This window comes from Scomber japonicus, chromosome 15 (genome assembly GCF_027409825.1).
Source record: "Scomber japonicus isolate fScoJap1 chromosome 15, fScoJap1.pri, whole genome shotgun sequence".
NCBI lineage: Eukaryota > Metazoa > Chordata > Actinopteri > Scombriformes > Scombridae > Scomber > Scomber japonicus.
In genome coordinates this window covers 27,578,215-27,643,447 of record NC_070592.1, presented here as the reverse complement: position 1 = coordinate 27,643,447, position 65,233 = coordinate 27,578,215, and the positions used below count along the sequence as shown (strand labels likewise).

Below are 65,233 nucleotides of genomic sequence, written 5' to 3'. Positions count from 1 at the left end.
TTCCCTCAGGCATTTCAGAGTCACTAAAAGGCAAATGCAGATCAAATTAGTAGATTGTAATGAATTGTTTAGGCTCAAAGAAGAGCAAAATCATCAGTATATTATTCTGTACATCCATACAATCTGTAATTTAATCCAACCCATTCCTATTTAGGGGTGTAATTACCATAGCAGGATTTAGTGGCTGCTCATGTGGCTCCAGGGAAGACAGTTGGTCAATCTACCCCACTTTGGTCCAGATGATGAATTGGTTTCCACAAATTTATGTACAGACATTCATGATCCCAATAGGATGAAACTCAATGACTTTGGTGATAATCTAATTTTTAATGAAATATGGCTTCATATACTTGATGGATCATCAAAATCTTTTGCACATTCATAGTTTTCTGAGGATGTATCCCATTCCATTGATGATCCCCTGACTGTCTATCCTGTTGCAGGTTTACATTGTGGTTTTGAGTAAAATGTCGTTGACAAAGCAAATAAATCCTAGATTTGTTGCCAACGGGATGATTTGTGATACTTTGGTTTAAGACCAAATACCAGCAAAATGCACTAAGCATGCAGATTCCTTTATTGTTAGTGCTGTCTTGTATTGGTCTTATTAGTTGTAAAGTTGCATCAGCAGTAACAGGTATAATATATATATATATATATATTTTAAAGTATATTTTTTCGGGCTTTTTGCCTTTAATGTACAGGACAGTGGAGAGAGACAGGAAACAGGCAGAGAGAGGGGGAATGACACGCAGGATAAGACCCCTCGGCTCGGGATTCGAACCGGGGTCACCTGCAACGAGGACTGTAGCCTCAACACATGGGGGCGGGCGCTCTACCCGCAGAGCTATGCTCAACCCCAGATATAATATATTTTAAAGCAGTTATGCAATATCTCATGATTGACCATCATGCTAACTCAGGGGCTTTTACTCCTTGAATAAATGAAGGATACGGTGGAGTTTAGAAATGTTTTGGCATGAAAATGGTCAATACTATTCTTCTCATACAAGTAGGATGCATTTAGATACGGGCACAAAATAAATGTCACCTATTTGTATTGAAGTCTACTGATCTTTTTACCGGCTCCCTGATTAATATGTTTTGTCTGGAGTGCATAAAACTGAGTCCAACAGAAAGAGTGTTGACGGTCTTTGTGACACATTTCCTACAGTCTTATCATTTTGCCCAGGGCTGGAGCTAACCCAGAAACACTGCAGTTCTCAATGAACCAGGTCAATGTCAGAACGGCAATTAACCAAACATGAACAGACTCTGATTAACCTGATAAGAAGCAGAAGTTGGCAGCAATAGTGGGGGTACTAGGCACAATGGAGAGGAAAGTATTTTGGATTAATAAAGAACAATGACAGGGATAAGTTATGGATTAATTGCAGTAACATAACATACTGTGTTTAGCTAAGAATCACTGAAATGAGGACAGGTCAGTCTATCTTTTTGGGGCCCTAAGCAGGATTATACGCGTGACCAGTTCCTGTCTTGTCATGTGGGCTGACAAATGGGATTTAGGTGTACAGTGCTATAATTGGCTGGGGGTATCTTCACCTGTGTGACCTGAGGGCACAGTCGACCAATCAGTAAGAGGAGAGACCAAAGCAGACGAATTGTCATTTTAGGAGGACTGTGGCGTGATACTGCAGGACAGCAGTGTGTGTGTGAGTCCAAAGGGTACAGCATTTGTTTGAATAAACCAGACAGAATGCCATATTTAGGGTTACATCAATATATGATAACCCTAACCCTATGAAGCCAATACTGACTTTTTAAATAACCACATCTGATACTGATATGATACAGGGTGAGTGATTACAAGTTATAATGTGGAACTGATCAATATATTGGCTGTCTGTAGGAAGGCCTCACTTTGAACTGATTTAAATGCAACACTATGATTATTAAACATCATAAACGGGCCCATATTTACCTCCTGTTGTGCTTTTTGCTAAAACAAACAGTGGTCAGGAAGTAAACCTAGATCCAACTTGTTTCCTAGCAACACAATTCCTGTTTCAGCAAGGAGTGGACCAGGAGGTTCTAAATGCTGTTTTAACTTTTACACCTTGACCATGACATCCTAGGATAGATGAAATATCTCTAATCTGTTGGCAAGGAAAGATAACAGACAGATACTTAAGAGCAGTGTCGGTCACTGTAATCAATAAAACTATAATGCTTGCGTCAGCTATTAAAAACCTATAACAATTCACCTCTCGTGTTCATGACTGCAAGTTCTTTAGAGTGCTGAAACAAAATGTATCATCAAAATTAAATCATCTGAGGCTCAATTATTATTCTATTGAGCATGTCTGTTTGGCGACTGAAAAGTTCCTTGCTCTATCATATTACATGTTGTTGGACTATTGGCAAAAATAGAATTTTAAATGTGAAGATGAAAGGTCTGGTTTTACTTTTGTCTGTCAGGAACCATTTTATCTTAGCAGGTATAATGGCAAATAGGCACAGGAAGGTATATTATTACAAGAACAGTGCACACTGTACTAAGGACAGAAAGATTATGTTATTATTAAGTTTATTTTATGTATGCCTGAGCAATAATAAGTGCTCAGAGAAAATTAGTCAGAATCCCTGAAGCCCCAAGGGCCACTTAAAAAACTGTTCCAAGAAGTTCAGGCATTGTGGAACTATCTCAGCAACCCCTTCAATCATGCATCTGGACACCCTTTCCTGAACCCCAGATCCCAGTTAAGGATCCCAAAGAACCCCATCAACTACTTCAACAATCCCTGGAACTCCTGGAATCTCTGGTTACCTCTGAAACCTCCTCATGATCCCCCTCAACTACAAGGGCCCAAAATTCAAAATTCTGAAGTGCACCTGGAATTCAATCATGGATCCCCAGACATTAGAACCACCTCAAGGACTTAAGGAACCTTTAGAAATCTTATAAAATCCTTCAAAGACTTCAAAAGCTACCACAAGGAATCAAGGGGCTCCTTCGAGAATTCCCTGTTTCTGTGCCTGAACCATCACAGGGACTCCAGGAACCACCTCAAGCACTCACTAAAGGACTGCTGAGAGAAGAATCATTAAAACTTCATCAAGACAACTATAAAATCTATTAAGAAGTATTAGAGCTCCTAGAACTCCCACAAGAACTCAGGGAGCTCCTTAAAGAATCTCCAGAGACCCACAGAAGTACTTCAGGAACCACCTCAAGATATCCGTCAAGAAAGTCTGCAATCCTCATAAGGACACTGGAATACACTCACTAAATCCTAGAGCTTTATGAACCGCTGGAATCCCCCCTCAAGCACCAATAGTGGTGTCAGAGCTCCATTCTGTTAAACCAACTAACCCCCCTCTCCTTTAATTATCAAGGAATTACAAGGAAACGTAATACCCAAATAACACTAACAAAATACTTTGGCTCTTTTGTCATAATATCCAGGTGGGCAACTATCGCCTTGGTGACTTTCAGACTGAGCTGCACTGTGTTCTTGCTAAAGCCTCTGATCTGACCTGTTTGGGCAGAATGACAGTACCCAGAAGGTTAGAAAAGATCTTTCCGGTGGGTGAAAGGCTATGACAACACAAGCTGACTGTACTAAGTGCACCTGGGGTTTTGAGTGCATCAAGACAAAAACAGCTGGGTCATGTTTAAAGTCCAAAGAAACACTGATAAGGCTAATCAAACATGGAAAGTCCCTGTACATGTATGGACTATGGAGGTAGTGCAGTGCTGCCACCTGCTGGAAAAAGACATAATTAGGACCCACATGCAAACTTGCACTACATAGGCAAAAAGATGTGGTCACCAATGCGTAGTGCTGCTTATGGTTATAGTTCTACAGTTTTTTAAGGAATATAATGATTGTCTACAAAAACCCTTCCCAGTCTCCCAAGTGTTCAGTCTCAATCTAGTCGAAACACAAGCACCTGTAGAAAAATGTAACGAAATAAAATACACAAAAGTATACAAATACAAAAATCAGTAAAAGAATAAGTAAAGAAACCTACATTTTGGAGCAAGCATTCAATGCCAGCTTTGGGTATGTTGGTATAGTTTTTAATACATAGTTTAAAAAACAATATTCAGCACTGTAACCATCCCTTAGTTGGTTACGGGTCCCTAGACCCTAGGGATGGTTGTCATGGTTTAGGCCAGGCACGTCCAAACTATTTCATAAAGGGCCGTGTGCCAGAAGATTTTTGTTCTAACCAATCAAGAGCCCATGATTTGACCAATCAACTGTCTGAAGACTGAGATGAGTAGATTAAATTAGTGAAGCCTGGTGTGCTCCTGCTTGGTTGGAATGAAAACCTGCAGCAACATGACAGTTTAGACACCTTTGGTTTAGGCTAAACCCTTTCTTTCCAAAGAAGGTAAAACATCATGTATCTATTCCCCTTTCCTGTTCCAACATGACAATGCCTTTGTGCACAAAAACAGCTCTATAAGAAGTTTGGTGTAGAGAAAGTTGACTGACCTGCACAGAGCCCTGACCACAACTTCATCTAACACCTATGGGATGAACTGCAGCACTGACTATGACCTACAACAATGCTCTTGAAACTGAACGGGAGCAATTCTCTGCAGTAACGTTCCAACATCTAGTGGAAACCTTGAAAACAGAAGAGTGGAGAGTGTTGTAGCAATATGTTAATGTTTCAAAACATGCTTTAGGAATTAAGTGTTCAATAATGTTACAGTTGCTCACATACTTTTTGCTACACAGTGTACATTTTTGCCATGTAGGGTAAATTTTTCAAACACTTTCACCAAATGTATCTGTTTTTCCCCCATCACAATTTTATTACGTGACTTTTTACAGTAAAAACAAAACATTATAAAATACAGATGCAGTACACAAACAGTGCTAAATGTGATGTAAAGAAAGCCAGCTTGGTACAGTTACAGAGCTGTCTAAACGCCTTTTCACTGAAGAATCTCAACACCAGCTTTGCTATCAACCCACATGTCACACAGGCTTTCCAAATCCTGCCCCTGGAAAGATTTCTTTCTGTTCTGTTGTTAATGCAAATTTGTCTAGAACGTCTCAGTTCAGACCAAAATGCGTCTGGACGCCATTGGATAGACCCACAACCAATTAGAGCAACGAAACATGTGACATAGCCCTCTGTACAGTTATCATATCAATCCCACCCCATATTAGATAAATGGTTGTGATTGGCCAACGGTGGAGCGCCACGCACATCTGCAAGAGCAAATAAAACATGAGCTTGCACATTGGTCTGGTTTCCAGGTTGGTTGCATATAGAATCTGGATAAGAAGTTCAACTAAAGGTGTGTAGATTCATTATGTAAAAAGCAGTTAAGCAGTTTCTTTACAGTGTTGCACTCAGGGTGAGTGAAGTCAGGAATATATGGAGGGTTTCCAAGAGCAGGGTTGGAAATCACGGGCTATGATAATCAAAAACATAATCAACACAATTTCTCTACCAGGGCCAATACAAAAGAAAAAAAAAGAAAAGAAAATGAACACAAAGTAAGAAAATGTCACACATGACTGAAATTAAACACTGCAGTTCATGGTTATACAATTTACATTACAGGAGATGGAGGAGTAGAATACCTTGGGAGGAAATACAATGTGAGACCTACAAAAGAGAACTGAAAGATATATATTTATATAAAAACAGTGCCTGAGGTGAGCTTCAGCCTTACCCAGTCTGCTAACATGCAGGAAGTGAAAGGCTGACCTCTTTGTTTTTTTGGCATTAAAAGGATGGAGCACTGCCAGTGCACCATCCAACATTCCCAAACAAGAAGAAGAAAAGAGGATGACTGAGTGGACTCTGAACTTTGTATCTAACATTACATTATACCAGTGGTGTTTTGTCTGTGTACATCATTTTGTGTCCTTGTAAGGAATCAACAGAAATAAAAACAGTTCTTCAAAGAGGAACAAGTAGAAGTGTGGAGTATTATCCAGATGGATTGGTCAAATTCAGAGTCTACACAATACTGCCCCCTGGCTTTCTTTTGATTATTACACAGTAATATGGTCAAACAGCGGATGTAGTTGATTGACAGATGTTTTGACAATCAAGGCTGGCAGGTTGGCAAATATTAACACACTGTAACATTGGGAAGGTCCTCCGGAGATATTAAAATATCTTCTTCTTTTTGTTCTTTTCCAAGGTCCTGTAAAATACAAGAAACAAGAACACAGAAGCAGTCAGGCATCCAAAAGTCTGTTGCCTTCCAAAAAACTAAGTTTGAATATGCTCCAGGTGCAATACTGCAATTCCTTGCATCATTTCTTAGCAAGTCTGCTCTGTTTTAGTGCTTGCAAAATTGAATGAAATGCTGCAAGGCATGAAGTGGCTGCTTAAAATAATCCTACAAAAACCTATTTTCTAAATTAATATGGGCTTTTAGCAGATTTGCATTCTGGTTATTTGGCATTTAATTGGTTTGCACAGTAGGAACGCACGACTGCTGAAGCCAGAACAGTCAAACACACTACTAGACAACTACCAGTCTAGTGGAATGTATTCATATTTTAAGAGTGGGGAGTCCAAACTGGAAAATAACATCTAACACTTGATAGGCTGGCAGTGATCTATATTTTGTTGTTGTCAACAAACATACAAGACAATTATATAGTTTACATAAAGGCTTCGTCATTTCTTAAAACGTGTGAAGGTGAGTTTACCTGGAGGCGTCTAGTTTCTGCTGTTCCAGAATCCTCTGCTGGGCCTCCCAGTTGGCCTTCTCCTCCTCGTGTTGGCGACGCTTGTCTTCCAGTTCTCTGTGCTGGGCCTCCAGGTTCTTTTTCATTTGCTCGTGACGCCTCTGGAGCTGCAGGGATGCAGAAGTGCAGTCAGAGGTTTGCCATGAGTTTAGAAAAGAAGAAAAACACAATACAAAAAAAACAACAAACCCCCCCACTATTAATTGCATGAATTTACCTCAGCCTCAGAGTCTTTAAGCTTCTGGAGCTTCTCTTTAACCTTCATCTCAAACACTTGTTCCATTTCTTGTTCCATCTTTTTCATCTTAGACACATGGTCCCGCCGCTCCTCTTCCATCTGGGCAAGAGGACTCCTGAAGAGATAAACCATGTTCATACAGACAGCACACAGTGGCAAACATGTGGATGGTGACACATCTGTGACATCCCAGGTGGACATTTAAGTGTTAAACACAGATGTGCCCCCCTCCCCATTAGATTTGTGTGGCTGAGTGCCGAGTGATGAGGAGAGGAAGGATCAGGGGAAGAGGATAGACCAGGCTTGCTTTCCTTCCCTGGAAGTCCTCTACAATAGACAGCTTCCAGGGAGGGGTGTAGCTAAAAGATGACAGGGGCTTTTTATTATTTTAGTCTGAAACTAACCATGCCTTGTTCTGCAATAATGTCTACATTAGCAACATGTCCAGAGGAAGCAGTGTCAAGAGTAGCTAGCGGAGGCATGTTTACCCTGTTTCTAATGCTAAATTACATGTTTACGAGTTAGAGAGCTATATTTATTCAAATAAACTGTAGAGATGAGCACTAATGGCAGCAAGTTTTTAGACACCTATAACTGAAAACAATATAAATATATTATTATTGGACAATATACATTTGTCCAATAATTTGGTGTCTCAGTTGTACTTTATGTTTTATTCTAACTTTAAAATATTGTCATGCTAACAAACTAAACTAAGATGGTACACATTATATCTGCTAAAAATGAACATGTCATCATTTTTATAGTGAGAAAGCTGGCACAGTTACATCAGCATTTAGCTCCGGTTATTCTGACTTGAGGGCATTATTCCAAGATGGCTAGCCTTGGCTAGCAGTGCAGTCTCACCAGATCAATAAAACTTCAGCTAAAATGAGCTTTTTGTTATCAGGTTATATATTTCTGGCAACAGGTGAAACCAGCTGACAAGCTGTGTATAGTGACTTCTTAATGAGCAGAATTCAGTCTGATTAGACCATGCTAATGAACTAAAATAAGATAGTTAGATGGTCAACATTATACCTGATGAACTTTAGTTTGTTAGTGCTGTTATTGTGAGCAAGTTAACATGCTAACTACAGCTAAATAGATGCTGAATCTTTGAGGCTACAACCAGAGTGTTAGACTGTTGATAATTAAATATTGACCGTTATGTTTAGATTTTTTTTTAACATAGCTAGATAAGTTTAACATAGTCAATGATATAAAAGATGTTTGATATAGAGCCTTAAAATTGGTTATACAAGAATTGTGTAGAGTAGACCGTGATAGGAAAGTACTGCACACCCAATGTTGTAGTGAGTTACTGATTACTGAAAGTACACTTGAGAACAGTAAGAAAGTGTCACACACTCTAACTCTATATGTATGTGTGTTGGCTCTCAGGCCTTCTACAAGATTGAGAGCTTCACCAGAATATGCAACACTTTTTTCCTATATTTGTGACCAGATATCTACTGTGGGGTTACACTTAAAATAGAACTTTCTTCTTCCAAATGTCTTGGCAAAAAGGCAGCATTACATGACATATTGCCAATGCTAATTTTAGCATTTAACTTAAAGCACTGTGCCTACACACAGCTGCAGGAAGGAATTGGATGGATTTATACGTATACCAAAAGAGAGCTCTCCTTTTCAAGCCTAGCTGGTAAATTAAGCTGAAAACACACCGCAAGTGCTGCCCCTAGCACCAACAGGAAGTGTTGTGCTGTAGTGTGTCAATATAGTAGTTACCTGGATGTAACTCCAGTGCTATAAGTGCAGCATGGGACAACAAAGTAGTAAATAACTTCTGTAGTTGGGTCAATGTTGTATTCAAGTACAGAACAGCCTTTTCTCTGGAATGCACTTTTCAGGGGTGGCAACAGTGGCCTGGTGGCAGCAGCTAGCAGTTGTTTGACATTCGGCTGCAGTGGTGTGTTTTAGCCTTTAATTAGCCATTTAAGTTTCTCAACAGACTTCAATGAAGACATCAAATGTACTTCATAAGAACTGTATAATGAAACTGCAAAGAAAGTAGCCAGCTTGCTGATTGCCAATGTGCTTTATGGAATGACAGACACATTGCAAATATCTAAGGCAGAAGCAGAAAGAAAATTCTATGAGATAGGGGAAATGAACAAGGTTGGAGCGAGGAGGATAGAAGCATCTGTGATGTTATGAAGAAGTGAAATGACACTTACATGCCTTCAGTCGTCTCAGGTCTAAAAACAAACAAATGCACAGACACTTAGCTTACTGCCATAACCCATGCATTAGCTTGTGAGAGTGTGCTGGTGATTACTGATGGCTGCAGCTTGTGGATTAGAAGTCAGATGGTGCCTCAGTTAGTGCTGTCAGATTAGACACAACTGATACTGGTGGCCAGTTAGTTAGTGTGGAGGGTGGGAGGATTAGTGCTGGCTTGTTTGGGCCAGGAGTGGGTTTAAAGGTTTGGGCTGATTTAGTGACAGCTTGGCAACTTTATCAGCTGGTGCAGGCGTTGACCTCTGAACTGTAATTACCTCCACGGTGACACAGTGCATGAACCGCTCAGAGACCAGAACCAGCAGTCAAATCAGTGGCACGTTCCAGTGGGATGGAAGATGACCTCTCGTACACATTTTTAACGGGGCAATTACAGAAATATGAACACAGTACTGTACTCATAAACTCACTTGGTTAGCTGTCCTTTGGTCTTGTTGTTGTCCACACCGTTGTAGGTGACCGCAGCCAGTTTCCTGCTGCGGTAGTTCTCATAATGAACGTTGTTTGTGACATCTTTCAGGTCCTGCATATGGGTCCTTTAAAACAACAAGAGGGGACATAAATAAGCACATTATCTCACCCCTGATTATAGAAATCAATCAGGCTTTAATTGTGTTGTGTTTGTCATAAGATCTGCACAATATGCTGTTTTACTTGAGATGTTTTATTTTAAATGTGATTAATTATGTGCAGCACTTTTATTAGTAATATGATTACGACCCCTTCTATTATTACAGATTTGAGGGAAAATATTGCAGCTACCAGGTATTGATTTTTCATGGGTTGAAAGAGGTATTAGGCATTGATAGTCAGCCCAGCAGAAGCAGTCCTGTGTTGCAGATGATATGTGTTTTAGCTCACCTGATGAGCATGTTCCGGAGGATTGTAAAATCACAGTGCTCTCCATTCTCCACTGTGAGAAAAAGCAAACAGAGCAGAGTTTAGACGCAGTGAGAACATAACTGAGACCTGTAGAGACGAGAGTAGAAAACTGAACGTACTGTACAGCAACTAATATTTACCAATGATGAAAGAACTATAAGTTATTACAACCTGGGCTTAGTTTTCATATAGAATCTATCATGTATTTTATATATGCATTCAGTTATATTTTCACCTTCAGCCTTTGTGACTCTCAGGGTTCCATACTTTAAGCCTTGTAACTAGAATGTCTCAGGTCTTTTTCAGGCCCTGCAGATGACATAATGCCACCTAAAGCAGCATGTAGTACCACCCTCCACCAGCAGGGGGCATCGTGTGCTGCTTTTCTGTCCCTCCTACAGTTAACTCACCACAGTCCCCTGAGGTTTCTCTGGACTGCTGTGGTGGAGTGACTCACATAGCTTCTCAGGGACCTTGCCCTCTTTCTCTCTCCCGCCCTCTCTCCATATTTATGCTGACATGGAGCCAGAAACATTTTTGGTATTCTAAAACTCACTTGCCATGAACAGCAAACCAGTTTCATAGTAGCACTCCTACAAGTGATCCACTGGGCAGTTCTTACACTGAGACTACAGAAAGAGTCTGAACATGAGATTTGATGTCATCTGCAACGTTCCCATCATTGCCTTCAATTCATTTGTTACAGTACAGTAAATACCTCTGAGCTTAGTCACATTCAGACGTGCCTGTGTCCTCATCACTTCAAGCTGAATATGTTGTCATGTTTCATATGTCTCGCCACAGCGTGACTGAAACTTCCTGTGTCATGTCAAATAGGACTCTCATATCCTGTGCTGAAAAAAATTATTCTTTCCCAGCAGAACAAACACGAGCCGACTGTGTGGAGGCCAGTTCATAGAAAATAAGAATGAAGTTTATATAGGCTGGTATTTTATTCATTTTAGGAATGAAACTGACTCAGCATACAAGTATAAAAGTTACCTCGAGGGGGAGTATTATGTTAATCCTGTGATCTTCTTGTAATCTGTTTAAATTCAGTGTTACTCAACACTTTATATAAACCGAGGTTTGCATGTACGAGCAAGTCAGATTCATCAGTCTCTTAAATGCAATTAAAAGCAATCTCACCACATGGGACATTCAGTAACTGCTCTGAAGCTTTCAGTTATATCACACAGTCTTCATCAGCAGCCTGACTTACACAGTTGAGAACTTTAAGAACTAAAACAGGTTAAAGGACAGTTCACAATTTTTCAAGTCTGTCTTAAACCAACAGTAAGGAGCCCATATGAACACTGGAGCCTGTTTTTCTAGCTGTAATGATTCCTCCTGTTCATATTGACCATTAGAAGATCCCTTCATAATGCATTTACAATGGAAGTGATGGAGGACTAAATCCACAGTCCTCCTCATGCCATCTGAAGCTAATATGAAGCTTCAGCGTCCAAATGAGTCAAATCTTCATTTTCTGTTTCAACATTACAGTGTTTTTAGTGCCAAAGTCTTTGTGTTACTATACTTCCACCACAGCTCAACAGGAAACACTAAGAGGGAATTGCTAAAAAGTAAATGTGTCAGATATCACTTGATATGACTAACTCAGACTGCTGAAGCTGAATAGAAGTTGATCATCTACTTTTAAATGACTGTATGGGCACACTGTGGAATTTGTCCCATTTCTCCTGTTCATTCTGACTAGGAACACCTCTTTACTGTTCATATGGACACCCAACTGCTGCTTGAAGACAGATCTGAAGAAGTGATATCTTTCACTAACATGAAGTTAACCACCTGCAGGATTCAACAGTGAAGCTCAGACTGCTGAGGCCTCATATAAGCTTCACTTTTAAATAACTGTGTGGACACACTGTGGATTTTGTTCTCCATCACTTCTATTGAAAGCACATTTGAAGGAAATATTTTAATAGTCAGTATGAACAGGAGGAATGATTACAGAGAGGAAAACCTCTTTCACTGTTCATATGGACACATGCTGGTTTAAGACATTTGAAACATTGTGAAATTATCCTTGAAACTATTTTTGTTCATTCATTTTTTCCATTCTTCATTTATTTCCATGACAACTCCATATGCTGAAGATCATGTGACGCAGTCGCAAGCTTGTGGAGTGGACCTCAGTAGTGAGATTATTTCTGCCAACAACCGATGAAATGTTTCCACCTGTTTGACTTCTTTTACTCAGTGTTTTATGAGCTGTCTGAACCACACGTTTCTATCACTGCCCTCTGCAGTTGGCAGCAGTGTGTGTATTGTGTCACAGCAGACATGTGACTACATGTGCTACTGCAACACAACATAGACACAAAACAGCTGCCTACTTATCACTATGCTGTTCCATAGAATATCTACTGGTCAAAAACAGAGTACCTTTAACTTACTTTGTGTTATGTGTTATTGTCCATCTTGACTTTCTTATCATGTTACTATGATGGAAAAATGTTATTTGAATGTGTTATCACTTGGATGGGTTCCAAACTACATTTTGTTAGCAGTCTTTCCAGTTGTTTGATTTAGAACTCTTTTTCTTTTTTCCTTTTTACTGTTGGTCATCTTGAAAACATTTAAATGATTAGTTTTATTACAAAACTATAAAACAAAACTACATGTGGTTTGTGATTAATTTCATAATTATATTATGGAAATTGTACATAAATATGAATTTCATGTGACAGGTTTCAGTTTCTTCTTTAAATATAATGTATATTTTTCTGCTAAATTGATTTAAAGGACACAAAAAGCCTCTTTATAATTAAGATTAAATAATTTGACTAAGTTTTATTTTCTGATATATTATATAATGTAATTGCCATTTCTATAACCTAAATATCACACTTTATTATTTATTTGTATTTAAAATGTATGAGTTTTAAATTCATTTGTCTTTATAATTGTATAATTGTAAATGTCCAGTATATGTAAGCATAACTAAAGCTTGTAATGTAAGATTGCATTCTATCTCATTCATTTGTTGATCAGTGTGAGTTTAAAGTAATTCAACATAAAGAATAAATAGTTCTTATTTCTTATATTTAATATATTTGGCCTTTACGCTCCTAATTCTGATGCAAAGTCATGCTTGTGTACCATCCCTCATGTATTACAGTGTGTGCTATGGATAAGCTGATCAATGGGATGAGAGCAAAACCAGAGCGCATGGCTTGTGTTACTGCTTTGCAAACCATGTACACATGATGTTCAATAATCCAATAAAACTGTGGAAATATGTGTATGTGTGTGTGTGTGTGTGTGTGTGAGAGAGAGAGAGATTCCACTTAGTTGATCAATTTCCAGTCTTGGGATAAGTTTGACCTTTGACCTCTCACCTTCAGCCACACCCCAGGGGTACTGCCTCCCGCGCACTCGCTTTCCATTGACCTCGATAATGGTGTTACTACCCACTACAGCCAGGGGTAAACGATCCTGCAGAGAGGAGGGAGGGGACACAACTGTTGCATAGCTCACACACAACGCCTAAAAATACACTGTAGGCTGTGGGTGTGTACTAATATACACACAAACACTGTGTATTAAACTTCAATAACAGAAACACAGATTTACTCGTTGGTTACTTCAGCAGAACATACCTTGATCTTCCTGACTATCTTCATCTCCTCCTCATCATCCGTGTCTGGGAACTCGTAGATTTTTATTTTGTGCTCCTGGATTTCTTTCATGATCTATACACAAACACACACACACACACACACACACACAGCAGAGAGGAGGAGATGGAAAAAAACATACGAGAGGTAATGTAGTGAAGTGAGCTCTATGTGGGACACATAGCTCAATAGTTACACTGGAGGTTTCGTCAATACACACATAGGAGGAGGAAGCTATCATTTGATTATGGAGGCTTATGATGGATAATAAAGTAATAGATAGCTTGCTGTGGATGTCTACTGTGAAGGTAGATCACGTCTTTGTATCTAACTTTAAAACAAGGACTGTCTAGTTTGTGTGTCCTTCATATATCTCAACAACTGTTCATCTGATCTAATTCACAGTTGGCAGGTGTATTGCTGGGAACCGGAGGAAGTACAGTGTCAAATTTGTTGCAATTTGAACATCTAGCCCCGTCTCCATAACTACTTTTGTCGGACAATATATTGTCTCAGAAATAATCGCGATAAACGATATTATTGTCATTTGAAGATCATTTTATACCACTGATATAATGATAATATAATAGTATAGTAATATAAGAGGAGTGGGATGTAAAAACACAGACTGTCATTATGGTTGGGGACAGAGTTATTTACCTTTAATTCTTCTACAGTCTCCACTCAGGATGTACACAGTGAGGAATGGAGGACACTACTTGTTTAGCCAATGTGACATGAATAGCTTCTTAGCTCTTGTACGATAAGTGCATATATAGACGTGATGATGTTGATATTTATGTTATTGTACAATAAGTTGATAAGAGTAACAGGCCTATGAAAAAGTGACAGTCAATATTAATAAGAATATAGAAGATTAAGAATGTTTATAAGATGCTTTTTTGTGTGGAGGGAAGTGTTGCTGTACATTGATGAGGACCTATGGGCTGGTTGTAAGGATTGTTTTTGACATTGATACTTCATTGACTTTATCATTCATGCCTATTTTAAGTGTACTGTCTGGTTGCTTTGTGCTGTAGCTTCCACTTGGAAAATGAAATACACACACACACACAAAAAAAAAGAATGTCAAGGGTTGGGCCAAAAATGTTCAAACCTGGTTGTTACTAAGTCAAATACTAGATCAGACTGGTAACACCAAATGTTGGTTTGTGGTTTTGTCTTCACACCAAACAAATAAAAAAAAAAAACATATTTTACATATTTAGGTCCAAAGTGCTAAATAAACTGCAGAAAACTATCTTGACACTTTATTTACCCTCTGAAGGTCACTACTGTGTGACTCAACATAGATCTCTCCAATCACGTTTGTTAATTGGCGATATGTCATTTTGTAAGGGTCATTGGGTCAGCTCTCTGCACCCAATTCAACACCCAATAACAAAGCTTCTAATAGAATGAGAGAGAGTCAACATCCTCATGCATCAAAACACTCAAAGAGTTTGTTTGTACAGTCAATATCAGATAACTGAGAACATAAAACTAAATGATTTTAAAGTGGTAAGTGTAACAGAGATATGATTGAAAGTAACAAGTGAGTGCTTTTGCAATTGTAGATGCTTGATGAGAGCACAAAGGGTTAATCACATTGTCATATTGTTTATACTGATGTATTACAAGTTGGATTAAGTGCTGTCAACACAGGTTGCAGATGTAAGCTATTTTTAATTTGAACGTGTCATGATGATAATTGATGATAATTGTGAGTCCATTGACTTTAAATCAAACCTGTTTACGCTCCTACACTGGACCTGACCGGCAAAACCAGAAACCGACCCAACCCTCGTAACCGCGTCAACGAGTTGATCACGCACCTGTTTCTTGAACAGCTGACACTCCTCTGGCGTCATTGTGTCGGCTTTGGCGATGAGGGGGATGATGTTTACTTTTTCGTGTAACCTCTTCATGAATTCGATATCGAGAGGCTTCAGCCTGGAGAGGGGAAGCAGAGGAGGAGAGACAGATGAAACGTTAGTGACGGCGGATGGATCTGGTTTAAGTAGAGCTGTGGGGACGGAACGGGTGAAGCGGTGAGCTCCTGTCACACAGCCTGCGGGGGATGGAAGTCATGTTTTGTGGCTTGGCTGACCTTAAACTGCACATGTGAAATGGTTCAGACAGCAGAGGAGATCAGAGCTGATTGGAATCCTCTTTCAAATGGCATTATAGTGTTTTGCTGTTGTTTGTCTGTTTTGCTGCCAAAGCATCTAAAAAATGCTCTATTTAGATAAAGTATGTGCTGTAGTTGCAGAACTAGTTCATAATCCACATAAAGAGTAAGTGTAAACCAGTTTTTAAAGGCTGATGCAAACAGATATTCAATTTACAGCTGCTAGTAGGTGATATTGATACAAACTCATTTAAAGGAATAGTTCAACAGTTTGGAAAAAGTATGTTAATTTGCTTTCTTTCAGTGTTTTCAATGTTTCTTCTTCCACATACATTAAGCCAAATCAGAATGATATGAGCAGTCAGGCTCTGTGCAAATGTATTTTAATAGAAAAGGAAACTATGCAAAAAACCCCAAAATAAAATATGAAAAAATGCATCACAAATTATTTTTACTTCTAACCAAAACAATTAAAAATGATGTGTGATGTCACCGATCAAACACATAACATCTGTGATATTGGCAATGGAAAGATGTAAATCCAAACCATGTTAAAACATGTGTTAACCCGTGTAATCTTGATTTCACCACATTTCAGAGAGAGTTATAGGTTGTTCCTGGCTATTTTCACATTCGTGGTAGTTTGTTTCATCTTGCTGCATGATCAGCTGCTATTGTCTCCATCTGTGAGAGCAAAGCTGTGGACAAATGTTTGGGAGTGTTTCAAGCGCTACTCTATTCAGTTATTCCACATATGGCCCTTTGGCCTTAATACAGAAAATGTCTTCAATCTTGAACTATTTCCATGACAGTGATTGCTTAACAGACTGTCAGTAAATCTTATGTACAAACATGAAACAGGATTATAGTGCATTATATATTGATAATGCATTCATCATACCAGACAGAGAGAGAAAAAAAAGAATATCTGTCCACCCAACAATAAATGACATAATTCAGGGATGATGAAACTTTTCATTCTTAAATTGTTCACAAACTGCATTCATGCAAATGATAATGTCTCTAAACTTTCCAAACTGTCTCTGTTTGCTTTTTCTACAGCCACTACTGTAGGAAGCTCTTCACTGTGAAGAGATGTGATGTAAAGTGAACACCTGCTGCTTCTTGGCAACAAGATGAATGAATATAGTGGAGATTTTAGGCTTCATAAAATTGGATCCTGCAATGTGTGCATGTGTCTGAGCATACTTGAGGACTATCACATGTACTGAAACAAAAATGCCTTCCTAAATCTTATTATTTCCAGCCAACGGTCATAGATATATTCTGAGTTTAAACTGCAGTGCAGCAACAGGTTTCTCAAGCTTTCTAATGCAATTTCCCAGAAAAACTCAAACTACCAAAATGACTGCACTGCACATAGAAACAACCTGAGCTCATCCATGTAACTGTAACATAAAACAAATCAAAGGATCAAATAGCTTCTTTTTATTTACCTAAATGTCTGTGTATCTTTAAGTGGAAATGCTTCTAGAATAAAGTATAAGAGTGGTTTATATCTGGGATGTTGTCATTTCAAAATCATGGAAAAACCATCGACTTAAGTGAAAACAGCTCCACTTCTGCTCATAGCTGGTCAGGTAAATGTCTCCAGACACAGGCTCATGTATACATACAGGGAACACAGCTGTATATAAGCTGAGCAGCTCTGCCAAAGCAGTCCATGGAAATGATATCTCTTCCATGGGGGTTGCTGTGGTTACCCTGGCATTTCCACACACAGACACAGACACACACAGACACACAGACACACAAGTCCAGCTTTATGCCAATATGTGATTAAATAATAATGTGCCTTATCATAATAAATGATTTATTCAAATCTTAAAAATGTCCCAGGAATCTTGTTATCATCAGATACAATCAGCCTTATAACTCCCTGTAATGTGAGCTATGAATTTCACACTTCTTATAAGGCCAATGCTGGTCTGATGTTTTAGTGTAACCCTTGCACACTTACACACTCCGGGGCAGATGCTGAAATTGAATGGATCCATATGGTGCTTTTCTTTTGCCAAGAGAGGCAACAGGACTGCGGTCAGAAACACACACTGGGTCACTATGGCTCAAGAGGCTCAATAGTGCTGGACTGCAAAACCACCTTTTGTTGTAGGCAGCACAGCCTGGCTGAATGTATGAGCAACTCAGGCCAACTCTGGGTGTGTGTGTTTGTGTGTGTGTATGTATGCTTGGCAGTGTCCAGAGCCAAAACACAGATGGGAGGAATGGGGTCTCCAGGTCAGCTAGCTCAAGACAGATTACACCAATGTTATTCCTGCCTGTTAGCCTGGTAGGAAGCCACAGGCAGAGCCGCCTGGGTTTGGTCTACTTGACTCATGGCCAGCGAGTCATGCAGCGGGGGAGCAGCACTGAAACACAACAGCTGACTGTACTGCTCTCATATGAGTCTACACCATAATGAGCTGAGGGGAAAACATCTTGAAGAACAGCCTTATACTGAAAGCTCCTGACCTTACTGACATTTTTTCCTCAGCAATTTCTCAACCTTCATAGCTGGTATCTCATGCGGAGTTCCTCAAGGATCCATCCTAAGTCCTGTTGTCTTTTCCTTCTACATGCTTCCTCCTAGGCATGGCTATTAAAAGCACTGAACTAAAGTCCCAGACAGATACACACCTCCCTTTGTGCTCTTTCAGAGGCCTATCCCCCTTAAATTCTTGGATGTGCATTGCCAAGGCAACAACCAAAAGAGAAATATTGCAGAATCCAGAGCAATGTGTCATCCACACTCTCTGCAGCCTCTTTACTTTCCACTTGACCTGCGTTCAGCATCTCTGTCCACAGAAGCAGCTGTCTAATGATTCAGCTCCTAAAGTGCTGAGAGAACAACACCAGCCAGCCAAACTGCCTTCCTCAGGCTGACATCAGAAGTGTACTGAACCAAAAGAGTCTGCGTGTCGGCTCCACAGGTAGAAATCAACAGTGTTTGTATCTATTGATTCGTTGATACGGTTAATAAGTTGACAACACATATACAGCAGGATATTTGTGTGATTTAATCAGCTGTCTGCTCAGATTATGCCTGACGCTTGGCTAATGTGGACCGACTCATACAGAAAGCCCACTGCTTTGGATTTAACGCATGTTACTGTGTAGGTCTTAATAGGGCGTAAGTGGCTTAAAAGGGTCAATTCCGGTCTACAGTAAGAATTCTGGTAATTATATAGTCTAAGCCATTAAGAAATTGTACAGTGCACATGTAATGCGTTTCTTCCTAGCCTCAGGAATCAATGATTGTGAATCAGTTGCATGCAATGAATGTGTGAAAAAGACTGAACATATATACGACATACAAGAGATCAGTTTGCAAAATTCCCTTCTTAAAATACTACACAGCTTTGAACTTTTGTGTCATTCCAGGTATTCAATAATGAATATGACGTTTGTAAAACCTACCCGTGTCCAGACGGGGCGATGAAATACAGACAGCACTGCACTCTGCTGTCTGGCATCAGCCGTCTGTTGACCCGTGACTCTGCATTGAGGTAGTCCTCAAACTTACTGTCAATGTAGTCGATGACCGGCTGCCAGCTGGGGACGACACATCATTCACATTAATGTCAGGAACGTGTAATGACTCATATAAACCAGTGAGAGACGGCTGAGCTCACCAGTTACTGTTGTCGACGGCATCGCCAAAGCCAGGGGTGTCAACGATGGTGAGCAGAAGATGCACTCCTCCTTCTTTTACCAGAACCTTCGACTGTTCCACCTGCAAAGACCAAGAATGTTGATGGAAATCATTACAAGATTATTGCAGGCTAGAGGGCCAACACTATCTCTTTACTTGACTGCAACATTTTAATTATAGGTTATATTTCTTTCAATCCTTCAGACTATTTCCGCTTGAACCCGCACAGTGCTGTGTGAGTGCAAAAAAGAAATGCTGTACAAAAAAACAAATAAAGTCACATGTTGAAAGTAAGAGTTTTTAAATCTACCAACATACAAGTCAGGAAACACATCACGTTGACTGAATACTCTTTGTATTCCAGTGTCTAATGCTTCATATCTGATACCAGTTAGTATTTTACTGCTTTTCAAATCTAATTGTAAAGCTGATTTCCTCCCAGTGATCAGGCACAAACAACAAGGCATGCTTTCAATTATTATCTGACAGACAAGTAACTGACAGTCAAACAGAGTCAAATGACTGTATGACCGCATTGTCTACATCAGTTGATGTAACCTCTAACATTGTTAATCTTTAACATTGGTTAGTCAAGGCTCTCGATCAACAACCCTAACCCTAAGTCTAACACTTGAAAATGTATCAAATGAGGGTCCTTTTGAAATGATGTTCAGAACCCTTTCATGGTCTTCAGTATGGTCACAGTACCCTGTGTAATCCTGTGAAAAACTGTATTTTTTGAACATTTCAAAAGTAAAGTTCTTGCTTTCTACAATTTCTAGATATATGGCAACTGTTTTGTGGTTGTAGATCAGGGATGTCCAAACTATTCCATAAAAGTCTATGGCTGCAGGTTTTCATTCCAACCAAGCAGGATCACGCCAGGCTTCACTCAATTAATCAACTGATCTCAGTCTTCTGACAGCTTATTGGTCAAATCATGTGCTCTTGATTGGTTGGAACAAAAACCTGCAGACACATAATCCTTTATGGAATAGTTTGGACATGCTTGTTGTGGGTAAAGAAAAAAAGATCACAATTATGACAAATAGCTATGAAATGGTCAGGGTTAGGCAACTAAAACACCTGGTTAAGGTTAGGGTTGGATTGTGTTAATGGTTAATAAAAAGGTTAATGTTAATTGCAGCTCTTTGACAGGAGGTGAACTCGAGTTTCCTGCACATTGGAATTAAAAAAAAAGAAAAAAAGTCTGAAGCTGCTGAACAGTTCTGCTTCTGAACACATCAGAAAGGCCAGGAGGGTTGAGCTTTGATCAGCGTGGGGTCGGGGGGGGAAGAACTCGTGATCAGCAGATGAACTTTGATTTAATCAGCACATCTGAACCAGACCTTGTCTGCCACTCTGATGTCAGAGACTCAGAGCTTTCAGACTGTGACTGACTGATGAAAAACAGTCAGTACTGCTGAGGTCAAGCTGGGTCCACACAGCAGATCAACATCAAAACTACAACACTATGAAAATGCACATTGTATAGCCTTTGATTGCAGTCCAAGTCATGAACATGAATTTTCTTCTCAAGTTGATGACTTAAGATAAAAAATAACGAGTGCTGTAAAGGTTATGTAACATTAGAAGAAAGCTGCTAGTTTCTCTGAGGAGGAGAGAGCTAGAGCTAGAGCTTAACCTCAGCTAAACTGAGCCAATACCTTACACTTATATAGCACCACAGAATGCCTGTGGTACTCTCACAGACTGGGGCTGGGCTGCACTTCCACTACACCACATGTCGGTTACGCTGCGAAACCAGGTTCTCACAACAGAAGAAACCTCCTCAACCAAGGAAACGTGAATCAAAAAGCAAAGATTTAACACAGGAGATTGATGGTAAAAAGTGTACTTGACTGATGCCAGGAGACATTACAGCAGAGGGAACTGTTTCTATTCAGAGCTTTTGTTTGGGTGTAGTAGTGGCTGGTGAGGCCAAGACGTTCCAAGAACTAGACTAAATGCAAGATGCCATTTACCTGCAGACTCACTACTGCTGTACCAGGTTTAGCCAAAAAGAGGTGCATTACACATCTTTGAGTTGCAGTCATTTAAGCCTTTAGTTACTATTAGAGGAAGTCAGATGTTCAAAAAGAGCAGCAACAATAAGAAGACTGACAGAATAATAAGCAACTATTTTAATGACTGATTGATCATTATTAAAACGTCAGATTCCATCTTCTCAAATGTAACTATTTTCTGGTTTCTTCAGTTCTCTATGACAGTAAACTGAATATCTTTAGGTTGTGGACTGTTTGTTAAGACAAGAGAAGACATTGGATGATGTCACCTTCATTAATTAATTGATAAATAATGATAATAATTGGTAGTTGCAGCCCCTAACCCTAACCCTTACACTTAAGTAGAGCTGTGGGGACGAGCAAAGGGATGTATCCAGCTTACATAGCACTGACCTCTTATTGCCCCCACCTGACAGATCATGGAATCTTCTGGGGACATTACATATTGCATACATTAATTTCCTGGAGACTTAACACTTACTCAAACCTTGACCACTGACCCCCAAAAAAGCAGCTTTTTACGAATTGGGGACACTGCTTTTGATCCTAATTGGAAAAGTTGACCCAAGTAACTGGTCCTAAGTCTTAAATGTGTCCCACACAACAACAACAACAACAGTACAGGATCCTCTACAAAGCATTTATAGCAGACCTTAACCCCCATGACCCCAACCACCACTTACTGGCGTCCGTCACGTAGCCTGGCTGTGTTTAAACTGAACTCTGACCTGCAGGGCTGGCTACTGGGAGGTCGGGCTGCCCAGAGGTACTGACAGTACAGTGTGTGGGAGCTGACAAAATGTACTTTTAGAGAAATTCTAAATTGCACTCAGAATGAAATAGGTCTGATTTTATATGCAAACTCATGTAGAAATGAAAGCTACTGCAGAGCTGTTTGAATTACCCTCGCAGTAAGAGATGATACTAAGAAGAAAAACTGCAATATTTTAAACAGTATATATATAAGTTTTAATTTAAAACCATGTCTCACTGTGAAAGAAAGATGCTTGTGATGCTATAAATGTCTATGAGGCTGAAATGGAATGAGAACATCCTGAAACATCATGATCAAAGATAGCATAATATCTAAGATGAATGTTGCAGGACTGCTGATTGGACAGTTTTGTAATGAAAGCTGCAGTGTCTCTCTTCTTCTACTCTATAAAAAAGGATGAGTCAAGCTACAGGCATGCATATTAACCAGACAGGCTGCCCACAGACAGTGAGCTCATGGGAAAGGAACAACAACAACACTATACTACACCTTACCACAATACAATGGTAATTTGAGATGTTAGTACTACAGTTCAGTGTTTGACTGGATCACAGGAGTGCAAGCTTATTGGATGGTGATATAATGTGAATGGATTGTGGGAAAACAAACCACATGATGAAGTGGTGGTGATCTAACCTCTATAAGTCAGTCCATAAGTGGTAATTAAACATAAGAGATCCAAAAGTATAAAGGTAGTCCTCTATCAAGACTCAAAATACAGGATTGATTGACAGGTCTTCACTTATGACAGACCAGTTCAAATATGAGCTTCTTGATGGTCAGTAGGTCAGAGTTCACCCTTAATTGACTTTGACAGTGGATTTGTACAGACAGCTGACACAAACACTGTTGCATTCTCTTTGAGATTGATCACAGTATCTGATCTGACTGTTCACAATGCTCGTTATTTATTAATGACACACATGGAAACACTGATATCTCTATTCTTTTTCAGTGCTGAGTACACAGCAATTAGCTAGAACTGAAACAGATAACAGCCAAATCTTGGAGAATCCTGTAAAACGTGTTTTTATCAGTAAAAAAATATGAAGTTTCATTATATAATGTTTAGCGCTTACTTTTTCACCTTTCCAACAAATGAATATGTGCTTGTTATATAAATACTTCATGAACTGTAACAATATTCAATTATAGGCCAATTAAATAAGTTTTTATTCAGCTAATAACAGTATGAAAGCAAACTGTTTATTGATAACATTTATTATATCTGTATCAATACATAGAGTGATACAGTGAAGGCAAATCTAATGAGAAACTTCATCTGCTGGTGAAGGCCATGAGATGAGACTAAAACCTCTGGACCAAGCTTGTACGTAGACCTTGAGTGAAGATTATTCATATCAAACTATTATTTCTATGATGGAGAAAGAACTTTCATGCTCAGATGTGAAACTGTTCATGAGTAAAATAAAACTAATGAGTGAAACATCTGTTTTTGGTTGATAATGTCAATTCTATACCTGACACAGTAAATCACTTTAGGCCTACAACACAACCCTGCTGATTATCTTTGTTATTTAATTAATTGCCATCTATAAAATGTGGGAAAATAGTGAAAATGTTTCCTTTAGTTCTAGATAACATTTCAAAGTGCTTGGTTTGTTGGACCAACACTGCAAAAGTCAAACACGTTCAATTTTTCCAGGGAATCGTACCGAACAACAATGTTTTCTTAAGTCTGTAGAACATGATGTGTAGGCCAATAAGTCTCTGCTGATCTAAATAAAATGACTGGCAGTCCAACAGAGCCTTTGTTGAAGATGAGAGGGACACTTCCCTTTATATGACATCTATTTCATCAGATTATCTTGTTATTTTAATCCCTTAAATTCCTCTGAAGCCGGACCAAGTGTCTGATATAAAAAGCGAGGCGTTGTCTTGGCACATGGCAATATGCTGGCTAATCACCAAGCTGCCTGTCCTTGTATGCTCTGCAGCCTTGGCCGGGCCTTATTCACCAGGAAAAACAGAGACGGCTGGCCCTGGCCTATCACCTCTGTCAGCTCTAGCCATCATCCTTTTCTTTTCTATTGGACTGGATTTCATTAGACACAGCATTCCGCCAGGTTTCATCACATTTCTCTGGCGTGAGTTGGGGGGAGAAAAAAGCGGCCGCAATTATTTTGAAAATGTAATTAGTTTGTGGTTCCTGGAGAGAGGAAAAAAGAAGAGCTCTCTGTTCTCCTTATTTATCTTTCAGTCCTTGTGAGGATAAACAACAAGCAAACACACGTACATGCTGTATTAATTTCAAGCTCGGTAGTGGGAAACCTCGGGGGGAATCCTCAAAGCATTTCGGTGTGGGAGCCAAGCAAAACGCACACAGCGGCATAAATCTGGTTTAAAGTTTGAATAAGGAGGAGGAGGTGTAATAGGCAGGTAAACAAATTGGAAGCAGCAGTGGGGGTGAGGGCACACAGAGCCCCTCAGTGTGTTGCCAGGGATTAGAAGAGATTTAGAGCAAAGTAGCTGGATCACAAGGAACGCAGGTGAAGGGGAAGATCCTCGACATGCGGCTGATCTCTGTTACAGCTGGGGTGTTGTTTGGGAGCTTCTTCACGCCATCGGTATCACCTTTCACTCTTCAAAAAGGAAGCTGGAGTTAAACTATGTGGCTGTGAGCTCTATTTGAGGAGAAGTGCCAAACCCTGATCCTCTGTAGCTTTGCTGCAAACAGCATCAAAGATTTAGGGGGGGGGGGTTGAGATACAAACCACATGCCTCAAATGTACAGTATCACTTCTGGTTTGCAACTTCACTATTGGCACATCTGCAACTTTGGTATCTGAATTTAACATAATGATTCAACCTACAGTCAGCTCATAAAACCTTTAATGTTTACTAATGTTGGGTGGTACGACCAAAGATTTGTATCATGGTATTTTTTTTAGATTCCATTACGTGACTGGACCTTTACATAGGTTTATTCTACTGTCAGTAGTACACAAAGTTTACATATCTGCTTCAAAAGTTTATATCTGAGTCTAAATGAAAGTAAACAGGGATTAGCCGTCTATAGCAGAATTTTGGTTAACTGCATAGTATGGTCGGATCTACCATATGGGCAGTCTGGGCAAGTGCCCATTGGCCTTCAAGCAGAAAGGGGCCATCAATAATGAGAGGAAAAAAACGTGTGTTGGAAACTTATGGTGCGTTCCAGTTGTATTCGGAAGTCGAAATTTCAAAGTTCCTAGTCGGAAATTTCAACTGGAACGCCCCCTGAAGTTGGATCTCTGACTGGGAAAGTAGGACATACCCCACCAGCCCACACCTAAAAAACCAACATGGTAGCCCTGTGTATTAACAGTGTGAACGTAATAGTAACATCATGTTTATTAGTAGTTTTGTCTTATTTGTGTCTCATTAAATCAATCGTACACACAACACTGTTCAACTTCTATCTTGCTACACTGCTTGTATGACCAAAATACAGCGAAATGTGTTTTTAATCAACTGGTATTGCCATCAATGGCTAACCTTGCTAGAACTGGTTTTCTGACTTGTAAACTGGAACGACACAAACTCAGGTGTGACGTCATTCCCAGCACCGCCTCCCAACTTCATAGGTAAATGGAACACAGAACTAGTATGTACAAAACAAAATATGGAGTTACAAATCTATACAGGGCAACTTGCTGGCTAACTGAACCACCAAAATATTCAACTCCACACTGTAAAAAAAAAAATGCAATTACAACACGTAACAGAAACACAGAATTATACAGTAGTATCCAGGTCTTTATGTTCCAGTGGAATCCTTGTATTGAGAAACTTGTGGACATGAACCATTCTATTTCAAGTTACTACTTCTCTAACATGGAACAGCTTGCAAAAAACCTGTTGTTCAATGGTTCAATCCACTGCCTGACATCTGACATCTGGCCTGGATAAACATGCTGGGTGACATAATTAGTACTATTAGAGCACACTGCTTTAGGCACAAGTTGCCCTTATAAGTGCAAATCAAAGTGTTTCAATGGATTAAAAGGTCAGTGAAACAATGTTGTTCAGCTTGGAGTTACCACTTCAATAACAAGTCAGTGTCTGCTTTGTACCCAGGGTCGGATATAAGCACCAGCACCCAGACAAACGCTGGTGAATTTGTCAAGTGGCTGGTGAAGGTGTTCAACCTACCAACCACCATGACCAACTTGTTGCAACATTGCCAGTCGACAAAGTTTCTGTGCTTGTTGTGACATCGCTGTTAGTGAAATACACATGTTGTGTGTGTGGCTGTACAGTCTGTGCCACTGTGTGCATGATGTGAACCATTGTGTGGCTATGTGCGGTACACGTGTGTAAATTTGACCAGCAAAAAAATGATGTCATGTTAATGAAGGTAACGGCCCATTTAATTTGGTCGACAGTCAATGGCGTCATACCCCTACCATCTGCGTTTTGGTTGCCCACCAGAAAAAAAACTGACTTTTTAATTCTCATTTTTACAAAACTTGGTTGTTTTTAACTGGATCTTTTAACAAGATGAAGAATGTTAGTCATCAGATGTTAGGATTTTAACTTATCAGAGAAACAAGGTGAGCAAATGTTGTTAGCTCAGCTCGAAGGACCTCCAGACATCTTGTGTCCACTGCACAGGGTCAGAGAAATGCTGACTTTTAACAGGAAACTGCTTCATTCAGTGTTTTTACTAGTTTTTATCATGGGTCTGTTTGTTTTGGAGAGGGGGAGACCTCCCAGTAAAACCTCCTGAACCATTAACACTGAAGGAATCCTAACCAGGAGGAGCTGACAGTAATGACAGCAATGATGATCGTTAAACAATGAAGACAACTCCCATGATGATCATGCCACTTCACATCATCAGCAAACTCCACTTTTGGTTATAGTTCTAATTTAGAGACCCCCTAGTGGCCAAAAATGACATACTGTGCATTAAAGAAGAAGCTTCTTGTGTCGTGTGCCTGGTTTTATCAGTACATCGACACAGGAAGTTGTTTGTTTATTTGAGGTTTTGTGCTGTAACGTTTACTATCATTGACATACAGGAAGAGCAGCGCCAGACATCTGGCTGCTTTAGTCTAATCTGTTCAATTCAGGCAGCAAAGCTCTGAAAATAACACTGGATCTCTGAATTAGGAACAAGCTGATGCCCTTTTGACACATTTTTAATATTTGGGGTCAGTAATTACCTTTCAGACTTCTGTCAACGTGCAATTTATATGTTTCAATATACTGTTTAAATAATGTGTGAAAAAATCCATCTGAAATGAAACCATGAAAGACTACTGAATCCAGAAAACACACCTTGGGGCAGTTATAATGTCAGACATACATCAGAAGAAAAGAAAGTATATCTCTTTTCAGTTAACCCAGTGCTCTCTTTCACTTCCTGCTATTTATTTTACTTATGTATTCAGCATGTCACAGCTTTTCAACACAGCACAGATACTGTCTCTGTATACAATTGGCTAAAGGTGACCATCATTGTTGCAATGATATACAGAAAGGAAAATGTAACTAATTTTAATGCTAAAATGCATTGATAGTGCAAAATAAATTTTAAAAAGCTCATTTTGGTAGCCTTAATCTATACTATTGTTTTTTCTCCCTGATGCGCTCAATATATTTTAATGTAAACAGGAAGTATGGTGCTCTGGTCAGGGTAACTTCTGCTTGGCTTCATTTTACTTTCGCTACATTTTGGTGAATTTGCAGCAAGAAAAGCCATGCTGTATTATCTACCAGCAGTTTTTGTTTGCACTAAAACTACTTTGAATCACATCTTTCACATGATTCCTTACTGTACATGAGATATAACTATCACAAGACATGAGTATAACATCTGTGGTATGATCGGACTAGATTATGACCTGAAATAGTACCAAGGATTTCACCCACTTACTTTTTCTTCTGCAGTATCGATGTACTAGCATTGATATCATAACCATCTAATGGAGTAGAACTTTCTATCATAAGTGTAAGCAGCTGTTGGAGAAGCTGGCTCTTCACAAATAAAAACAACTTCTTCTTGTTTAAGCAATAGTTTTCCTGTCTGCTTACATTAGAGTCATGTGGAGCAGAGGGAGGTAAATATATTGTTTACAGAGACGTCTGTAACCAATCAAGCGTAACCACTGGCCGTCTCAGCTAGACTAAACTGTCTGTCGTGTCTAGTAAAAATGAATATGCTTTCAAAGACACTCACACTGCATATACTGTACATACACATAATAATGCATTGTACCGTATCGATAAATATGATTTACAATGAATTCATCTTCGCCTTTTATCTACTAGTTACAGTCTGACTCATTCATTCTCATAGTAGCTGAGGGAGCCCACGCATATCCAGAAACCCAGTGTCAATCAATAAGGCGGCTTTCTTTTTCACACCAGGTCTGTTTGTGCTCCTTCTTATCAAACGCTGTTTCATCTTCACACTATCTGCTGTACTCTCCACACATTTAATGTCTTCTCTTTCTGTGTTTCATCTGTACTTCAGCCCACGTTAAATAGCTTCTGTGGAGGCTGGGGACTAAGCAGTGCCAGGCGTAGTTCTGCTGTAGCTCTGCTTCTTCTCTCTCCAGCCATCAACACATTACATGACCAGTATCAGTCTGCTGGTTCTGTTAGTATGGTATAGTAAGCAGTCATCTGCATAGAGTCATGCCTACATTTTCTCAGATCTGCTTTTTTCAGTTCTTTTTTAAATCTTAGTTCAGATATTAATGATTATTTTTTTTGCTGTACTCTGAGACAATTTTGGCAAAGTTTCGTCAAAGTTTCAGCAGATTTAATTCTTTCAGTTAAACAACTTATTTTTTTACAAATATTACATTTGTATTGGCGCTAATATACACTGTGCAAATATGCAAGGTGGCTCTATATCAAAACTGAGTAAACAAAAAGGACATTATGAAATAAATAATAATATGAATGTATATATAGAGAAAAATATCCAATCTAGACAGTAAGTAACCCAATGCACTTTGCCTTCACAATAACAGAGTTTGTGGGAGGTTATTTAATTCCAGCAGTTTTTGATTTCATAATGCCCCTTTTCATTTTTATTAACAGCAGCAGCACTGCTCTGTGGATGGTACTGTTAATCTGTGGATCAGTTAGTCCACCACTTCAGACTGACACATTTTAACTACCGTGCAGTATGGTACCAATATTCATTTTCCTGGGTGGATGAAATCTAAAGGCTGTGATGATCCCCTGACTATTTCTCTGACTTCACAATGAGGTTCACATACCTGCTAAACATCAACATTTTAACTATGTTATTGTGAGCCTGTTGCTTGCAGCAGCACTGTGCCAGAGTACAGCATCAAACAGCTGCTGGCATAGCTGTACAGTCTTGAGTCCAGTCTTGTTATCTCACAGCTGTCGAACCAAACAGAAGACAGAGCCAGCTATGCCACTGGCTGTTGCTTTGGTCTGAACGAGTGAACAGCACATCACATAGCTATGTCCGCCCTGTTTATCTTGATTAAGGCAAAGACTTTGTGATAAAATGTGATTAAAAAAGTACTACTGTTCATAAAAACAGACAGAAAATGCCTTTGTAAAATCCCCTGTGTGTTGGATGCAATATGCATTTTTTCCAGTCTTATTTACTTATTTAGTTAGTTTACATTGACTGCTTTGGTTGCTGTAGCTTATATGTAACCTTTATTTACTATATTCATCTCATTCTCTTATTAAAATCTCTTTTACAGAAGAGGACTGAGTTCAGCAGAGAGAAAGACAAAGACAAACGAAAGCACATCCAGCATCAGACACAATGGCAGACATTTCTAAATAAACTCTAAATAAACTGGGTTTAAAACCACACAAGATGTTTGACAATGTGTTTGTCTCTTGCCTAGTGAACATGGGCTTTTGTGTTTAATCAAAAACTGTAAATATTCTGTGCTTGTCTGTGCTATAAATGGCTGCTAGGCTGTGTGAATTATTCACTGTGAGAGGATTATCTGTGAATTCCATTATGATGGAATCACTGCAGGTTTCGGGTCTCGGTTTTTAACTCATATCCAAAGTTTTGGAAGTCCTGTTTCTGAGGTAGATTGTGTGTAAAATACTCAGTAAGTCATATATTTTGATTTTACAGCTAAGGTGACAGTTTGAATAGCAACTTTAAATGCAGGAAGTGTCACAACAATCTAATTAGATTGCCTAATATGAAATTATGACACATCTCTGCCTTAAGCTAACCAGCTATTTCTGTGTTAAAGCAGATGGACCGGTTTCACGGTCTAACACAAACACAGGGGTGGCAACAGCTAAGGAGGCGCAGCCACACAAAACAAGATCTCACACAGCAACTATTCAAGCTGATGGCTGTAATGCAGACAGACACTGGAGGAAAGTAAAAAAAAAAAAAAGGCGAGGGCACACCTGTGTTATGGTAGCCTCAGGCCCTGACACTTGAACTGGCCAGTGTCAGGGTGTAGGTAATTTAACACACAAATATTTGTTTATTTATGGGATTATATTTAAAAGTAATAGCTGAGTCATAACAACCAAAATCATCATTTACCTGTACAGTTTTTTTAATTCTATGCGAAGGACCTGGGTATTCAGGGGAGTACAAGTCTGTCAGAAAGAGGGAGTTGATCAGCGTCGACTTTCCCAGCCCAGATTCCCCTGAAAGACAAAAGACAAGAGCCAGAGTGAGTGAGTGGGTGGGATTGAACTCCAGAGATGCATTTCACGCTATACTTGTTTTCTAATCCTCTTCTCTTTTTTTTCATGCCAGATCGAGGCACAACATGACACAATCTCCAGATGTTTATCAGCCCCGTCTTCCCAATGCCGGTCTTTATGCTGTTTGACATTCTTTACATGTTTCAGATTCAGACCCTTTAAGGGAGGAAACGACTCCCTTTAACCCTCTTTTCTTTTAAAAATAGGCAAGCTTTAACACGAGACAGAGGAAGAGGCAGACCGGGAGCCAGAAGTTCTGTCCTCCCAAATTCTTCTTCCTGTCTGCATTTCAGGAATCTAATCAGAGAGATTCGTGGGAAGGAAAAGGAGGGTGAGGAAATTTTTATAAGACAGCAGTTGTTATGAATTCTCACTCTTGTCAAAAAGAAGGAAAGCAGAAATAAAAAGCAGAGATATCATATCATTGTACTCAAAGTAATCAAATGCACAAGAGCCAAACATTTAAAGGTGGACTAATCTCATAAAAGTCCATTCTAAAACTTAAATTAAATGCCTTCTGATGTTAATCCACACTTTTATTCTGAAAGTTTAACATGCAGTTTATTTGGGGCCAAGCTTAGATTCTCACAAAACTTGTCATGTGGTTAATAGTTCCTGATGACAGCGTATGTATGATAAAGTGTGATAAAGTGCCTCATTTTGTCTGAAGGTTACAGTTATCACACTACAGACCTCCTTTCTTTTTTTAAACTAACTCCTCCACAGCAGAGCCAGTAGCAATGTTACCTTCACTTTTGGCCTTGTGCGTTACTGTCATAAATATTGATGATATAAATGTGTCAACATGTCACGAAACCGCCCGCAAACTATTTATAGATTTTCAAAATAGTTGGAGATTAATGTAATGGCTGGAAACTGATCAATTAAGCAAGTCCCCACATAATATAATGTAGTTATGTAATTATATGCCAACCAGCTTTGAATGCAATGCTAGTGTTAAACAGCCTTTATAGATGCTAACATTAGCAGCTGACATGAGAACAAATCTTGACAACCCAAACAACAACAAAAAAAAGTTACATTTTGATTATCATTCACTAGTAATTTATCAAGAAAAATGCTGTTCATTTGCTGGTTCCAGGTTCTTGTTCTTCACTGCTTTTTGTTCTGTCTTTTGTATAATTGTGAATTCAGTACTTGGGGGTTTAGGGGGACTGTTACACATAAAACAATCAATTTGAAGATGTGAAGTAGTAGTGATGGACAAAGCTTTTGGTGCAACTTCTAAAAAAGGAGCTTGTGAAGCTGCAATAACCACAGAAAAAAAGAAGCTTGTAGGAACCCATAGAGACTGACTGTTGTAATACAATACCTTCAGTAGTGTGCTTGTTAAGATTGGGGTGAGTAGAGGGCAACAAGGAACTGCTGAACAAAAGCCTCAGTGTGAGAGAAGAGGCAGTCATACGCCAGCCTGGCACTGTAGCCAAAGAGCTGCTCCTGACCTTTACAAGTGGCCCTGGCCAACATTAGGCCAGCGCTGCCAACAGCTCAGCCACTCAACGCCCCCGTGAATAAGAAGGAGGAGGAGGAGGAGGAGGACGGCGAGATGAAGAAAAAAACATCACACAAAAGGATCCTTCACTCAGCGCACTCTCGGAGTCATAAATATTTTCCTACGAGGGCAGAGCCGCATTTATCTTGCAATCTCCACAGAAATGCTTCAGCGATTATAGCTGGTCTGTGATGAAACATGCGAGACCGCTGTAAACATTTCTTCAAGGCTGAGAGGGAACGGAGGGGGAAGTCTTAGTCGCTGGAGGCTGATGGGTACCAGAAGAGGAGGGGGGGAAAAGAGGCTGCGGTTTTGTGCAAACTGTGGGTGAAATACATGCGATAAAAATGTCAGCTTGAATTAGGGGAAAGATGAGGGCTGATGAGAACAGCCGGACCCCGAAGAGATGAGGCGAGACGTCGATCTGGGTCCAATTGTCGGTCCGGTGTGAGGAGAGGGAGGATGTGGAGGGAGGTCTGGTTACATGAGAAGCAAAGCATCAAACTAAAGGGTTATGATGATGGTGGTGGTGGTGGTGGTGGTGGGTCAGGAAAACACGAGTGAGGATGCTGATCGTAGCTGGTCACAGCTGTGGTCGCTTTGTTATGAAGGGAGGCGGGTCCTGAATCTGCCACATGACAGAGTCTCATACCGCTCCAGTTAGCTGTGGAGATCTGATCAGATGATAATTGGCCTTGACCGAGTGACAAAAATTCACCATCTCCCCTGCTGCTCTTTGACTGAGGCAAGTATATGAGGTTTGACCCTTTACCCACAACTTAACACTGGTGAGTGAACTCCAAAATGTCATAAAAAAAGCAAATAGCAGCCAGTGGTTCTGTTGAAGCAAACAAAGCCGAGTTGCTCTGATGTGTATTGGCCGTCTTCTCTCCATTTCAGCAATATTTCTCAAACTGTGGCAACTGGTGACTATTGGTGGCTTGGTGTGTCTTCTTCCTGTAAAGAATGGAGGCCAAGGAAGTAACATTTTGTAGTGCGTAAGATTAGAAATTTTGGATTAAACCAACTTGAATGAGGTGAAAAATGAATTGATTTTGGTCAGGAGATACAAGTTTATGACAGTCTTAGAATGAGGAGCTATACGGCTGCAGGTTTTTGTCCTGAAGACTGAGATCAGTTGATGAAGTGAGTCAAGCCTGGTGTGCTCCTGCTTGGTTGGAATGAACACCTGGACCTTTAGACATCCCTGTTTTAGCACAAAAACCTATGAAATCTCTGAAACCTTGATTCAAAAAGGGTTTTTCTCCACAGCATTCAATACTCACAATAAGCTACAGTCAAAGTTCAAGTTGGAGAGTTTACATCAGCTCATCTGCTTCATCAGAACTGTGTGGGAGTGGTTCAGATCAGATGTGACTGATAGTGAAAAAATCTATACCGCAATTGACGTCACAATTTGATTCAAATATTGCTAAACTCTGATTGGTGCACAGGAATACCCAAAATGCCCTTCTTTTTACATCTGAGTCTCAGCAACTCCATACAAGTAAGAAAAGCATAAAAAACACAACAGAGACAGAAATCCCTCCCGTCAATTAGTAATAAATATTGTAACATTCACAGAAATGACTGTTCATGTAGAATCCTGGATCTCTTAATAAACAGCTGACTAAGGATGTACTGTATGTTTGCAGAGCTGTTGAGTCAAATCATTTTTTCACCTTAAACATGTGCTGCGCTACAAACTTAAAGCCTTATAGACTTACTGCTGGTACACCTTCATGACAAATGTAAAAATTAGATCTGATTTGCCAGTTTGGGTCTAACCTTCAATTTTAGCACTGAAGATATCAACTGCAACTCTAAGGAGTAGTGATGGACAAACATTTTTAGTGCAAATTCTAAAAAGGATCTTGTGGAGCTTCAAAAAACCACACCCTGTCCCCCTCTTCTTTCATCCTTCTCACTGTTTCTTACAGTTAAGTTTGCAGTGAAGTCATTCTGAGTCAAGTCCAGCCTTGTAAAACTTTGGGTTCGGCTTTAGTTCTGGAGCAGGTTGTCCATTAATTATAGGATCTTTCAGAGCTTTTCCATTTGATCTGTGACTCTTCCTGTCCACAGATTAAGAAGCAGGACACTAAACCACCATCATGGCAACTCTGCTGTCATTGCTGTGAGAATGGGTGAGTAGACAAGCTCTTTATAAGTGCAGTCCATTTGCTAGTCCATATCCGAGTTCAGTCTGAACTTGGGAAAAACTACTTTTAGCTTTAGCACCCCTGACTCATGGAACAAAATGCAGCTCATTCTTAAAATAAAATAAAACACACTTATACCTTTTGGACATTTTAGAAATTTGATCTTAAACATTAACATCTGCTTTGAATAGTTGTATTTTTATTTTTTGCTGTTTTTGTAATTGACTCAATGTCATTGTAAATGAGGGTCAACCTCAATGATCTCTTGAGTATAAATAAGGGTACAACTATAACATGAGGTTTGAATCAGCGGTACATTAACAGGGGAACTTGTATTTTCACATCTTTTTGTGTCTGAGTAATGAGGACAACAATTTTTGGAATTGTTCCAGTATTGAGTGAGAGTGCTTTAGCCGGCAGCCACAAAACAGACAGCAATCTAATCTGACAGGGCAGTAGTGTCCTGTCAATGTGTATGCCATTAGCTACATAGACACAAATAGATGGGAAAATAGGCTCTGCATTGAAAAATACCCCAGTTTCCTTTTAACAGGTTTAAATGCATCGATATTTCAATAATGTTTGAAGAACTATGACAGTTTTTATGACGGTATGAAATGCTAATTTTCTAGAAATAGCAAAAGGACATGGAGGAGTGTTTATAAAGAAAACAATTACTGCAAAAGTTTAGTTGATGGAGCTGGTTGATGTTGCCAGGTAGCTGTCAGGGACTAATTTAACAGCTGCACAGGTCTTTTGTATAACTCAGCACATACCTATAAAGCAATTCTGCCTCATACACTGCATAATGAAGATATGGAAAAATATATTCACTTGTTTATGGGTGTATTTAACTATGGTGGGTGTATGGGTGAAGTCTCCTCTGGTTTTATGAAATATACCACGTCTAGAATATATAATGAAGCCATTCAGTGTCATGACAGACTGACAGACGAGGGTCCCGGCCCCAGCGGCAGCATAGGGGCCGCTCTCACTGAGCCGACCCGCCGAGCCGAGGCCCCTGCCGGCCCGCCGCTCGGCTCGGCTCAGCAGCCAGCGCACTTCCTTTAAAGGAAATTTCCAGCAGCTGTGTAAACCGTGGGGGTTTATTCAAAGACACTTCCCACTGCATGCAAGAGGCTGGTGGAGGGGGAAGCAGGAAAAAAAGTTTGGCTTGTAAGAGGGAGGCCGCGGTAGGTTAATTCATTTGACAGGGCTTTCAAAACACTGAGCTAATAACGTGCAGGTGAAATGAAAAGCAGCCTGGGTTTTTTTTTTTTTTTTGTGAAAGGGAAATTTTGTGTGTTTGACGTTACAGTCTGAAAGCAGTCATCTTCTCTCCAGCCACTGTGTTTATGAATGGGGATTTCCCTTCAAAAAGCAGCAGGAGACAGTAAAAGTTTAACAAGTCTGGAGCGTGACAAAAGTCTTACACATACACACACCTCTATCTATCTATCCATCTATCCATCCATCTATATCTGTCGGCAAAAGCCATCAATTTCCATTCGCCTGTCAGGTTTGGTCTTCTCTTTAAAAGCTTGTCTTGTTTAACGCGAGAGCATTTTTTCCATTTCCAGAGAGGATACAACGGAGCTCACTCAGCTCTGTGTCAAGCAGGACCAAACACAATGAGCTGCTATTGCACCGGCCAACATCAAGGTCAGTTCCTGCCAATGTCTAAATCACTGCCAAATATTGACTTTAACCACGACAAATGGCTGTGGCCCACTTTCGCTTGCTCACTAACAATAGTCACCTCCCCCTCCAACTACATCCACCTCCAAAACATTCATGTGTACTTTAACCCTTTCACTTTAAAAATGCACAGTTAAACCAGCATTTTTCTCACATTTGATTCATTCTGCATTATAAAAACATGTATTCTTGTAACATTTGACCATTTATATAACTAAAATAAACATAGATGCCTTTCCTTTCTCACATTTATTTCAATGTTTATCTCTTAAAAACAGGCATCCTAATCCAATTCTCTATTCTTAACAATGGAGAAACATAAGCAAAACTAGGCTTAAAAAGGCAACATGACAAATAAAGAGGAAAGGACAAACTTCATCTGTTTCTTTTTGAACTTAGTTTGTGGTCTAGCTTTTAGTAAACTCTAACTCTTTTTTTTTTCATTTTATTTTGTCTTTTTAATCTATCTTAGCTTAGTTTTACCTCTAACTTTTACTCTTATTCTCTCTGATTTTATTTTAGATCTTTATAAAAGACCCTAAATCTTTTCAATGCATTTTTATTATTGCTCTTTATATTTGTTCTTTGTTTTTGTTCTTTATGTTGTTAGTCTCAGTCTACACGTGTTCAGTCTTATTATCAGCTTGTCAATCAACTGTGAAGCACTTTGAACTACATGAACCTGTATGAAAGCTGCTATGTAAATAAAGTTTGATTGATTGATTGAAATGTTCCTTTTTTTTTTGTTGCACAGGATATATTTTCCTCAGAAGATACATGAACAGTGAAATGTCAGTTTCAGTTATTTTGTTGTGTTGTTTAGGTCCTGGGATCTTCTAAACTCTTTTTGGTAGTCTGTATCGGTCTGTTTAAATATTTTATCCCTGCGCGTGATTAAAAGACAGTCATTTTTAAAGGGGGAGGGTAACATCTAACAGTGGTTAACTTCCAAGCACAGAAACAAGTGTGTTAAACCACCTATGTTCACCCTTCTCTACTCATGCTCTTGTCTTTCTGATAGTTTCAGGTTGGTGAGTACTAGGCCGTGAACCACAGGTTGACCCACATTAAACTTCCATGCAAGTCTAGTTATTATCTTAGTGTTTGTAAGTGTGTATTTGTGCATGGTTTGTTACAGATTATATTTGCAGACTGTAGTTCCTGTTGTGCTTCAGTGCAGATGTGACAGGAAGGCACTGGGTAGATGTACACTTGTCCATTTTAAAAGACACAGAATTCTTAACAGGCGTGTTCATACTTTCCTCAGGGTGTGAGCACACTGGCCTCCACTCTATTTATACTAAGTTTCCTTTCTGCTAACGTCACCTTGTGAAGCAATATGAGAAATAAAGAGGATACAGAGTAAACATGTAACCTGTCTGTAACATCAACTCCTTGACTTCATGTCTCTCTCTGAAATATGTGTCTATAAATTCCATCATATGTCTCTAAATTCCAAACCTAGTGTGTCCCCAGTGGGTAGATGATGTGTTATGTAACCTTCCCATCAACCGCCTTGAAAATTGAGGAAAAAGCGTGCAGTATCTGACGCTTCATCTACTCCAGCCTGACGAGCGGCTTCGCTTTGCCAATTAGCCAGCTATTCAAATTACATGCTGCACACAAAATTGCCACATAACAGCCTCTTTCCTGAGAGCGCACAGCGGGGGGAAACTCCAGGGCGTGACTACATGAATTGAGCCATGGAGGGAGGGAGGGAGGGAGGGAGGAAGAGGAGGGTGCGCTGATCGCCATGGTGATGTTCTGTAAAACCCTGGGGGCAGGTAGGCAGTGAGAGCTGTGAACCCAGGGGACAGGATGTGACATCGTGCAGGCATTTGAGTGCTGGCTTCCTGCTCAGGTAACCTCTGCAAAGGAGAGAGGAAGGGGTTTCTTCTCCCTGAATCAGCTGCTCGGGGCTTTGACTTTCGGCTGTATGAATGGAATGACAGGAAACCTCCCTCCCTCCCACCACACCACACAACACCACACAATCCAGAAACACACACATGCTGCCTGTCTGTGCAGCTGAATGGCGAAACATTTGTTTTAAAGTATGGTTTCCCGGAGTCTTGTTTTACGTGCAACTTACCCTCCGCAACTTAAACCAGCTCTAATCCATTTCAGCGGGCCAGCTGCTGGCGCTTTCCCAACCGTGCTGCTTTCTGTGAAACTTAACACCGCTCCATACATGAACACTAACTGTAGGAGCAACAAATTCTAACATGGACATACTTACTGTTTGTAGATGTGTTGGTCTCTTTAAAAAAAAAACCCATCACACTCGAATAAGTGACGGAGAAGCTGTAGCTCTCTCTGTGTTTGTGTTCATGCATGACTGCCTGAGTGTGTCGCAGACTGACTGAGGGGGGAAACAAGGTGCTAAAAGAGAGGTACTCACCCACAACCATGAGCGTGAACTCGAAGCCTCTCTTTACAGATTTTCTGTAAACTTGGTTGGGGAGGTTTGCAAAGCCCACATAGCCCTCCAGGTTCTTCTGTTGCTGTGGAGTGAAAATAAACAATGCTTTACTGGAGGATGAGAACAGTGGCCGACTTCAACAGTGTGTGAAACTTGCAAGCTCGCATTTCACACATAACATGTTAGAACTTTCAGATAAAAAAAAAAGAAAAAACCCATGAATAAATACACAGTGTCTGCATTTAGATCAGACTAAATGGTCCAATCTTGAACTGTGCAGTGCAAACAGGCCAGTAGTACTATGCATATAACAAAATACTGCAGCTTAACATTCTGAAATTTTAACTACATCTCACAGTCTTCTAGTTTCTCCCTCAGAGTATGGAGCAACTGAGCAACCTCCTTCCTCTAAGAAAACTGTGAGATTCAGTTGAAAACTGCAGAAAGGTTGACCTCTGCTCATCAGTTTAAAGTGCAAATGTGTCCAACACTTTGATTTATGATCCAAATGTTTGCAAAACTGTTTTCATATCATATGAGACTGGAAAAACTTAAACACACATTGTGCAGTTCATCGGGCAAATTCTATAAGATTTGGCAACCTTTTTTGGGTTCATGTATATATTCTGTATTTACATAAAGACATTTTTTTTGTAATGAAACCTTAAATGTGGCTTTCCAATGCTTGTGACAAAGATATGTAATGGAGGTATTATCAGCCAATATATCGATATCTCTTTGTTTTCTAGTATCGGTATGGGTCTGGCTCTAATTTTCAGTCAACCATTGGTCAATGTATTGCATCTGTTACTCAGTAAATAAATAAATAAACCCATTGTGGGTGTAAGGCCTTAAATTCTAATTATTTTAAGACATTTCCAGATTTTAAGGTAATGCTTTCCAATTTTATATGAACAGACATGGATTTATGCTGCAACTTGTGTCTCTATTCAGGTTTAACAGCAGTCTATGAGACCCTGAGGCCCTGCAGGCTCATGAGAGACATAGATACTTACAGCTGGTTTGGAGAGCAGACACAAGTCGTCATGATGTCAGAAAAAAGGTGACAGGAGAAGACAGCGGTCGCAGCAGGTGGGTCCATGAAGCAGGAACACAAAAAGAGGAGACACAGAGAAATGAATTAGTGATATGAGCGTTTAAATGGAATTCCAGGAAAGGCTGGAACATCTTTTTTTTTTTCAAATAACGTCAGACATGAGACACAGATGTACGATGAATCTGGAGATCAGGTTCAGTCTCTTTTTGCTTGTTAAGAGACATGAAACATGCAACAATATAAAGCTGTTCTTAAATACTATAACAGCCACACAATGATGTTCTTTACTGCATGGATACAAGTACACTGATGTGTTTCACTAGCTGTTTATAACACAGACAATATACATACTGTATTAATGAGCAAGACTTACATACAAGTGCTGGGTCAGTAACAACTATTTCACACAGCAAGGAAGAAAAAGGATTCTTTCTGTACATCACTTTTTCAGCTGCGCTTTAATTTTGAAAAAAGGTTTTAATGTGAAATATTTCCTAATTGATCTCCTTGAGTCATTGTGTGACATATAACTACATATGCAGGAATCAGAAGCTATTAGAACAATAAGGGAGTGAAAGGACTTGGCACAGACTAGCAATTTAAGATTAAAATAAACATGCACAAAATAATACTGCACATTTCTACAGTGATGCAGTCTGATACACATTTTATCTATGCAAATGTACACATTTAACCTGTTTATAGTAAAAAACAACAACATGTTGAATTCTTCATATTCTAGAAAAATGTTCTCCTGAGAGATTGTGAAAGTCTTTTTTTGTCCATAAATACATAGTTCACTCTCTGGCAGCTTCATTAATGACTAATCAAACGTTTATTAATGACTGATGAGGAATGTATGAATGTGAATCGGTTGCAGAGACTAATTATGAGTCAGAATATGAACGGTATGCAAAGGGTTAACGAGTTACAAGCCAAACGACATCATAAATCAGTTGTTCAAATCATCATTTACTAACCACGCTGATCACAAAACATTACGGCTCGCTACTGAAAACTTTCATCTCTTTTAGTAAGAGCCAAAATGTGTCACCTAGCAAACAAGGAACAAACTGCCAGGTAGGAGAAGCTAATGCTGACTAACTGCTTACTCATCTATCAGACAGCTCCTGATTCAAATCACTCCTTTGTGTTTAGGCTGTTTCTACCCGACTGACCCAAGTTTCTGATGACACTCTAAAATAAAAAAACTGTATATGAAGAAAAGCATCAGTGATACAGACTGTTAACTCATCACATGTGTGCAGCGTGCAGCTGGACAGAGTCAGGCCTCCAGTAGAGGAACTACCCCCCCCCCCCCAAAATATGTTTAGAGGAGCTGTCACCATTTAATCGGAGCTGCTTAAGATGATGCATGCTCCTCTCATCCCATCAGTCCCAGTCTAACCACACATACATATCTCACAGGTTACTGGTTTATATCACTGACACACACACACACACACACACACACACACACACACACACACACACACACAATGCTTCCTGTGCTGGAGACAGTTAACAAATGGCAGCCGTGTCAACGCAGCAAACTGCTGCAAACCTCACCTCACATATTACTGACACAAAGTGAATTATGCAACATTGTGCACGTTCACACAGTCACACGCTGCTTTATTGCGATGTTTGGTGGTGATGGTGTTATCAACAGGAGAGAAGTCACGTATACTCAGCTTGTCACATTTTTCCCACTCAAACTGTGACCACACACACATACACACACACCAGGTGAATCGGGGTCAGTTTTTACATTGAGTTTCACTTACAGTTAGATTCACGATTTTACACTTTGATAACAGATGAGAATAGAGGCGACTTGTTTGTGTTAATAACAGCTGCGCTGCACCAAAACAGCTCTTTCATAGCTATCTTAACTTAAAGCTAAAATAACTTAGTGGAAGTGTGCGTAGTGAAACTCTGAGACGGTGTCAGCAACTAATCAAATCACAGCAGGAAAGAAGCGCGACAGTAACAGACAGCAAGAACAAGAAGAAAAAAAAAGTGAGCTGCACTTTGCTGTTTTGCTGCTAAACTGACGGAAACAATGTGGTGAGGATGCAGGAAGCTGGAGGTTACGAGGAGCACCAGAGGCACGGAGTCTGAACTGAGCAGCAGAGAGTGAAAGACAGAGACAGAGAAACAGAGAGAGAGAGAGAGAGAGAGAGAGAGAGAGAGAGAGAGAGAGAGAGAGAGAGAGAGAGAAGAGAGAGCGAGAGCGAGAGCGAGAGAGGACATCAGCTCAGGACTTCCCACGACCTCAGCGAGACTCAGACATTTCATGCATCATCCAAGATTGTTTCTCTTACTAAATGTTTCAGACTAGAGTCTTAAAAAGTATCCCGAATAAGGTTTTACTCTCTCTCTCTCTCCCTTGTGGTACGTGGTTTCACACAGACAGGATTTACTGTCAGACCCCCAGAAAGTTTTTGCATATCTCCACATTTTAAAAAGATAATGTTAAAGGGTTATTTTGGTGTTTTAATGCAGGCTTTCTGTTAGAGTCTGAGCTCAGATAACCATGATGATACCATTAAAGGTAATGAATCAGACTTCATAAAACTCCCTCCAGTTCTAGGATGAGTAAACGCATGTTCGTGCTATTTAAACTGATAACAATGTGCTTCGTTTTTGGGAGGGAAATATTCAGCTCTCATGCACATGTTCTTGTCAGTCATGTACAGATAACTGATCACATGCTGTTAACTGTGTGCCATCCAATGTACATCCTTCCATCACATACACAAGTTGCACACTGTGTTACTGAGGCTGTGTGGCTGCTCTTGTTTTAGCAGCATATGCTCATTCTAAAGTGGTATATCACTGTGGTTTACTGCTATTCTACATACCACACTACTGGTTTATGGCACACTCCACATTAGCAGCTAAGAAGCTTTTCATGTCACATTGGCTAAACAAGTAGTGTTCTCCATTCCTCACTGTGTACGTCCTGAGTGGAGACTGTAGAAGAATTAAAAGGTAAATAACTCTGTCCCCAACCATAATGACAGTCTGTGTTTTTACATCCCACCCCCCTCCCTCTTGCATTATTATGCTAGTATATAATCATTATATCAGTGGTATCTTCAAATGACAATAATAACGTTTACCGTGATTATTTCTGAGACAATATATCGTCCAGTAGCTATCATGACAGGGCTAGATGCCGCTTTTCATCACCGAATATCTACTTTTACTTAAGTGAGGACCCCCCCCCCTCGTAGACAGCTGTTCCTGATGTGATGAATGCAGCTTTTCTGGCTGACTTTCCAAAGTGAGCATAGCCTTTAATAAAGCTACACTTATGTCAATATAGCTAAGAGGTGGCATCTGCCAGTGGAACAACAGTGGTATGTGACAGTAGGACATGTGACAATGTGGAAAATATTCAGTAATAGACAGTTAATATCTTAAAATATATTGATTAGAACATTAGCGTTCAATTAGAGTTTAGTTCAATGAGTTAAAGCGTGCACTGTGCATGTGATTGCAGCATCAGTGAGCTATTTCATGCTAACTGAGCAGTGTTACACGCTGCATGCAGCATGCATTCCTCCATCACATGTGCAGTGCACATTCATCACATGAACAGATGTTCCTCAGCATCTCACACACTACACTGCTCCTGTGCCTCCATCACAGCAATATCTCAATCTACAGCTGCAACAATTAGTTGATTAAATCGATCTGTTGCCAACTAAGAAACTGACCCTACTATTTTAACCGTTGATTAAAGGTTTTTAATCAGTTTTTAAGAAGATGATGTCAACTTCTTTGGTTGCTGTTTCTCAGATGTGAATATTTCCTGGTTTCTTTTGTCTTTTTTATTGGCAAGTGAACATGTTTGAGTTGTGGATTTTTGGTTGGGACAAAACAAGACATCACCTCAGGCTCTGGGAAACAGTGATCGACATTTTTCACCATTTCAGCTCATTTGATTAATCGGCACATCACTCAATAATGAAAATAAACATTAGTTGCAGCTTTGTCTGAATCCTGTGACTACATGCATTCAGATAAGTGTTCATTAAACCACTAGACAAAGCAGTGTGGTTTATTAAGAGTCAGATCCTAGATTTGATGTCGATACACATGAAAAGTCTGTTCACAATCTGCATACTACAACAAACAAGTGTCCAAAATAGACATGAAGCTTTGTCTCTGCTAACATATGCATGTGTCTTTACAACATCATTCAACTATTTAATTCAATCCTGTGGTTTCACTGGAGACGTCCCAACATGAAATAAGCCATGCTGGGATAATGCGTTCAAGCCTCTTGCTGAGAGGAGCGGGTAATAATCTATCCCCTGTGTCTGTGTTCAGAAATGACTGAGCTCTATATTCATGTGTGAACACCTGAACAAACTGAGAGTACACTCAGCCTGGTCCTTAGAGACTTTTCTTCATGGTATTTGGCCGCTGCACCACCACCACCACCACCACCTGACACACTTTGTCTGGCTGAGCGCCTGACCTGCCCATCTGTGCAATGTCACTGCCACTATGCAAACAGCTCAGACAATATGTCACTGCTCTGACTACAAGATGCCACCCATTTTTATTTCATACAGTGCCCATTACACAGAGACAAATGTGTATGGGACTCCTGGAGGTTAAATGGGCTTTTTCTTTCTAATGAATTACAGCTAATTGCAGCACCTGTATGGGCTTTTTTTAAGGGGGAATTACTTAAATAGTGCACATGATAACAACTGGTTATCATGTGCACTATTATTTATATTCTGGTCACTTTACTTTTAGTACTTGTTTTAGCTCGGTTAGCACTCCTTTGTTTATTTATTGTATATGTTTAAGGGTTTCTGTTTGTTGTGGATGCCCATTTTCTTTTCTGTAGTGTATATTACACATCTTTCTGCTTCTGTTTTGCTGCTGTTACAAGTAAATTTCCCCGTTGAGGGATTAATAAAGTACAATCTAATCTACTCTAATCTAACATGTGGCGGGATGGACAGAGGGTGCAACACAGTAATATGTAACAATCGGTCAGCCACTAACAAACTAAATAGGCATAGACATGAAGTCAATGATATTATCGATCCACATATAGCCTACTCGTTGTTAGGGAGATAATGCTGTCGTTGTCAATGGAGATGTGACATCATCACACTGAGAAGAATGTACTGTGCTTTCAGTATTTCTGACTGACCTGTTTCACCACCTGTAGCTCATTGTTCCTCTCTCCCTCTCAGTCTATTTCAGGTAAACAGCGTGGTCACTCAGTGTAGCTATCTTAATACACTGCCGTTGATAGTAAAAGGCATGAAGTTTAACGTTACACCTCTCTTGTTAGTGTTAAGTAGTGTTAACCCGAGTAGCAGCTCACACACCGACATAAAAAAAAACACACAGGAAATACCAAGCTATCGTTTGAACCGCTCAACTACATTACGTTACATGATAAATTGCAGCACTGTCCCTTTATTAAAACGAGCCCTAGCCAAACTCCATTACAAATATGACCGTTTATGACAACACTGTGTTAAAATGTGAACTTAACCGTAGTCTCAGTTAATTTATGGCACTCATTCAGAAATGTACAGTTCGGCGCACGATAGAAACAACTCAACAGCCAGGAACATTTTAAAGTAGATGTAACATTTAGGTATAAATTCTATAATCTTAACGATAAATTTAAATAACGCTACAACACAGCATGGTGGGCGGCAGCGAACAGCATGAACTAGGTTCACATTGTTCTAAAAGAAGTGCTAAGTTTGTACACAAAATTTACCGGAAGAGCATAACGATTTCAGAGGTGATTAGAAACGGTGAGCGAAAAGCAATGAGACGTTAAACGAGCGCTTTTTCCTATATAGTTCGGTTTACCCGCTGCTAAGCTAACGCTTCGCAGTGAATGAGTATTCCCGAGCGGGTTCCTACTTTATATCCCAGCGTTTCGTTCGCTAAACAAAAGCAACCGATTCACAAACTTCACAGCAGACCTGGTTCAACTTCACAGACGGAGAACAGGAAGGGTTTAGTCTTAATGCTGAACAAACTCACCCATTATGCCGCCGTTCCCGTCCGCCTCACTAACTAATGTTTCTACGGTTGACATTCCCTCTCTCAAACTCAGTGCTCAACTATGTAAAGTAGTAACGTTAGTAGTAGTTGTTCCTAGTGGGATACGCACATTATTTGACGTAACCGCATTTGAGTGACGCAAGTACGTCAGAGCAACAGGCGTGTTTTTGGAGAATACCTACTGCTACACATCGCGAGATTTGTATTCAACCAAATGCATTTTTTTTTGTACTGCACTTTTCATTCATAGTGAAACTCAAATTGCTACACTATTAACACACAACATAAAGAAAATAATACTAAGAAGAAGAGTAAAGATGAACAACTACGTAAAATCACAACCTCATACCACGGTTACGTAAAATACTTATATTAATTAGGATAGAGCCAACTAAACAACTATTATAGGATCAATAAAGACTTGCAAAACACAAACACATGTGCACACGACTCTGATAATAACCACTGAAAGAATTAAAACAGCACATAATAATTAGAGCGGACACTTGTAGTGCTTTAACGCTTCATGTCTCTTGGGAAATGAGGCAGTAAACAGCGCCATCTAGTGAATTAGTGTATGAGATACAATTTACAATGCATTTTTTCTAGTTGACTGCTTCAGTTCCCAATCTAGTATACATTTTGTAAAATAGTTATATATATATTTTTCTTTTTTACTTTTTTATCCTCATAATGTGATGGTTGCTGATGTGATTTAGGAATTTCAAAGAAGGCCAGCAGGCCTAGTCACTTGTTGTTGGCACTAAATGAAAAGTCAGGAATCACCTAATCATCATCTAGGACCGTGAATGACTGTACCACATTTCATGGCAATTCATCAAATAGTTGCTGAAATATTTTACTCTACAGGCCAAAGTGTCACACTAACTCACAGACTGACATCTCTTTCCCTAAAGCCATGCTGCCAGTGTGTTTATAATTGTACATTGCTTTCCTTCAGAACACAATTAATTAACTAAGAACTAAATAAAAATGAGAGTAGATATTGTATGCTGCACATGATTCTGAGGGATTTGGGAAAAACTGAACTATCAAAGAGCACTGCAGACATGAACCATCCTACGCTAGGCAGCAGTAAAATCAATGCACAAAGCCTGAGCAGCCTCACTGAGCTAGCACAGACGAAGATGACAGCCGCTGGCTGGTGAAATGAAATGAAATGAAATGGAGTGTGGCACAGAGGAGATTGAGCATGTCGCATCACATTATATGAAGCTGGCAGCTGATGTACACAGAGCTTTACATGAGCCACCTGTGCCTCTGTGTTAGGCCTCCATGTTATTACTATACAGTTGATTAAACTGTTGACTTGCTCATGCAGATGATGGAGCTGTTGAAGAACAGCTGCTCAGACAGTGTAAATGGCATAATTACACGAACAATGAACTGCATTCTTCACTGTCTGATTAATATACTTCAACATATCTACTTCAACAGTTTTATATTTATGTTGAAAGGAAATATTTACCTCTTGTTTGTTGATATAGTTCTATATCATCTAGACATGCTGCCATGTTAATCTTTCTTCCTGTACATTAACATGAAATGTGTCTCCATCATAATACAAAAAAAAATTATAGTCCATTTCAAATCACTGTCTTAAAACAAATCATCCACATATGATACTACTAATGGCTTCTACAGTGTTTATTTCAAGTCAATACAATTATATATATACATACATGTAAGTATTGAATGATGACATTTTTAAACACATTTAATTGTATATAAAGCTATGTATATATACAGTATATGTAGTCATACACTACTTTTAGATACAAATTTCAGACTTAAGACAAGTTGATTGCTGACAACTTGTCCAACTGGGTGCAAAAAGCTGTGTCCCATGGGTTAAAAGCTGATTTTTGGGTCATTGGTTAAGGTTAGGGTAATGCTCCAGGAAATGAATGCAACTCTATGGTGTGTGTGTGTGTGTGTGTGTGTGTGTGTGTGTGTGTGTGTGTGTGTGTGTGTGTGTGTGTGTGTGTGTGTGTGCGTGTGTGTGTGTGTGTGTGTTTGTGTGTGTGTGTGTGTGTGTGTTATAACGCACGCGCACATACTTGTGATAATTTTATTTATTTATAGCTCTTCAGTTTAGTTAGTATGTGATCAACCAATCTGCATCATATCCAAAATACTATAGGCAAATATTACAGAACAATATATGTCAATGTTTTCACTACATGTATGTCTGTATGTAGTTATATATGTTTGTATCTACTGTATGTGTGTATTGTGCTTATGTGCCTATACATTACATATAATACGTGTATTAATAATTCCTTGCTTGTATCTATGAAATCATGTATCACATCCTTCATAATATAGGCACATATTCTCATGTTTCATGGAAGATCAGTATCAGCAGGATATTCCGGTTCCCAATCCAAACCAATTTTGTGCTGTTTGTGTTGGAGGTGAACTCTCAGTATCATGTGTCATGTGATAGTGAACAGAGATCTCTGCTGCCTGCTGCTTAGTCCACAGTGCCTAAGTTATGACTTCATGCACACACAAGGTGTCAGTGTGGGTAATGTAAAACACCAACACAGACTTCATTTCTTTTTTGTGTGTGTGTATAATGCAATCGTTACATAAGAAAACACTGACCTCATGGTTGATTATTTTGCTGTGAACCCCTAAATATGAGTGCTGAAGGATGACAATGAATGGAAATGTATATTGAAAGCAGCATGATATTTAATACCTGCCCTGAGATTAAATGACTGCACTTACTGTAACAAAGCCATCAATCCGTGATCCAAACAGTGTTCACACAAATCTAATTTCAAATTGAGGTAATGGAGTTATTATTCAGCATCTATGCACAATTCTAAAGTCATCATCAGGGAAAGTCATTTGCTCTCACAGATATTTAGGATCTCATTGGCTGAGATGGAAGGGCATCATATACCTGCCTGGCATGCTAATATACTGTCAAATGACTCAACATATGCAAATTGTGTGTTTATTTTTTTCTTCTGGTCTATTATTTAGCAGTGACAAAATGTTCAAACAAATAGCAGCTTCTCTCTGTTTTTCATCAACACTGTTTGTTTCCATTCAGCGGCAAACAATTGTCCTTTTGCCAATTCAGTGTGGGTTTGTTCAGTGCTCATTTTATGCACTGTATCTATTTACTGTCTCTTTGTAGCAGGGGGGCTCCAGGAGCCGGTGTGCATTTGCGCTCATGCATGAGCTTACATGGGCACGCAGTGTAGTCGGTGTGTCTGAGAGAATAATGATTCATGCTGGTGGAGGAGCTGCCTGTCATCTTCAGCAGCAGCTCATTAGGACCGAGAAGAAAGTGGTCTCTTCCTCCCAGAGCAGACTGAGGAAAAACTCTAACAGACCACAGTCCCCTCACTTTAGAGAACATTAAAATATGCACAAACCCCAAGAGACAAGCATGGGGGCTTCATTCTCTATTCATTTCTTTTTTTTACAGGGGCCACACAGGCTGCAGGCTGGTCTTTTTATTATGCCAAAGAAACGCCTGTGAATTACGTGCCTTCACTGAGGACGTTTGAGAGAATTAATTTGATTTCTCTGGTTGATTTAATGGACACAAAATCAAGGGCATCAAAGAATGGAGAGCACAGCAGAGCTCAAGGAAATATTTATAAAATATCTCAAATGAAATGACATCAGTGGAACAGCCAGAGCGGATGGTTTTGTGATTCATAGAACGCCAATCAATTTGTATTATTCAGTAATATCTTGTTGCTTATTATGAAGTAAAGTAACTGAATTATTACTAGGGCTGGGTATCAGTACTCAATACCTTTAAGGTATCGACTGAAATAACTTGATACCAGGTAGTATCCAAACATCTCCTGTCAAACGATACCTGCGATCAATCCTTTTTGCACCCAGAGCTAGAACATATGACTATTTGTATGGACTTGCTCACAGCCAATCAGCACAAACGTTCTTCAATTTAATGCGACATGTGATTGGCCCAAAATCTAATCATTTAGATAGACATGTTCTATTTACATGATGGGTATCGAATGAAGTACTCAGTTGATATCAGTATCACTTTATGGGTACTTGGATTGGTACTGATATCTTAATTTTTTAAATGATCCCAGCCATGATTATTACAAAACTACATTGATTATAATCTAAGAAAAAATGTACTGCAGTACCATAAATTAAAGCAATATAGTGTTACAGAGTAATCCCTGCAGCTCAACTTCAATGTTAAATGATGAAAACATGTAGGTGAAAGAAGATCATTCAGTGCCTCTGGTTGATCCGTGGTATTGGTGCTTCATGCTAACAATTTAGCATACACTATTTTAAGTGATGGGTGACCGGCGTTATCCATAGAAACGGTTAATGTCCCTGGCTAAAGTCTAATAATATTACAAGTCAAAATATCCACAGCAAGAATGATCGAATAGCTGTGTTCGGTGGGGGGAAGCAGGTGAAGAATGGTGTCATTGTCATTGCTGCATCCTCCCAATACAATTCAATAATACTGGCAGGGATAACAGGCTGGTTCTGTTTTACATCTTGGTGCAAACAGACCAACAATATGGATTCTGAAGAAAGAAAATGTTAAGCAGGATATGAACTAAGTTTAACACTCATACAATGGACAGAGACTTAGACTCCGATAGCAAAACCTAACAGCTCATCACTACCTTGTTTGATAGCTTCTGTTTTCAGTCTTCTTGGGAAAAGCTCATTAAGGCTCACTCTACACCATTATATAACTGATATGAGAAGTTCAACTAATTGCAGTAACATCTACAATGATCTCATTAACAAGATTAAGAGTCTATAGACATCCAAGCAGCTCTGAGGTTGAGTTAAATGCTAACATCAGCATTCTGACATGCTGACAGTGATTTTAAGCATGTATAATGTATGACATATACCTTCTAGACAAATATAATAGTGTAATGTATATTCGCTGTGTTAGTTTCGTGAGTTAGCGTGCAAAAAATTGTTAATTAGCACTAGATTGGATGACAGATGATGGATGATATAGCTGAGGCTGATGGAAATGTCATTAGTTTTGTTTACCAAGCTGACCAGCTGAGTGTTCTAAGCAACATTTGCCAAGTAGCACTAAACACACAGCTCAAGCTGATTGAGATGTCATTAGTGTTGCAGGTATAAACCAAAATATTGGACAAGTATTGGAATTTTTAACCAGATGATTCATTTAAAGAGAGCAGATTAAAGTTATTACCTCTTACCAGACTTTACAGCAGTCCATACAATAGTTATCGAGGTATTTCAATGAATTTGGAGGGCATTGTGTATTGGTGGTTAGCACGGTTGCCTCCAGTGGTGTGCAGTCAGGTGCGGTAGGGTAGGCAGTGCCTCACTTAGGCTAATGAGAAAAAAGAAAAAGAAATAAAAATCATATAATGTTTGTCGGGAACATGGTCGGGAACATGGTCGGGAATCCCGGCGGAAATCCCGACATGTCCCGAACCCCCCCAAAGTCTCGCGATGCTATTGTCACCACTGTGCAGTGATTTCGGCTAGCGAAGATGGATATTTCTCATCTGAAAAGATTTTCAACCTTGACTTTTGAGGGGAAAAACGTAACATTAATTGGGAACCCAACCCCTGAACTAAAGGAAGGGACAAAAAATTGTGAGGACTTTCCAATCGGAATGGTAGAAAAAGAAAGACTGGTTGTATGGATATAGTGAGGCTAGCAAGCTGTTCTGCTTTCCATGTCTACTCTTTTTGGCGCGGGGTGACAACGTATGGGTCAAAGAGGGATATTGCGACCTGAACAACCTGCCAAGGGCTTTGCTGAAGCAAAATCCACAAATCTACAAAAAAAGTGTCCCCCTACTTGCTTGCTAATGGTGTTGTATGGTGCGCTGACACCAAAACTTTTGTTTTCCTAATTCCTATGTCGTGCTCTTATGTGAGTGATGTCATACAATAGCTATTTTAGGCTTTTCAGACTTATTTTAGCTTAGAGGTTTAATGGTGTGTGATGAAGAGCGAGCAGTGTTTATAATGTTGGTCATATAGAGTGTGGCGGAGCTGTGAGTCCTGTGTTGTTGACATCCAGGTGATTTCTTGTTGTGCTCTTGTCTTTGGGTGCTCCTATGCTGTAAATCCTGTAGAAATGCAGGTGAATGTATGTCTCAGAAAATTAATTGGCAGTAATTGTGTGCACGCTATAATATGCTGATGTCAGTAATTAGCTACATTTTGACTGACTTTGCAGTGGTTTTGATATTGAGTTCTGCATAATATATATTTTTGTATGCGATTTAAGCTCTGGCTGTTCCTGCCTACCCAGCCATGGACCTCAATGCATGTTACTGGTTGCCTCACAGCAAGAAGGTCTTGGGTTCAATACCTTGGCTTGGGCCTTTCTGTGTGGAGTTTGCATGTTCTTCCCATTCTTGCATGGGTTTTCTCCAGTTTCCTACCATTATCAAAAACATGTATGTTAGGTTACTTCTCCCATCAGTGCCCATGACTGAGGTTCTGACATAGAGCTGGAGTTGGCGTTGCATACTGTCTGCCCACTGCTCCTAGTACTTAGGATGGGCTAAACGCAGAAACTAAAACTAAACTACCTAGAAGGAAAATCACCAAAGTCATTAAAATACATAATGTAGGAACCATGAATGTCTGTTGTAAATTTCATGGTAAAGCATCTGTCATTTGTAAAGATATCTCACAATTGTCAATCTCATGGTGGCACTAAAAGAGATGTCAGTGGATCACCAAAGTAAGTAGCAGGGTTCATCCTCTGGGGACCATGAATGTCTGTTTAATAGTTGTTGAGATAGTTCAGTCTGCACAAAAGTAGTGCACCAAGAAAACATCCGACATTACCATCCCTAGAGCCATGCTTAAATGAGTAGAATTGGAATATTTTTGTATTAACTCTTCTTGTCCTTTATACACACGCTCCAACAAGCAATTATGATAAACTCCTAACATCCCACATCATGATTACAAGAAGACATAATACTCACTGATGCATTATAATTTCAGTTTTGGTTCTATGTTTTGTGATGCCTTGTGATTAGCATTATTGTAAAGCTTTATCAATAGATTGTAATTACTGTCTATGCATAAGTATGCATATAAACAATTTCCTGAGGAGTGTTATATATTACATAATATTACATTATGGTGTAGAGAATTATACTCAATTTGAAATCTTTTCTTGCTGCATTTGTGAATACATTTGCCACCACAGCTGATATCTGGCTCCACATTCCATTTAGCATGACTCTCTTTGATGTTCCCGTGAGTTTGACTATAAAAAAAGCCTCATTGTCATTATTTATTTCCATCTGAAAGTGCATTTCTGTTTCATCTTCTCATCCGCCACAGGACAAAACCATGAGCCGTCACAGACTCTAGCTTTTTCCCATCGAGCTGGAGACTCAGTTCACATCAAATGCTTCAATGCAAAACAAAGAAGTAGAGATATTAGGCATGCTGAGGTGTTTGACACAATGTATTGTATCTTCTCTAAGTAACTACTGGCCTATTGCAGATTACTGTAAGAAAAATAATTGAACACATCCATTCTTTGAGGAGATTTATAGTCTTTTCTTCCTCTTTGCTTTTATCTGCAGGCTGATTTACTTCAGCGTGGGAAGTCCAATTACTGAAAAGTGAAAAATTTCTAGCCCCGAGGTTGGAATTACAGTATACTCCGTTCACGATCAAGTAAGCAAGAACTACTGAGAGGTTCCTCCATTTATCAGCCTCCACAAAATCACATACCGACAGAGAAGAGAACAGACGGGAGGCCTGCATGTGGTGGTTCGTGTGAGTGTGTTCAGTCTTTTCTCTTCTTTGTTCATATGTGATAACTAGAGATCAGAGTTACCCCCATCTGTTGCCACACGGTGTCGGTCCCTACAGCAATGTGAGCAACGTTCAAGTGAGAAGAACCCAGCTTGTGCATGTGAACACACAGGAGATGAACACTTTTAGCACAGTGATCTAAAGATAACACATGACATCAGTTGCGTAATCAGTCCCGGATAAAAAATTGTAAATTGAGTCACAATTGAAGTCACTGCAGAGGATTGCATTTAAACATGATTTCAAAGCTTTATTGGCATTTTAAGGCTAATGGTCAGTTATGAGGGAGATTCTCATAAGCAGACAGAGTAATGTTCCCATCTTCTTCTGGATAAGAGAAGGAGTATTGATGCTGGTGTTGGGTGAAAGAGCAAATCATCTACATGGGTTAAAGTCTGAAAGATACATGAACGGCTAAATGGACACATAGAGCACACACAGGGTAGTTATTGATTCCCACATGCACTGATAAAAAAGAAAAAAAGAGGCGTGCTCCGCCTACTGATTGGATGATTTGGAGAGAGTTAAATTGAGTAATAGAGGAATGAAGGAAGAAACGAAGAAAAATGAGAAGAAAATAACAGACAAGGCATGAGGCATGAGCGAGTTTGCATGTGCATCCACTGATTAGCTTTTGTTCAAATATTCAATTCAATAAGGAAATACATAAAAGAGCCATACTATTTAAAAAAATACAATTAAAACTTAATAAAAAGCACTCATTACTATTATTCATGAGTACATTGTGGATTCTGTTTCATTGTATGTTTAAAGGCGCTATATTCAGCTTTTTGTGGTTTTCTGTTATTTATGTACTGTTATGATGTCAGATAGCTGTGTTAAACATGGTCAAAGTTCCAAAACTTGAGATTAATGTGTACAGAAAAGCTCCATGGAGGTCAAAGCCAGCGCTTCAACCTGTTTCCTGTCCTGTCCTGTTTCCTGCTTTGGTTGCTAAGGTTGTTGCTAAGGTATGTTTTGTTTTTGTTTTTTGCTTTTGCTATGGTGTTGTTGGCCCACTCTCACATTTCAGATTCTGGCTATACTAATGTATTTGAGAAGTTGACATTTGGATGTAAAGATTGTGATAATAGTGAAATCCTTCTTCTATAGTTTGTTTCATGGTCTGTTGATGTAGCAGAAAGGAGTGAACCTGGAAATGTGTAAAATAATCCCACTTTCACAAACAGAGAAAACTGTCCAAAGAAAGATTTCCAATAGCAATGTCACTGAGCACCTGTGGAGCCTGATTATTTACCTTACTATAAACCTGGTATTAGACTGATATGTAACGGTATGTACTGGCATACAGTATGTTTATACAGCCACATTATGTCATTTCCTGCCTTCAGCTTAGTTGTCCTTATAAGGAAAACGCTGACATCGCAACAACACAGTCAATTCAATTGTCACATGTGGAACACATACAAGGAAGCAGTGTGTATGTATTGTTTGCTGAGGTTGCTATAGAGTTTCCACAATGGCATTCAACTGGTAGATAGGGATTTTAAACTAGTAGATAGGGATTTTAAACTGATAGATAGGGATTTGAGCTGCATCATATTTATAAGGTGTGACCATTATGAGGATAGTTTGCTGCTGTTTTGCCATTTATTTTCTTCCGAACTGTATTTAGTGCTATTTTATTGCTTATAGTTTAGCGTATTTTTCCTTTGTGATCCTTTAAATGTACTAAAGCTGTCTCTGCACGCCTTAATTTAGTGTGTGTACTGCAGGGGCGCTGGCCACTTGGGTTTGCTATGCACCTGCATGCAGATAAGTGATGCACAACACTTAGGAGTGTTAGATTAGAGTTGATACTGTGTATGTGTGTGTGTGGTGGTGGTGGTGTGGATGCATGGTGAAATAGAATTGGATAAAGATTAGTCCTGCAGCAGTCAGCCTGTCTTGTTAATTGTATCCTTTCATTGTTGTATGAGGAGTACTTAAGACCTTTTTTTCTATTTGTTTTTCAGACCCAGCGTGGCATTTTAGGATACCCATGTGGTGCTATTTTAAAATCTGAATACCTACTTGGCAGTTATCACTCTATTTTTATCACAATAAAGTGCTCCTCTGGTTTTACTGCAACATTTCTATTCTTAGTTTTAAATAACTTTTTATACAATTGCACTTGAAGCCAAGTCTCTGTCTAACTCTCTTTGAGCTGTAAATAGAAGCTAGTGTTTAGTAGACTAAGTTGAAGGTGTAGGTAGTAATGACTTTGTGAAGCATGGATGTGTGCTTCCAGTTGTTTTGTTGTGTTGTTGAAGTTTTGTAATTATATGTATCATTTTAAAAATGTGTAGATATATAATAGAGTCAATGTAGTACATCTTTTAGAGTTGATTGTACTTAATGTTTATTACTGAGGTCATACTATTATATATTATATATATTTTGCCCCCGTCATGTATGTTAATGGAGTGGACAAAATATTAGGAACACCATTCAGTATAATGCACCCTAATACACCACCATCACCTACTATGACCAGAATAATAAACATAAAGTTGAATTATCACCTTCTTGACAATGTTAACAAAAACTAAAAATGTATAAACTTCATAAATGTAGAATTTAAGAATATACGGGTATACCTAAAATGCAATGTATTACACATTACTTATTACTTTCCAAAAAAGTAATGCGTTACTTTTCTTGATTACTCTGTGTGGAAAGTAATCAGTTACATTACTTTTGCGTTACTCCTTAGCAACGCCTGTGATGTTGTGTAAAAATATTATATCAACAGATAAAATAATATGAGTCTTTACCATCATAACACCATGTTGTACAAATAATAACTGCTTCAAATTAATATATACAGTAGACAACCTGTTTCTCCTCGAAGTCAGCACAGATAGCTCACCAAAGTTTAGCTGTTTGATGACAGCCGCTCCTTCACTATTATATGTTACATTATATTATATTATATGTTATATTATATTGTTCACTATTATCAGTACTTTGCTGAGTTTGTTTCTGACAGATGGAGATTCCTCTGTACAAACAAGCAACACACAAGCTTTGGCTGCTTGGTTGGGGTCTGCATACACTCAGCTTGAGGATCACTGTGGGTCAGTGAGTGTTTGGTTACTAGCTTTGTGTTAGCATGAGAGGTCAGGCAGTGTGCATGAAAAGCATCTGATTATTTTTTTATCCACCCAATTTATACATAATATAATATATAATATAATATAATAACTGAAGAACTAATGTAACAGTAACGACATATTTGTTGTTTTGTAACACAGCAATCCATATACATTACAAAAAATGAGGGGGTGGACCCAGATTTAATGCTTAATGTTTAGTAATGTTGTAAAAATAAGAGAGGAAAGGCTTCCAGACTTTAAAGAATACCTGTACTGATCCTAAGCTTTTGGAGCTTTAGATGTGCCATAACTCTTTCCACCCACTTACTGTGAGATGTTGGTTTGGTAGTTTTCCAGTGAATCAACACTAACCGTTGGGCCAGTAATGACAGAAAGGCTAGGGCATTACACTGTGCACCTGTAAGTGCCAACTCTCTAGGAATTACTCCAAATAATGCCAGAACTGAGTCTGGACATATCTTCCTATCACAAATAGTAGGTATTTCCAAAACAAGTGATAAAGAGTCAGATTCATCCTGATGACAGTGGGCACAGGTCTTATCTATATAATATAAGTGAATATAAATATAGTGAAATCTGTCATGGATGGAAAACCTGCAAATTCTTTTCAGATTGTACCAAAAGCCAGTGATGGTCTCATAACTGTAAAGCTGTTAAATTAATATCTTTAAATCACAGTGGCGACAATTTGGTATGTTAAAGTGATACTTGTGATTATGTCAGAGGATACTTTTTGTCATAGATTAATTAAATTAAACTGCAAATCAAACATGGAATCAAACGGAAGTCATTGTGTGTGTCCTGCTGTTGTAACTGCTCCTCAACACATCAGAGCTGGAAACAGGACTATTGTCCAGATGGTAACTGTCAGAGCAACTGTCAAAACCTGGCTCTCCACACATCCCTGCTTGTTTTTATACATGTTATCATATACGAGAGAATATTGCCATTATTCCCATGTTTCCCTCCACTCTGCAAACTACACTAAACTAAATGGAAAAACACCAACCTGAGTTCTGCTATGAAAAAAAAGGAAAAAATGTCTTTGAATCCACCCACTCAGTCCCACACACAAGATTTTGTGAGACGGTAGCAAATAAATAAAGTTTCAAGATAATAGCATGAGGCATCCACTTTTTCACAAAGCACAAGCTAAACAAAGAGGCTTTCAGCGGAAGTCAGCTTTCATTACTCCATCCATGAATCAGCTGGAGATTTGCCAAATGGAAAGCATACACCTCAGCTGGCTTTGGAGGTTCAGATTTTGAAAACAGTGTGGCACATTTTCATATTTTCCCTCATGGCTCATGTGCCCTTGTTAGCTCTGTTTTTTTGTTTTTTTTCCAGGAATGTAAATCAGATGTTTGATCGGATTTCAATGCAGAAGCTATGTTGCATATGTGGCGTATGAGTACTTTATTGTGGAAAACATAAAAGGAGCAAGTGCATATTTCTTCTTTTGACTCATCACACACACACACACACACACACACACACACACACACACACACACAGAGTTTGATATTCCTCAAGGGTCAGGAGGTGAATCATTCCCAGATTGGTAACATCCACGGGTGCACATCCTCTCAATGTTCCATCATTAATACAACACAGTGACAGACACAGGGGCAATAACTGGGCTGCTTCTGCTACATGCCATTGTGAATTTACTCTAAATGTCTTGTTTTTTTCCCCCCCTCAACTTGAGAGAGAATGCAAAAGCAAGCCAGTGTTTTTCTTTTTTTCCTTTCATTTTTTAAATTTATTTATTTTTTTGCCTAATGAGGTTTCACACCTACCAGTTTATCTCGATCCTTGGGGGAGTTTAGGAAATTAATGTTAAAGGAGTGAGAAAAACAAGTGAGCGTCGACAGTCATCAGGTGTGAAAGTGACTAAAAACAGATTGTCTTCACAGGCGTGCCGCGCACAGGCTCCTCCAGGTCAACCCACATACTGTACAGCATGCAGGAACAAAAGCTGTGACCTCATATGCAGGAGAAAAGCATGTTGGGTTTTTTTTTTGGTGTTAAAAACAACTACAGTAACAGTGGTGGTAAAAACAGAAGCATTGTGGGAGTCGTCGTGGCCTCAGACATCTCAGACTCGACACAGATGTTACCACAGGGCAAGCATCACCTCCGTTTTACATAACGCTGACACCAAACTGTGAGAGTACATCATGAAACACGTACCATGTTTTATATGTAGAGGATGTGAACAAATAATGTGACAGGTTTGAACAAGAAGTGCTTTTTTGTTTATGGTGATTTGCTTTTTTCCCCCTTGAAACTGTCAATTCTGCCCACAAGCTAAAACAAATGTGTTTATGTGGAAAAATGGTAAATGGTAAAATCATCAGGGTTGGAAAGGTTACTTTGGAAATGTAATAGGTTACAGATTACTAGTTACTTTATTTAAAATGTAATAATTTCATAATAATTTGTAACTATTTCATAACTTATTACATTTGATGACTTTTCTAATGTTCTAACCAATGTTGCTGTTAGGGGAAGTGTTCCCATTAAACACCAACATCTACTGTAAGTTGAGCTGTTTTTCATGCATACTGACATGATTTATAAGAGAGATCATTTCTTATAAAGCAACATTTATCTCTCATTGTAAAATGTATTCATTAGTTCATGTAGATTCTGGAATATAAAATAAAGATATTTGATGAAAAAAGTCTGTCAGGGGTTTAATTGATACTGTGACGCTATTTAAGCCCATGTGTGCTCCAAATAAGCCCACATCATGATTTATTTACTAAAAAATAAACAATATATAACAATATATGTATTCAATAACATGTTAAATATGAAAAAATGAGGAAAAAACCCTCCTGAGCAAAATCTTGACATCAAAAGTAACCTCCTTTGTAATCAACATTTGCATCAGTAACTGTCTGTTACAGATTACACTTACATTCATTTTGTTAAATTAAATTTTGTAATGCCGTTACATGGAACTAGTTACCCCCTAACACTGAAAAATGTTATAAATTTTAATGGAAGTATAATTGTGGTTTCTGATGTTGGACAGTTTTGAGAGGGGAGGTTATATGTTGTGTTAGATAAAAGGGTCTACAGAACCTCTTTTGCGGAATTGTTTCAGTTTGCAAGCCCACAAACTCAACTCTCATGAGTGTCTAGCAGCAGAAGTTACAGGAAACATCCTTATCAACACCAAACAGCAGACAAAGTTAGTGTCTAGCAGGTGAATATAGTGGAGCATCCTGCAGCCAAAGAAACAAATGTGTTTTCAGGAGCTGGTGGAGACCAAAACAGAGCTAAAAGGCAAGTGAATAACAAACATTGATCTAGATGATAGAACCACAACTTACTGTATTTGTTGGATATATAAATAAAAAAAAATGTTTACTCACACATTCAGAAGCATTTAAAGGTCCCCTATTGTAGAAATTGAGATATACAGGGGTTTTTTTTATAATAATAATAATAATGCAGCTCTTGCTATATAAATACTGTGTAAGGATGAAAAATGCTCAGTTCACACAGAAATGCACACAGCCACAGACTGTGCCTTTAAACAGCTGTTTGGGCTTCCATAAAGTTGTGATGTCATAACTATACACTCAGCATTTGCCTTGGAGGGGCGCTTCATCCCTCCTAAAAGAAACAAAATATGTTTATTTGCATATGTTTATGTGTACATGTTTCATTTCAGCTCAGTTTTAGAGTCTCTACTGAGTTGTGCTGTCATTTGGTTGGGCTACTTTGTCTCTTCTGTTATCTGTGTTTCACCGGGGGCAGGGCTAACACACACACACACACACACACACACACACACACACACACACACACACACACACACACACACATATATACACACACACACACACACACACACACACACACACACACACACACACACAGAGCAGAGGAGAGACAGAGAGTGGAGGACACACTGCACAGTTGTTTGATTGCACAGGCTTCTAAGGGTTGGATAACATTATTCTGGCCACTGCCAATTTACTGGTGACTTTTACTCAAAATCACAGAGCCATGGTTTTACCTAGCTACAGACTAAGCTACAATATGTTACCTGTGTTTGGCCTGGGTATATGTCACTCACAAAACAGTCAGCCAATCAGAAGATATGGGCACTGAGCAGACTCAAAACAACCTGTTCTTAGTGGAGCTCCAGAGAGAATCTTAAGAAAGGAGAGAAACTAAACAGAAATGGGTTTTCGTACTAAAAAACACAAAAAAATATCTTCATATGGATATCAAGACTTCAAATAAAACCCTGGAAAAGTGTGAGACCTTTAACTTTACAGTGTGCCACTCTTTGTGTTTGTTTGTCCAGTTTGTCCTGCCATGTCTGAGTGACCAAAATATGGCATTGTTTGTATCTGGACTAAAAAGATGAGGTGTTAGCAGCAAGAAGTAGCTACTCATTTAGCTTAAAAATCAATCATGTTTCAGCTTTTCTGTAGGAAAAAAACTTGGTGGAAAGGAACACAGGGTAAACAAATATGGAGCAGGAGTCACACATTCTGTGTCATTTTAGCAAAGGTGCATTTTGTGGGACATTTTCAAAATGGTGATGTACATCTAATCTCCCTTTAAAGTGAGACATCAATTTTCATGGGTCTTATCTGATTAAATAAAGGTTATCTCTAGTTTGTATTATTATGTATTAAGCTCAAATACCATGGTTTATGTTCATGTTATCATTTGCCACTGTTGGATAAATCTCCATGACATTAAAGGACAGATTCGCAATTATTCAAGTCTGTCATTGAAACCTGTTTTTCTTGCTGTAATGATTCCTCCTGTTCATACTGACCATTAGAAGATCCCTTCATAATGCACTTACAATGGAAGATGAAGGCCAAAACCTACAGTCCTCCTTCTGTGCAAAAATGTATTTAAAAGTATATCTACCTCTGTGGTTTCTCTTCGGGTATTCCGACTTCCTGCCACAGACCAAAAATAGGTCAGGTTGATTGGTGACTCTAAATTGCCCGTAGGTGTGAATGTGAGTGTGAGTGGTTTCCTGTCTCTGTATGTTAGCCCTGTGATTGACTGGCAATGTGTCCAGGATGAACCCCGCCTCTAGAGGATAAGTGCTAAAAAAAAAAAAAAAATTACTTCACAGTCTCTGACAGGTTGATACCGGCAGCAGGAATGTAACTCTTTGTTAACAATTACATATTGTCTGAGCTTTCATATCACTGAGTCAGTGGGTATTGTTCAGTCTGAGCTACTCTCATCACCCCCCCTGTTGAGAGTCTTTTCCAGCAAAAACCTTTGAAAAAGCTGTATACTACATGCCCAGAACAAAACAGTACACTAACAGAATAAGAAACCAGCTGGGGAAGTCAAATATGTAGCGAGGTAAAGACTAGATCGATAGAAAGGTGTTTTTCTCAGGTGGAGATTAAACTACAGTAAGAGGAGGTTGAATATTGGACTTGTATTAATCAGGCAGCCACTTGACACATCAGCAGCGCCAAGTGTGATACCTATGTGTATACACCTATCAGCCAAATCATTAAAACCATCTGCATAATAATGTGTAGATCTCCCTCATGCCACCAAAACAGCTCTGACCTGTCGATGCATGGACTACACAAGACCTCTCCGAAGGTGTCCTTTGGTATCAGCAGATCCTTTAACCCTCCTGTTATCCTCGGGTCAATTTTTTCCCTTGAGGACAACAGGCATTAACCCAAAAATGAAGTATAATTTCAATTAAATGAGGCAGATTGACCATAAATTCTAAAAATAAGTGTAAAACTTGTGCCAAATGAAGTTGGCAAAAAAGTCTAACACAGAATTGGGTGATCATTCATACCATATCCCTTATAAACAGCATAAATCAAACCAGACCGGGTCAAAGTTTTGCAGTACACAGGAAGACAATGGGTGGGTTAAGTCCTGTAGGTGGTGAGGTGGGGTCTCCATGGATCGGACTTGTTTTCCTGGCAAATCCCACAGATGCTCGATCAGGTTGAGATCTGGGGAATTTGGAGGCTAAGGCAACACTTTGAACTCTTTATCATGCCCCTCAAACCATTTCTAAACATGTTTTATTTTGCAGGGTGCATTATCCTGCTGAAAGAGGAATCAGAGAGTACCATTGCCATGAAGGGGTGTACTTGGTTTCCAACAATGTTTAGGTATAGGCGGTACGTGTCAAAGTAACATCCACCCAAGGTCTCCCAGAAGAGCATTCTTCATTTCAGGGCATCACAGCTTGCTTTCTTCCAATAGTACATCCTGGTGCCATGTCTTCCCCAGATAACCAATGCACACGCACCTGGCCATTCCACATGATCTAAGAGACGACGTGATTTATCAAACCAAGCCTCTTCTTCCATTGCTCCATGGTTCAGTTCTGATGTTCAGGTGCCCATTGTAGGTGCTTTGGCAGTCAACAGAGAATGACTCTTCTGTGGGATTGGTCCAGACTGGCTAGCCTCCACATTTTTGAAATGTGGGCAAATACCATCATGCAACTCTACAGCTGATGGTGATGACACAAAACGACATTGATTAGTTAGTGTCGGAAATCTTGATTTGCTGCTCACAATTGAGTGAACTATTTAGTGCCACTTATATAAGGAGTAATGAAAGAGTGCATGTGGAGTGATTCTGGACACAGCCTTAATAAGCAGCAGCAAATTACGAAACACTGCTTTAATTATACTGCTTGTGCATTATGATAATTTTACAAATGAGCATGAGCATGATTTCTTTTACTGTATTCTGAGTTCTGTCCTCAATTAAAACAATTACTTATGAATGCATTATTTTCAGAGCTGAGTAATCCAGCCAGGAGGTAGTGCTTTGTGTGAGAAGAAATTGTTCACTTCATTACATCATCAACTTAAAAACATTTCCAGATGGTCCATATTATGCCTTTGTTAAACAGCCAGGATGCTCTTCCTCTGGGCTCGGTTTAATTTATTATTCTAGACAGTGCAGAAAAAAGGCGACTGCAACAGAGACAGTGCCTTGATGGTCATGTCAAAACACAATGCAAAATCCAGTCAGACGGAGGGAGCGCAGACAGAACCCGAAGCGATTCTCTACTTCCTACAATCACATTTTTAGTGTGACCATGACGATGTTCGAATCTGTACACCGCTTTCTGACTGTGAAACATTTTCTTCCAGACAAAAAGCAATAATATCACTTAAAATTCAATCCTGGGTCTGGTTTCTGAACTCTAACAGTGATTTATTCATACTTCTTTAACATTTATACTGTTGTATATAAAAGTACATCATAGAAAGACCTGATGTTAGGTCAATAGTGGCCTTCAGATTAAAGTTGTGGTCGTTATTTACTGTATGACCTTTAGTGTGAATTATGATTTTGGTCTGTCGGTAGTAAGGGTAGATGCAGTGTAAAACCATGGAACGCCACAGGGAGGAGGTCTGGGTTGTTGGGCCAGGTCACTCTGTCAAAGAGTTTGATTCAGGGGAGTCCAGTTTGCATCCTGTTTCCTGCCAAAAGTCAACACTGGTTTCTTTTAACAATGATCACAAATAGTTCCTAACTCTCCTAATCAGTAGTTTTAGTGCCTAAACTTCCAAAAGATGTCCAAAACATAATAATAGAATGGTGGCAGATATGATGGATATGGAAATAGTCATGAGTAGTTTTTGTTATGGTGATTTAAATGTTTTGGATATATTTCTAAATGCAATCAGAAACACTACTATATTTTTTTTTTCTGACCAATTTCTTTATTTAATTTTCCAAGTGGAACAACCAAGCTACAACAAAAACCAACAGTACAGTACAGAACACACAGTTCTCTTACAACAAATAATATAGTCTAATATAGTAGTGAAGTATAAATGTACATGTGACTGGATACATACATTGATATTGATATATTCAACCACAAAAACAATCCCCACAACCATCCCATAGGTCCAACATCAAAACTTCCCTACAAAAACAATTATTACACACAAAAAAGCAAAAAAATAAGCATTTATCCTTCGTCATACCAATTGAATCAGAAATGCGTCAAATATGCCCATTAATAAATGCAAGGGTAATTACTTAAAGTTAGTTCAAATGAGTATTCCTAGAGGACTGATCTTTAATTAATGTAAAAAGGCAATGACTGACTTCTATCATAGGAAGTCTGATTTCATTATTATTATTTAATGATTTGATCAAACTCTAAATGTTGGTCTGATTTTAACTCCAACTTGAGTGTCGAAGCTGATTGGACAAAGTTTGCCAAATCTGTTACAACATAGACCAACTGCTGAGTCTACTGAGTCATCATTTATTTATTTTTATACTTTCTTTATTTTCATCATTTCATTTTAGGC

General features: G+C 39.2%; 1 protein-coding gene across 2 annotated transcripts; it reads right to left on the bottom strand.

The window, feature by feature from the left end:
- Positions 1 to 4,770: 4,770 nt before the first annotated feature.
- Positions 4,771 to 46,045, bottom strand: LOC128373752 (septin-7). 2 transcript variants are annotated; one of them, XM_053333928.1, is made up of 14 exons: positions 45,917 to 46,045; positions 38,802 to 38,898; positions 30,864 to 30,970; positions 19,515 to 19,615; positions 19,300 to 19,434; positions 15,566 to 15,683; positions 13,713 to 13,805; positions 13,452 to 13,548; positions 10,066 to 10,117; positions 9,615 to 9,740; positions 9,141 to 9,161; positions 6,919 to 7,054; positions 6,663 to 6,808; positions 4,771 to 6,148 (listed from the first exon to the last, which is right to left on the bottom strand). In XM_053333928.1, the coding sequence occupies exons 1-14, from the start codon at positions 45,977 to 45,979 to the stop codon at positions 6,112 to 6,114; spliced, it is 1,329 nt and encodes a 442-aa protein (XP_053189903.1). In that variant the 5' UTR covers positions 45,980 to 46,045; the 3' UTR covers positions 4,771 to 6,111. The 2 variants fall into 2 exon arrangements, with proteins under 2 accessions (XP_053189903.1, XP_053189905.1); XM_053333930.1 differs by lacking the exon at positions 9,141 to 9,161.
- Positions 46,046 to 65,233: the final 19,188 nt, after the last annotated feature.

Coding starts and splice junctions, on each gene's coding strand:
- LOC128373752 (XM_053333928.1), bottom strand. CDS start 45,979: ATGTCAACCGTAGAAACATTAGTTAGTGAGGCGGACGGGAACGGCGGC. Junction 30,971..38,801: donor GTTCACGCTCATGGTTGTGG/GTGAGTACCTCT, acceptor TTTGTCTTTCAG/GGGAATCTGGGCTGGGAAAG. Junction 7,055..9,140: donor CCTGAGACGACTGAAGGCAT/GTAAGTGTCATT, acceptor TTATCTCTTCAG/GAGTCCTCTTGCCCAGATGG.